Source organism: Equus caballus, chromosome 21 (genome assembly GCF_041296265.1).
Source record: "Equus caballus isolate H_3958 breed thoroughbred chromosome 21, TB-T2T, whole genome shotgun sequence".
Taxonomy (NCBI): domain Eukaryota; kingdom Metazoa; phylum Chordata; class Mammalia; order Perissodactyla; family Equidae; genus Equus; species Equus caballus.
In genome coordinates, this window is record NC_091704.1 from 9,614,403 (window position 1) to 9,686,491 (window position 72,089).

At 36.8% G+C, this 72,089-nt stretch overlaps 1 protein-coding gene and 3 pseudogenes across 1 annotated transcript; all 4 read left to right on the top strand.

Annotated features, from left to right (window-relative positions):
• The first annotated feature begins 34,261 nt into the window (after window positions 1-34,261).
• LOC138919868 (olfactory receptor 5D18-like) lies at window positions 34,262-35,203 on the top strand. Its single transcript, XM_070246457.1, has one exon. The coding sequence runs from the start codon at window positions 34,262-34,264 to the stop codon at window positions 35,201-35,203; it is 942 nt and encodes a 313-aa protein (XP_070102558.1).
• On the top strand, window positions 42,394-42,908 carry OR5DG1P (olfactory receptor family 5 subfamily DG member 1, pseudogene; annotated as a pseudogene).
• OR5DB1P (olfactory receptor family 5 subfamily DB member 1, pseudogene) lies at window positions 46,364-46,764 on the top strand (annotated as a pseudogene).
• LOC138919849 (olfactory receptor 5T1-like) lies at window positions 61,136-62,129 on the top strand (annotated as a pseudogene).
• The last annotated feature ends 9,960 nt before the right edge of the window (window positions 62,130-72,089 follow it).

Here is a 72,089-nt window from a genome sequence, read left to right on the forward strand (position 1 = left end):
ATAAGAGGCCATCAAAAAATGGACTATGTTATACATGAGAATCTGAATACAAACCTCATGGTACCCACTAAACAAAAAAAGCAGAAAGAGACAAAATAATATATAAGGAGAAAACAAAGAAACATCATTAAAAACTACATAATTCAGTGGTAAAGCAAAATACACAGGACAAGAAACAAAGGAAATAGAGTAGAACTAGAAAATGAGTGAAAAAATTAAAGATTAATCCCATGTGCATTGATAATAACCCTAAACATAAAATGGACTGAATTCCCCAATAAAAAGACACAGAGTGGCAAGATGGATTAAAGAACAAGATCCAAAAATATGCTGCCTCCATAAAACATGTCTCAGCTCCAGTGACAAACACAGGCTCAGAGTGAAGGAGTGAAAGATGATGCTCCAAGCTAATGGCAAACAAAAGAAAGCAGGTATCACAGTACTACCAGACAAAGTAGAATGCAAGATAAGACTGTCAAAGAGAGATAAAGAGGGGCAATATATAATGATCAAAGGGACACTGCATCAAGGACAAATAGCACTTATAAATATCCATAAACCCAACACAGGAGCACCAAAGTTCATAAAGCAACAATTAAAAAACCTAAGAGAAGATATTAATAATAACACAATAAAAGTAGCAGAACTCAACACTCCACTCGCATCAATGGATAGATCATCCAGACAGAAAATCAACAAGGGAACAGTGGAATTAAATGAAAAGCTAAACTATTTGGACTTAATAGTCATATATATGATACTCTATCCAATAACAGAAGAATACATATTCTTCACAAGTGTCATGGATCATTCTCAAAGATAGACCATATGTTCAGAAGCTAGGCAAGCCTCAACAACTTTAAGAAAATTGACATAATAACAAGCATCTTTTCAGATAATAATGCTGTAAAGCTAGAAATTAATTACAGGAAAAAAGCTGAGGAAGGGAAAAAGAGGTGGAGACTAAACAACATGCTATTGAACAAGCAATGAATTATTGAAGGAATTAAAGTAGACATCAAAAAATATCTGGAGAGAAGTGAAAATAACATACCATACCAACTCATATGGGATACAGCAACAGCTGTATTAAGACAGAAATTCATTGCAATACAGGCACCCCTTAACAAAGAAGAAATATCCAAAATAAGTAATTTGAAATTATACCTAACTGAATTAGAAAAAGAAGAACAAACAAAGCCCAAAGTCTGCAGAAGGAGAGAAGTAATTAAAATCAGAGCAGAATTCAGTGCCATTGAAACGAAAAAGGCAGTAGAAAGGATCAATGAAACAAAGAGCTTTGTTTAAGATTCTTAATTATCTTTAAGAAGATAAATGAAATTGGCAAACCCCTAGCCATACTTCCAAAGAAAAGAAGACAGAAAGCTCAGATAAACAAAATTAGAAATGAAAGAGGAGAAATAACAATGGACACCACAGAAAAACAATGGAATACAAGAGAATATTAAGAAAAACTATATGCTAACAAAATGGATAATAGAAGAAATGGATAAACTCTTACAACCTCCCAAAGATGAATCAAGAAGAAACAGATAATCTGAATAGACCAATAACAAGGAAAGAGATGAAAACAGTAATCAAAAGCATCCCAAAGAATAAAAACCCAGGACCAGATGACTTCCCTGGGAAATTCTAGCAAACTTTTAGAGAATATTTAATACCTATTCTACCTCAGCTATTCCAAAAGCTTAGGGAAGATGGAACACTTCCTAACACATTCTACAAGGCCAACATCACTCTGATACCAAAGCCTGACAAGGACAACACAAAAAAATAAAACTACAGGCTAATATTGCTGATGAACATAAATGCAAAAATCCTCAACAAAACTTTGGCAACCTGAATTCATCAATACACCAAAAGAATAATGCATCTTGATCAAGTGGGATGTATACGAGGGGCACAGACATGGTTCAAAATCTGTAAATCAATCATTGTGGTACACCACATCAAAAATCGAGGAATAAAATCCACACGATCATCTCAATAGATGTAGAGAAAGCATTTGACAAGATCCAACAACCATTTTTGATAAAACTCCTAACAAAATGGGGATAGAAGGAAATTACCTCAACACAATAAATGTCATATGTGACAAACGCACAGCCAACATCATACTCAATGGGCAAAACCTGAACACTATCCCTCTGAGAACAGGGACAAGACAAAAAGGCCCACTCTCACCACTCTTATTCAGTATCGCACTGGAGGTTTTGCCCAGAGCAATTAAGCAACAGAAAGGAATAAAAGGAATGCAAATAGTGGGTGAAGACTTGAAACTCTCGCTGTTTGCAGAAGGCATGATCTTATATATAGAAAACCCTAAAGAATCCATTGGAAAACTATTAGAAATAACAACTACAGTAAAATTTCAGGGTAGAAAATCAACTGACAAAAATCAGATGCTCCTCTATACTATAATAACAAACTTATAGAAGAAAGAGAACTCAATAATACAATTCCATTTACAATTGCAACAAAAGAGTAAAGTGTATAGGAATAAATTTAACCAAGGTGGTGAAGGACTTATACAATGAAAACTATAAGACATTACTGAAAGAAATTGATAATGGCATAAAGAGATGGAAAGAGATTCCTTCCTTGCACATGGGTTGGACGAATAAACATAGTTAAAATGCCCATACTACCAAAAGCAGTCTACAGATTCAATGTAATCCCAATCAGAATCCCAATGACACTCTTCATGGAAATAGAACAAAGAATGCTAAAATTCATATGGGGAAAACAAAGACTCCAGCTTGATAAGGCAATCCTGAGAAAAAAGAGCAAAGCTGGAGGCATCACAATCCCTGACTTCAAAGGGTACTACAAAGCCATAGTGATCCAAACGGCATGGTACAGGTACAAAAACAGGCACACAGATCAAGGGAATCAAACTGAAAGCCCAGAAATAAAACCGCACATCTATAGACAGCTAATCTTCAACAAAGGTGCCAGGAACATACAATGGAGAAAAGACAGTCTCTTCAATAAATGGTGTTGGGAAAACTGGAAAGCCAGAATGAAAAGAATGTAGGTAGACCATTATCTCATTCCATATACAGAAATAAACTCAAAATTAATCGAAGACTTGAATATAAGTCCTGAAACCATAAAACTCCTGGAAGATAATATAGGTAATACACTCTATGACATCAAACTTAAAAGGATCTTTTTGAATATCATGACTTCTCAGCCATGGGAAACAAAAGAAAGTAAACAAGTGGGAGTTCATCAGACTAAAGAGCTCCTGCAAGTCAAAAGAAACTAGGATCAAAACAAAAAACAACACACCACTTCGGAGAAAATATTTGCAAGTCATATACCTGCCATGGGGTTAATCTCCATAATATACAAGGAACTCACACAACTGAACAACAAAAAACAGCCAGATCAAAAAGTGGGCAGAGGATATGAATAGACATTTTTCTCCAGAATATACACAAATGGCCCATAAACACATGAAAAGATGTTCAACATCACTAATCATCAGGGAAATGCAAATCAAACTACACTAAGATACCACTTTATGCCTGTTAAAATCGCTATAACCACTAAGACTAAAAATAACAAATGGTGGAGAGGTTTGGAGAAAATGGAACCCTCATACACTGGGACTGCAGACTGGTGCAGCCACTGTGGAAAACAGTATGGAGATTCCTCCAAAAACTAAAAATAGAACTACCATACAACCCAGCTATCCCACTACTGGGCATCTATCCAAACGACTTGAAATCAACAACCCAAAGTAACATATGCACCCCTATATTTGTTGCAGCACTATTCACAATTTGCCATGACATGGAAACAACCCAAGTGCCCATGGACTGATGATTGGATAAAGAAGATGTGGTGTATATATATATATATATATATATACATATACAATGGGATACTACTCAGCTATAAAACAAGACAAAGTCTTCCCATTTGCAACAACATGGCAGGACGTGGAGGGAATTATACTAAGGGAAACAAGCCAGACTGAGAAAGACAAATACCAGATGATTTCACTCATATGTGGAATATAAACAAACACGTGGACAAAGAAAAGAGTTCAGTGGTTACTAGGGGAAGGGAGGTGGTGAGTGAGCACAAGGAGTGAAAGGAAACACTAATGTGCTGATCGTCAAGAAATAATGTACAACTGAAATTTCACATTGATGTCAACTATTATGAAATCAATAAAAAAATAAAACCACAAAATTTTATTATAAAATGCTGGAAAATATTCAGAAATTTGAGGCAGATATTTTGTTAGATAAAACACAGAAGGGATAGATCATCAAAAAAAATGATAGAAAGAACTTCGACTACTTAAAAAATTTTCTGGTAAAAATTCTCAAATGACGAAAGAAACCAAGAAGAAAATGAAAATGTTAAGCCACAGACTATGACTAAATATTTGCAATACATATATTTGACAAAGATTTTCTATATAGAACATTTAAAGAACTCTTTGTACTCAAAAGAAGAAGACAAACCATCTAAAGAATTGGTGAAATATTTGAGCAGCTACTTGACAAAGCAAAGCATACACTTCATCTAAAAACACATGAAAATATACTAAACATCATTAGTCATCAGTGAAATTTTTATTAAAACCACTATCAGATACTACTGCACTCCAATTAGATTGCCTGAAATTAATACGACTGAAATACCAAGTATTTGTGAAAATTTGAGGCCAGGGGAATGCTCAGACATTTCAGATGGGAGTAATAGGTTTATGAAGTTACACAAACACTTCTCATATGACAACAATACCTTTCCTAGGTCTTCACCCATGAGAAAGGAAAATCTATATTTTAAATTAGGAGAAAATTATTATCTCTGTTATATGCCATGATACAGGGAGGGGAAAGGTAGGGAGAGTGATGTGTGCTGCTGCTTTTGTCTTTTTATGAACTTTTTTGACTTTGATCTTTTAAAAAGTGACTTTCCTAGAAGAGGTGGATTTTCCATGAAGTGCTGTTTCTACAGAGTTATCCAGGGTAAACAGGAGATGGCAGAAAATATTCGGAAAGATCTTGTCACTTTAAAGTAAAGAAATGTGTGTATGTGTATGTGTGTGTGTGTGTGTGTATAATAGTACAATATACATATACTTGTTAAGGTGTGTAAATCTTCTGCACTGGCCTTTGATGACCTTCTCATAATATCTATGTTATCAAGCCTTTGATAATTGTACAGATGAGGTATAATTGTCCTCTCATGTGAATTGTCCTTTTGACATTCAAGATGGGAATGTAGTTTGTTCATAAAAGAATGGCTTTCAAATTTCTATTAATTCTGAGAAAAGATAGGCCCTGCATATATGTCAATGTCTGCTCAGGACAAGAAAACAATTACTTTTGGTTTTTCCAGAGAGGGAAATTAGATTAGTGATGTGGCATAAATGTACTGGAAGGATTGTTGGTATAAAAGGGAGAAGAGAGGTCTTCCAGAGACGAATAAAGAAGCTATTAAAATCAGCAGGCTAGAGGGAAAAGTTTCCTTGACTCGGGCACTCTGTGGGCATCCCTGTCCCTGAGTGTGGCTGGGATCTTGACTGAGACCTGGCAGGGCTGATCTCCCTCAGATTTGAAAAGCTGATAATGGTTGAGCTCTACCCTCTGAAGTTTGTGCTTACTTCTTTCTCCTGCTGCCCAATGCAGCTTAACAGCAGACAGTGAGGTGGAGATGGTCAAGTTTTTGTGGAAGGCCTTAATTTTGTAGTCAAAGTTTTTCTCCTGAACACTATGACATTTCTGTAGGGTATTTCAATCTGCTTTTCTGGTTCAGATCCCCAACCCACTACACACCCTGGAACAATAGCAAATGCCCTGTGGGGAAAATTGGTCTTGAGTTTTGGGTTTCTTTAGTTTTCAATTTATCAATAAATTCTTGGGTGTCCACAAAGCACTCCTGGATGCTTTCTGTTCTCTGCAAGTGCCAAAGCTAAACATTAGTCTGTTTCCAGAATCAGAAAATGTGTTCAGTGAGGAAACAGCTGATGACTGCCAGCTCACCAAAGAATGGCTCTTCTCTCCATGATACTTTAATTATCTAGTCCTAATTACTTCCATTTTTCTTTTTAAAAACAGGTTTGGAATTCACCTTTTTAAAAACGTTATTTCAGGTGGATTGTTATCTTCAGTGATCCTCTCTATCCTATCTGAATTGGAAGACCATGACTGAGCCTTTGATGAATGATGGAAGATAGAAGACAATGAGGGACATTGGTAAATTGGAAAAGAAAATAACTGTAGAGCTCTGATCTTACTCGTAATAAATCTTTAAAGATATAGGTGGAGGAAAGCCTTCTCATGCCAAAAAAGCTAACGGACTTTCTTCAGTGAATTTACCATATGAGGAACCATAAAGAGACCTTCAGGCAGAAGAAAACCGGATAGTTCTTGGAGAATGACTATAGACTGAAAAAATCAAATAGCCCTTGAGCAGATGAATACGGCTTAAGGCATATAGCATGCAATCATTGATTTGGCAGATGTATTATTTTCCCTTTTAATTTGAAAAAGAAATCAGGGACAACTCACATTCTCATGGGATGGATAAAATTATTTATGTAATGATTTGGTTAAGACCGTTTTAACCCTGTAGCCCTCTGTTATTACATGCTTTGAAGAAATATCTATCACCTGAACATCCCACAGACCAGTACACCAGCCCGTTACACTGATAGCACCATACTAGCCACACAGTATAAAAAAGAGGTGGCTCTTATACTAAAAGCATTAGTGAGACACAAAGGGAAGAAGAGATTCATGGCCCTGCCAGGTCAGTGATATGTTCAGTGGTAAAAAAAAAAAAACCCAGAAGCATCCCAGAGTATCCTCTCCAAAATAAAAGACAAATTGTTGTAGCTTGTGGCCCCTACCAGAAAAGAGAAAGCACATCTTTTACAAGACCTCTTTCAAGATTTTAGAGACAACACGTTCCACACCCAGAAACAGTGCTCTGGGTCTTATACAAGGTGTGATGCACAGCCCTTAAGGTAATTTATTATCACTTCCTGATGTATATACCTTTGAGTTATCTTCTTTCATTGTGTGTAGGGGTGACATGTGACTTGCTTCTAACAAGTAGGATGAGGCAAAGGTAATGGGATGCCAGTTTCTTTATTAGGTTATATTATATAGCAAGGTGAACAATTATGCATGTGTAATTATGGTCTAATATTTCTTAATATTGAGTTAATTGAATGAGAGTTTATCCTGCGTGACATTTTTTTAATCATTGGAAGCTCTTAAATGAAAGACTGGGACCTCCCTGAAGTTAGAAAGACTCTTTTCATTGTTGGCTTTGAAGAAGTAAGATGCCACATTGTGAGAGAGGCTACAGAGAGGCCCCTGTAACAAGGAAGTGCCGGTGGCTTCTAGGATCTGAAAGTAGCTGCTGATCAATGGCCAGAAAGAAAATGGGTACGTTAATCTTATATCTGCAAGCAGATGAATTCTGCCAACAACTCGAAGAGCTTGGAAGGGGATTTTTCCCCACCTGAGCCTCGTATGAAACCACAGCTCTGACTGGCACATAAATTGCAGCCTCATGACAACTTTGAGAGTCTAGAAAACCCAGCTAAGTATTGCCTGGACTGCTGCCCTGTAGAAACTGTTATTAAAATTTGTATTAGCTTAATCCACTGGGTAGGTCATAATTTGCTGTGCAGCATAGAAAACTCATACACCAGGTGACACAGAAAGTTACTAGTTTTGAGTGACTCTGTAGCAGAAATTATCTCCAGAGCTGGTCCAGAGTGCAGAGGTGTCAGTGGTGTGTTGCAGATGCCATGTGGAAATCATGCCACTCCCAGTTCGAGAATATCAATGCAGACCCCTAGGATTCTGGCTCAAGGTCATGTCATCTACAACAAATAATTCTATGCCATGTGATAAATAGCTTCTGTTGTGTTAGGGGCTCCTGGTAGCATGTGGCAAGGGTTAGCCAGGTTGTTAGGGGCCCAGCAAAACATAAGTGGTTCTAATTGGTTTGGGTGTGGTGGAACCAATGCATTGATTGATATCCAATGATTTTAGAGTTAAACTTGCTTCCAAAATACATTTGTCATTCTTAAGAAGGTATGAGAGTATATTATTCAATTGTATCGATACAAACTTGGAAGAGCAGATTGTCCATATTTGGAAGAAAATGTGCAGTAGTTTTACTGAAATGAATCAATGATTGCAATGACAATAATGACTTTTTTATTGTAGTCATAATATCTTATAACACAGTGAGATTTCCATTGGATATTATTGTTTGTCACACATCATATAAGTAGGCCCCTTCACCCCTTGTGCCCACCCTCCATCCCCCTTCCCCTGGTAAGCACTAATTTATTCTCCTTTTCCATAAGTTTGTTTATATTTGACATGTATGTGAAATCATATTGTCTTTGTGTTTCTCTCTCTGGTTTATTTTGCTTAACATGATGCCCACAAGGTTCATCCATGTGGTTGCAAATGGGACGATTTTGTCTTTTTCGTGGCTGAGTAGTATTCCATTGTGTGCATGTGTGTGTGTGTGTGTGTGTGTTTGTGTATATATATATATATATATATATATATATATATATATATATATATACCACATCTTCTTTATCCAGTCTTCAGTCAATGGGTACTTGGGTTTCTTCCATGTCTTGGCTATTCTGAATAATGCTCCAATGAACATAGGGGTGCATAAGTCTCTTTGAATTGTTGACTTCTAGTTCTTTGGGTAAATACCCAGTAGGGAGATAGCTGGGTCATACGGTTTTTCTATTTTTAAGTTTTTGAGAAATAGCCATTCTGTTTTCCACAGTAGCTACATCAGTTTTCATTCCCACCAGCAGTGGATGAGGGTTCCCTTTTCACCACAACCTCTCCAACATTTGTTATTTTTTTGTCTTGGTCGTTATAGCCATTCTAATGGGTGTAAGATGGTATATAAGTGTAGTTTTGACTTGCGTTTCCCTGATGATTACTGATGTTGAGCATCTTGTCATGTGCCTATTTGTCACCTGTATGTCTTCTTTGTAAAAATGTCTGCTCATGTCTTCTGCCCACTTTTTGATTGTTTTTTTGTAGTTCATTTATGTGAGCTCTTCATATGTTATGGAGATTAACCCCTTATCGGATATATGACTTGCAAATATTTTCTCCCAGTTCGTGGGTTGTTTTTTCCATTTTGTTCTTGATTTCCTTTGCCTCCCAGAAGCTCTTTAGTAGGATGAAGTCCCACTCGTTTACTTTTTCTTTTGTTTCCCTTGTCTGAATAGACATGGTATTCAAAAAGATCCTTTTAAGTCTGATATCAAAGAGTGTACTGTCTATATTCTTTACTGGAAGTTTTATGGTTTCAGGTCTTACCATCAAGTCTTTGGTCCATTTTGAGTCTATTTTTGTGCATGGGGAAAAATAATGGTCTACTTTCATTCTTTTGTGTGTGGCTGTCCAGTTTTCCCAGCACCATTTATTAAAGAGGCTTTACTTACTCCAGTGTATGCTCTTAGCTCCTTTGTGTAAGACTAGCTGTCCATAGATGTGCTGTTATATTTCTTGGCTTTAAATTCTGTTCCATTGATCTGTGTGTCTGTTCTTGTACCAGTACCATGCTGTTTTGATTACTATAGCTTTGCAATATATTTTGAAGTCATGGATTGTGATGCCTCCAGCTTTGTTCTTGGTTTTCAGTCTTGCTTTGGCTATTTGAGGTCATTTGTTGCCAAAGATGCATTTTCATATTCTTTTTTCTATTTATGTGAAGAATGTCATTGGGATTCCAATTGGAATTGCATTGAATCTGCAGATTGCTTTAGGTAGTATGGACATTTTAACTACATTGATTCTTCCAATCCATGTACATGGAATATCTTTCTATTTGTCTAAGTCATTATCGATTTCTTTCAGTAATAGTTTATAGTTTTATTTTATCAGTCTTTCACCTCCTTGGTTAAATATATTCCTAGATATTTTATTCTTTTTGTTGTGATTGTACATGGAATTGTAGTCTTGAGTTCTTGTTCTGTTAGTTTGTAATTTGAGTATACAAATGCTACTGACTTTTGTAAGTTGACTTTGTACCTTGCATCTTTGTTGTAGTTGTTGATTATTTAAAATAGTTTTCTGATGGATTCCTTAGGGATTTCTATATACAAAATCATGTCATCTGCAAACAGCGAGAGTTTCACTTCTTCACTGCCTATTTGGACTCCTTTTTTTTTTCTTGCCTAATTGCTTTGGTCAAAACCTCCAGTACTATGTTTAACAAGAGTCGTTAGAGTGGGCACCCTTGACTTGTCCCTGTTCTCAAAGATATGGCTTTCAGTTATTCCCCATTGAGTATGATATTCACTGTGGGTTTGCCACATATGGCCTTTATAATGTTGAGGTTTCCTTCTATGCCCATTTTGCTGAAAGTTTTTGTCAAGAATGGATGTTGGATCTTCTCAAATGCCTTCCCTGCATCTATGGAGATTATCATGTGGTTTTGGTTCCTCATTTTGTTAATGTGGTGAATCACACTGATGGACTTGCTGAGGTTGAACCATCCTTATGTCCCTGGTATGAATCCCACTTGATCAGGAAGTATGATCTTTCAAATGTACTGCTGTATTCTGTTTAACAATAATTTTTCAGGATTTGTATATCTATGTTCATCAGCAATATTGGCCTGTAATTTTCCTTCTTTGCATTGTCCATATCTGGCTTTGGTATCAGAGTGATGCTGGCCTCATATAATGTGTTAGGAATATTTCCATCTTCCTAAAATTTTTTGGAATAATTTGAGAAGAATAAGTAATAAATCTTACTTGAATGTTAGAATTCTCCTGCGAAGCCCTCTGGTCCTGGACTTTTATTTTGGGGTAGGTTTTGGATAACTGTTTCAATCTCTCTACTTGAGATTGTTCTATTCATATTCTCTATTTCTTCTTCATTCAGTCTTGGTAGATTGTAAGAGTCTAAGAATTTGTCCATTTCTTCTAGATTGTCCTGTTTGTTGGCATAATGTTTTTCATAATATCCTCATATTCTTTCACTTTCTGTGTTACCCATTGTAATTTCTGCTCTTTCATTTCTAATTTATTTATTTGAGCCTTCTCTCTTTTTTTTCTTAGTGAGTCTGGCTAATGGTTTGTCAATTTTGTTTATCTTCTCAAAGAACCAGTTCCTTATTTCATTGATTCTTTTTACAGTCTTTTTTGTTTCAATTTCATTTATTTCTGCTCTAATTTTTATTATTTCCCTCCTTCTACTGAGTGTGGGCTTCTTTTGTTCTTCTTTTTCTAATTCTGTTCACTATAGCTTGAGATTGTTTCTTTGAGCTTTTTCCTGTTTGTTAACATGGGCCTGTATTGCTATAAATTGCCATCTTAGGACCACATTTGCTGCATCCCATATGAGTTGGTATGGTGCATTTTCGTTCTCACTTGTCTCTGAATATTTTTTGACTTCTCCTTGTATTTCTTCAATAACCCATTTATTGTTCAGTAGCATGTTGTTTAGTTCCTTTCCCTGCTTTTTTCTTGTAGTTGATTTCTAGTTTCACAGCATTATGGTCAGAAAAGACAGTAGATATGATTTCAATCTTCTTAAATTTATTAAGGTTTGCCATATTTCCCAGTATATGGTCTACCCTTGAGAATGGTCCATGAACACTTGAGAAGAATGTATGCTCTGCTGTTTTTGGATGGAGTACTCTCTATATATCTATTAAGTTCATCTGGCCTAGTTTTTCATTTAATTGCACTATATCCTTGTTGACTTTTTGTCTAGATGATCTATCCATTGAAGTAAGTGAGGTATTGAGGCCCCCTACTATTATTGTGTGTGTGTTGTTGGTAATATCTCCTTTTAGGTTTGTTAATAGTTGCTTTATGTATTTTGGTGCTCCTCTGTTGGGAGAATATATATTTAAAAATGTTATGTCTTCTTACTGGAGTGTCCCTTTTATCATTATATATTGCCCCTCTTTCTCTTTTTACCTCTTTTATCTTGAAGTCTACTTTGTCTGATATAAGTATGGCAACACCTGCTTTCTTTTGTTGGCCATTAGCTTGGACTATTGTCTTCCATCCCTTCTCTCTGAGCCTATATTTGTCTTTAGAGCTAAGATGTGTTTCCTTGAGGCAGCATATTGCTGAATCTTATTCTTTATTCCATCCTGCCACTCTGTGTCTTTTGATTGGAGAATTCAGTCCATTTACATTTACTGTGATTATTGATCGATGAAGGCTTAACACTACCATCTTATTGCACGTTTTCTGGTTCTCCTGCATATTCTTTTTTTTTTTTTTGGTCCCATGTATATTGGGCTACCAATTTGATTAGGTAGTATTCTGTGATTTTATTCATTTTCTCCTTTTTTATCATATATGTCTCTGTTGTAATTATTTGTTTAGTGGTTACCATTAGGTTTGTATAAAAAGTCTAGAAGATGAGATAGTCCATTTTCTGATAGCCTCTTATTTCCTTAGACTATTCTGATTCCATTCCTTTCCTCTTCCCCTTCTAATTTATTTTTTCATATCTTATTCCATCTTGTGTTGTGAGTTTGTGGTTAAGGTGATGATATAATTTTTATTTTGATGTTTTCCTTTTCTTTATCCTTGATGTAAGAGTTAAGTGTTTACCAACCTAATCTGATAAAGAGCTTCCAATTTCTGATTGTTACCTCCCTATTCATCTCCTTGCTCTTTGTAGCTCTTTTCCTGTTTCTTGTTTTTCCTTTTTGGTATGAGGGCCTTATTGAGAATTTCCTGTAGTGGGGGTCTTGTAGTGATGAATTCCCTTAGCTATTGTTTATCTGGGAAAGTTTTTATTTCTCCATTATATCTGAAGGAGATTTTTGCTGGATAGAGAATTCTCAGCTAGAAGTTTTTCTCTTTCAGGATTTTGAATATATCATTCCACTCTCTCGTAGCCAGTAAGGTTTCTGCTGAGAAATCTGCTGAAAGCCTGATTGAGGTTCCTTTGTAAGTTATTTTCTTCTTCCTTGCTGCTCAATATTTTTTCTTTCTCATTGACTTTTTCCAGCTTTACTACTATATTCCTTGTAGTAGGTCTTGTTATTTTAACATAGTTGGGAGTTCTGGTAGCCTTTTAAATAAATTTTTATCTCCTTTCCCATGTTTGGGAAATTTTCCACTATTATTTCTTTGGACAAGCTTTCTGCTCCATTCTCCTTCTCTTCCCCTTCTTGAATATTTATAATCCTTATGTTGCATTTCCTAATTGAGTGAGATATTTCTCAGAGAGCTTCTTCATTTCTTTTTACTCTTAGTTCTCTCTTCTCCACCTTCTGAAGCACTTCTATAGTATTGTCTTCTAAATTGCTAATTTAGTCTTCCATATTGTCAGTTTTGTTGTTTAGGGAGTCCAAATTTTTTTAATCTCATGCATTGTGCTTTTCTTCTCCAACAATTCTGATTGGTTCTCTTTAAAGTTTCAATCTCTTTTGTGAATAAGCTCCTGAATTCATTAATTTGTCTTTCTGTGTTTTCTTGTAACTTGTTTAGTTGTATCATGATAGCTATTTTGAATTCTATGTCATTTAGGTTATGGATTTGTGTATCGTCTAAGTTGGCTTCCGGGTACTTGTCATATTCCTTCTTGTCTGTAGATTTAATATACTGTCTCATATTGATTGATGGTGTGGATTTTTGCCTCTTCATGGTTCTATTATCTAGTTGCTGCTGTAACGTGCCTCAGCTTAATGAGGATCAGTCTCTGTGTATTCTGGGTCAAACACAATGTGGGGGATCCCAAGTTCTGGCAACTTGCTTCTTTTCTCACTGTGAAATGCTCTGGCCAATGGCTGATCTGGAGTGCTGGGCAGGGGAAGCAATGCTGTCCTTCCCCTGTGCTTCTCTCAGCCTCTGCTTCTCACTCTGTGTGGAGCACTTGGTGATAGGAGGACTGGAGTGCCAGGCAGTGTAATGAGCAGTTTCATATATCTGCATGCCTACCTCAAGCAGTGCCTCTCTCTGTGTGTTGTTCTCTGGGCACTCAGAGGGTTCCACCTGCCACTGCTTCTCTTTCTGTGTGGTGCTTCTAGTGATCACGAGGCTGCAGCACAGGTTGGAGCACCAGGCAGGAGCAGACCACCTATCCCAAGCTGATCCGCTTCACTAGCCAGCCCCTCTCTCAATGTGTTGCTCTCCTGATGAACATGGGCCTGGAGTGCAGTGCTGGAGTGCCAGGCAGGAACAGATCACCCCTCCCCAGCTGACCTTCTCCTCTAACCAGCCGTTCCCTCACCATGCTGCTTTCCCAGTGAATGTGGGGCTGGAGCATGGGGCTGGAGTGCCAGGCAGGGACAGAGCACCTGTCCCCAATTGTGCCCTTCTTCCAGCTGTGAGTCTTCACTCTCCCCTGAACTCCTGCTGAGCATCTTCACATTCCTCCAGAGGATCCTGCCTCACCACCACCTTCAGGCATATGGCTGCATGGGTCTCCCACATATTTCCTTTGTTGTGAGTGTGTCCTCTGTTGGTGTTTGAATCTCCCTCTCATTGTACTTTAGAAAGGAGGGCCTGATGGAAGAGCTCACTCCACCATGATGCTGACATCAGTCTCTCAATAACGGTTATTTTATGTTCAGTGAAAAATGTAGAGTCAAAGTTATGTCACTTATATATCTCAAGACACATGCATTGTGCATAGAAAATATAGAAAAATCATGCAGAAAATGCTAACAACAGTTATCTCTGAATGGTTGCATTTAGATGATTTATCTTTCCCTTGGTTATTTTCTAAGTAGTCACCATGTTTTCTAAGTCAATTTGTATATTTTCTAAAATTAAATATTTAAAAGAATGTCATAAGGTAGGCTTGAGCAATCATTGTGCCCACCGATTTAGAAGAAATTACATTTTTGTAAAATGCCACATAGGAGAGCATTCAATCTAATTCCTGAGCTTGTGATATAAAAACAAGTGGTTCATTAAAGATTCTCTAGGGTCTAAAAAGAAGTTATGAAGGCAAAAGAAATCCTGCATTTTGTTCCTATGAGTCATATTCAGCTTCCAAATCTCTCTCTCCCAATAGCTCAGGTTGCTGAGTTTTGATCTCTTCCTCCATCCCTGGGTTATCATCCTGATTTTTTCTTTGAGGACATCTACATTGTGCCTACATAGTACAATCACACCAAAAATTTTTAAGAGAATATTACAAAATCTGAGAATGTCCTCATATTTCAAAATTTTGTAGAAAGGACATAAGAATAATAAGTATAAAGTAATAGTGAACACATTATATCATGACATTGTGATTTCCTTATAGAAATGTCTGTAGGCATACCTGAAATGTGGAAAATGTTGTGGGAGTGAAAATCAAAACTTTCTTTGTGATAGTGATTTGGATTTAAAGGTTTATATATAGCAAGTGATGCATCAGTATGCCAGAAAAAGAGGATGTTCCAGTTGAAAGAAAAAGGAAATCACATAAGCCAAGGAATAAATGAGCAAATGTTCATTTAATGTGAGAATAGTGGCATGATTCACTAAGGTTGAAAACTAGGGGATAGCTAGCATAAGGCTTTAGGCAGAACTGAACAGAGAAATGATTTGCAATGCCAAAATATGAGTCAAGAGATTTGGATTTTGTGGTCTGATGTTTATTATTAAATAAACTTCCTAGGGTTGCTGCAGTAAATTATCAGAAAGTCAGTGGATTAAAACAGTGGAAATGTCTTCTTTCACAGTTCATGAAATCAGATGCCTGAGGTCCAGGTGCTGGCAAGGTCATGCTCCCTCTGAAGATTCTAGGTGAGAATGTTTCCTTGCATCCTCCAGATTCCCATGGCTCCTGGAGCTCCCTGGTTGGTAGCAGCAAATGCCAGTCTCTGCCTCCATCTTCACAAAGCCTTCTTCCATGTATTTCTCTGTGTGTCCTTTTCTGTCTCTTATTAGGACACACTCATTGGATTTAGGGATCACCCTAATCCAGTATGATCTTATCTTGATCCTTACCTTTATGACCTCTGAAAAGACCCTATTTACAAAAAACATTGTCAGCTTCTTGGCGGGCATTGATATTTTGGAAAATGCTATTCGACCCACAGCATTTATGCTACTTCACATATGCTTCACAGCTATTGTAATAAACATTGAAGTGAGTAGAAATAAAATAATCAAATAACTGTTTTATTACAATAGATTTAAAAATCTGGTGAATTCAGTAAAGAATTTGAATTATCATTTCTAATAGAAGCATTGAATTATCCTCGATATAATAATCAAATTACTTTAGAAATACAAATGTTCTACAAAATTATATTGAGCGATTCATCAATTTCCTGACATGCTCCTTCACATCTTTGTTTCCTGAGGCTATATAGCAGAGGATTAAGAATGGGAACCGACACTGTATAAAATAAAGTTTGACTGTGAGCCATCAGTTTTTGGAGTTGGGTACACAATAATTGAATGAGAAGGTCCCATGGAAAATGATGATGGTGGCAAGGAGGGAGGCACACGTATTTATGAGAGTCATACAAGTACTCTTTTATTATCCTGAATATTTAAAACATGTGCTTGTTATTTGCTAACTTATTTATAAATTTATTTTCAAATGATTAAAGCTACTTCTGTGGTTATGAACTTGTAAATACAAGACACTTTTGCTTTCTCAAAATAACATACAAATATAACAAAGATTACATGACTCAAAACAAGATAATAACATATGTAGCTTTAATCAAAACCAATATTTCCATCACCAGAAGTTTTGAGGGTGATTGTGTAGCCATTGGTGTTATTTATTCCAATATTCTGCAGATTTCTCTAGAGAATATGGAAGCCTTGAGCAAAATACTTTCCAGTTACTCTCCAATTCAGACAGTCTATGATTATTTAACATTATAATATGCTACAAAAGTTATGAGATTAAAAAATAACAATAGAAATTTAAATGATAATGATCAAGGAATTTAGAGGAGTATGTTGACAGCATTATTATCATTAAGTGAGAAAACAATCCAGTAGGAAAGAAAACACAAGAGGGAGACAGCAACATGCCATAAATACAACTTCATCATTTTACCAGTTTGTTACAATATTTTTAGAGCAATAAGATGATTATTGCAGTATGATAATGGAATCAATGGAAAGCTTGAAGATATACAGGGCTCTAGTCCCTTTACTGACCACATGTTTTTTTCAAAATTAAAAAATTCTTGTGGTGACTCATAAATGTGAGCTGGTGTGTTATGCAGACTTTCTTATGTGGTGATCTCAGATCAGTGTTTGAGAGACTGGAAGTAGAAGTGTCACTGACTGACAGCCTCGAGTAACTAAGAGGAGGAAGCACTTAACTGTTTCTCACAACCGTTTCTTCAGTTATAAAAGATGCAATCACCAACTGCCCTGAACCAGTCCAAACCACACTGCAGGAGGGATGCCCATGCAGATTTCGCGTGAAGTGCCGAGAGATTACCTGTGCTTCATTTTAATGTTAAGATGACGCCAGGGGGAGCTTAGGCCTTGTTAACATAACATGCAATGTGTGTGAAAGCATGTTTTCAAACTGCGTCTGTGTGAATATCCAGCTCTACATGTAAGGATGAAAATTCCCTTGTGAATACTCATTCCCCATCCAAAATAAAAGGCGCCGGCTTTCCCTTGCTTGGGCAGACATGCCTTTGGCAATAATTCCACTTATTGTGGGCTCCTTATTTGTTGCAAATAAATTGTACTTTGTGTGACAACTATTTCTGGTTAAGTCTTTGACTTCAACCAACCAAGAAGCAAACCCACTTTGGTTTGGTAAAAAAATTGGTGACCACAAAGGAACTTCTGTCTCTCTGAGATTCATGTCCTCCAGCCACCCAGTTTTCAATAGGGGGAGCAGTGGGCTATGGCAACACACTCAGGCTAGCCCATCCACACTACCAGGTACTGAAGATTGGACCTCATGAGGAGGGCATCCTTATTAGTGCGTGTGCTGCTGGCTTGACATCACTGCCCCATCGGGAGACCCAGTGGTTGAATTGAGAGCTTTGCTTGGAGGATCTCTTGATGGAGGCATGTGGTGCTGACTCCATGACATGTCTATAAGAGTTATTTTTTTAAGTTATCTTACAAAGTCTGGCTAAGCCAGGCTTAAGGACTTAAGGAATTGCACAACCCAGACATTGGAGAAGCCCAGTGCTTTGGCTCTGGTGAAACAGGAGCAATCTGAACCTTGACTAGCTTCCTGTGAAGGTTCAAGCCCTGGAGTGATGTGGTGTGAGTTCAAGTCAAGTCTCCTCTGGAGTCACTGAGTCTGCATGTTCAAGTCCCCTGTTGAGTTTCTGAGTCTGTCTTGTGTGTGTTTGATGCCTCCCTGGAGTCAGTGAGTCTGTCTTTTGTGGGTTCAAGGCCCCTTTGGAGTTCCACAGTTTGTGTCTTTCTGTCAGGGACACCTGACATTGATCTTGTTACCTACAGTCCCTCTGCAATTATAGTTTTCTGGACTGCTAGATCTTCCTCTTCTCCTTGCCCTCTTTATTGGAGGGCCCTGGAATCCCAGCGTCTACCAGTTTTGTTTTCCCTTTCACTCTCTGCTAAAGGACTTCCACTGATCTCTGGGATATTGTACTTCAGTCAAGTCGTTCCAAGCTGTCTGCCCAGTCTATTTCCTTATTTATCTTGGGTCTGGTTTCAGGCTACTGTGGTGTTGAACCTCCTCTGAGCAAAATCTTGTGGCATCTGCATCATCAGTAATCATTATAAGTTGCCCCTGGACTGTTGGAAACAGACCATAAGAAAAAATCCCAGAATATGGGAGTGCAAGTTCCATCCCAGAGGAGAGCTTTTTGGGCTGTATGTTCCAGAATAGGAAGGCATTTGGTTATCCTCAATTAACCCAAGAGCAGATAATCTTTCTATGTAATATGTACCCTTTTCCACCTCTGATCTGTATAATTGAAAGGCACACACTAAAGGATTGAGCGCTGACCCAGAAGAGTTCATAAACCCGACAAAGCAAATCTTCTCCACTCATGATCCAACATGGGAAGGAATTCAAAGCCTATTGACTACATTCCTTACTCCTGAGGAAAAGTCACCTGTTCTGTTCAAAGCTAGAGAACAAGCAGGTAAGGAAGATGACTCAGGGTCAGACATCCACAGGCCTAGTGAACAGGCTGTGTCAAGGATTTACCCTGGGTGGAATCACAATGATCTTGATAATCAAGAAAACTTTTACTTTTGGGGGGTCTGATTTTGAAAGGCATGTAAATGTTAAGGAAGTCAACCATTAACTGGTCTAAATTGAGAGGTCCAACAGGGTCGTGAGGAAAATCCATCCACCTTTTTACAGAAGTTGTGAGACTGCCTTGGGTGATATATAAATTTTGATCCTGAAGCCTAGAGCAGTAGAGTGGTTCTTAATACCTATTTCATATCTCAAAGTGCTCCAGACATCCATAGGAAACTCCAAAATTTGTCCATAGGTCCTGATACTAATTCTGCACAGCTAGCAGAGGCTGCCTGTGGGGTGTTCAACAATCAGGATGTAACTGAGGATGAAAAAGAAGACAAGACAATGAAAAGGCAATCTTCCTCTGTTATCTGTGGCCTTCCAGACAGCTCAAGGTAACCTGATGGAAAGGAAGAAGCAGCCACGGGTGGGTGACCCCAGCCCCCACCAAGGAACCAGAAGACCTTCAGCAAATTTGGGGACTAATCAGCAAAAGTACTGTAAACAGGAAGGGCATTGACAGTGGGACTGTTTGAACCATCCCTAGAGAGGGAAGGGATGAAACAAGACTGAGCTGTGGCAACTTCCCTTGACTACAGATGAGTCATGATGGGGCCATGGGCCTCCCCATTTGGCTCCAGGCAACCAAATCTTCCCAGAGGAGCCCTGGGTGACTTTGGCAGTGGAAAGAGAGCACGTTGAATTCCTGCTCAATATTGGAGCCACATTTTTGGTGTTGAACAATCAAAGGGGATATCTGTCCAAAAATAAAGTGTGACATAAAAGGAGTATCAGAAAAAGGAGAGACCAAAAGGTTTCTGGAGCCTGGACCTGTGAAATTGAATCAAAAGTGTTGAAACATTTTTTTCCTGTATCTACCAGAATTCCCTGTTACCCTTTCTAGTGAGGGACATACTATCTAAGTCAGGGGGCTCGATAAGCTGGGAACAAGATAAAATAGATAACCAAGTCCTTAAATGATGGCGAGTTGAGTTCATGGCCCTATTACAAGGTACACCAGCACTTAAGAAGGAAGAGAGTTCCCTAAATGTTTTAAGCCAAGTTAACTTTGAAGTATGGGCACAAGGACAGGTGGTACAAGTAGCCGATTCCATGCCATTAAGGTAAAATTGAAGCAGATAGATCACTGGCCCCGTGTAAAACCATACCCATTGAAGCCAGAAGCCAGAAGCCAGAGGCCAGAAGTCAGAAGAGAAATCCTGACTGTAATAAATAGGCTTTTAGGACAGGGAATGATCAGGCCATGTAGATCTCTATAAACACTCCAATATTACCCATTAAAAAGCCAGTAACAGGGGAATATAGAATTGTCCAATACCTTAAGGCTATCAATGAAGCAGTCTGAGACATACAGTCTGTAGTACCTAATCCTTATACTGTGCTAGTTGATCTCCCTAGGGACAGCAGGTTGTATACAGTGCTGGGTTTAAAAGATGTTTTTTCCTGCATCCCACTGGATCTCAAGTCCCAGGAAATATTTGCCTTTGAATGGGAGAATCCAGACTCCTACCAAAAGCATCAGTATTTCTGGACTGTCTTACTGCAAGGGTTCAAAAACTCCCCTATTATCTTCAGGGAAATCATGGACTGAGATTTAAGGGAACTAAAATTAGGAATTAGGACACAGTACTGGGTTACACTATGTGGATGACATCTTAATAGCCAGGCCTATTAAGGAAATCTCTGATAAAAACACTTTAACTATATTAAACTTCTTAACCAGTAAGGGATATAAAGTGTGTAAAGGGAAGGCACAAATATCTAATTCAATTGTAAAGATTTTGGGGTTTATCATTTCAAGGGGACAACATAGACTTTCTCAAGAGAGAAAAATGGTACTATGTCAACTTCACCAATAACTCATAGGGAGCTATGAGGATTCTTGGGGTTGGCTGGCTTCTGCCACATTTGGATCCCTAATTTTGGATTGATTGCTAAGTCTCTCTATGTAAACTATAGGGACAGAATAGACCCCTTTGAGTGGAATAAGCTATGTGACCAAGCTTTCTATAAGCTTAAACACTTGCTAATGGAAGCACATGCAGGGGCCTTACCAGACCCGAGCAAAACATTTGACCTATATGTTCTTGAAAGAGAATAGCTATAGGACTGGTAACTCAAATGTTGGAACCCTTAAAAAGAGTGATAACCTATTTTTGAAGCAGCTAGACACTGTGGTGAAAGGATAGCCCCCATGCTTGAGAGTTTTAATTGCCACCTGCCTCTTAATCAAAGAAGAAGAAAAACTATGTGCCAACCCATGATGGTATAGACCCCGCATCAAGTCTCTAGCTTATTAGAGACTAAAGGACATCTATGGCTATCCCAGAATATAATGCTATTATATCAAGCTATGCTGCTAGATTCCCTTCAGATTTCTTTAAAACCCTATTATACCATAAATCCTGCTACCCTTCTCCTTGATTCCAATAAGCCTATTACCCATGCTTGCCAGAAGTGACTGATCAGGTTTACTCTAGCCACAGAGGTCTCCAGAGAGAACCATCACCTAATGCAGAGGAAGTATGGTTTGTAGATAGGAGCAGCTTCATGAGTAATGGACAAGGAGGCGCAGGTTATGCAGTAGCGTCTCTGCATGCGACCATAGAAGCCAAGGGGCTAACGCCTGTCACCTCAGGTCAAAAGGCAGAAATAATTGCATCAATCAGAGCATTGGGATTTGGAAAAGAAAAAACAATAACAATATACACAGACTCTAAGTATGTTTTCTCTGTAATTCATGCTCATGGAGTCATTTCGAAAGAAAGAGGACTTCATAACAGCAGCAGTAAAAGAAATTAAACATGGGCCAGAGATCCTTAAACTTCTAGAAGTGGGACAAGGCCCCAAGGAAGTAGTTGTGGGCCATTTTAAGGCCATCAAAGTGAGGAATTAGAGGCCATAAAAGGGAATAATTTGGCAGACGTGGCTGCAAAAAGGGCTGCTATATCAGCAGAGTTTCTCCAGTTACCTTTAATTCCTTCTCTATCCTTCTATGAATTTACGCCAGTGTATTCACCGGATGAAGTAAGGGAAGCCACTATACAGTGTTACCAGTGGTCCCCAATAGCCAAGGGCTGGATGATAAACCAATGAGGGAAGATTCAAGCCCCCAAACAACTACTTAAGTGTGCTCATGATTCTACACATAATGGGCAAGAGACCTTGTATACCTCTCTCTGATGAAGGTCATAAGCACCCCAGGTATAAAATAACTTATTGAAAAAAATAACTGGACAATGTGTTTATTGCCAGAGGAATGATTAATGTACAAATCAGACCTCCTGTACCTCCCCTGGTGAAAGCAACTCAAATTCAGGCAACTTAACCAAGGGAAGACTGTCAAGTTGATTTTATTGATATGCCCATGGACCCTGGAGGGTTAAAATACCTCTTGGTGTTTGTGGATACATTTACTGGATGGATTGAAGCCTTCCCTTGCGGGTCAGAAATGGTAAAGGGGGTAACAAAGGTGTTGTTAAAAGAGGTGATTCACCATTTGGAGTTGTCTAGATCAATCCAGAGTGATAATGGGTCAGGCTTTATGTCAGAGATCACCTCTGAAATAGTCAGAGTTTTAAAAATCAAATGGAGGCTACATAGTGCCTGGAGACCACAATCGTCTGGAAAAACTGAGTGGGCCAAACTTTAAAAAAACACCTTGAATAACCTGTGCCAAGAGATGCAGGAAGATTGGCTAAAATTATTGCCAATAGCCTTCATTCAGATAAAGGCAGCCCCAAAAGGCAAACTGAAGTTTAGGCTCTTGGAAATGCCCTATGCCAGGCCTTCTAAAGACTCACATTCACTCACAAACCCAGACCCAGGCTATCAAACACGTAAATAATCTGAAGCAGGTGGCAGAAGCACTCAATAAATATGGAAATTTCCGTCTTTCCTTACCTACAGAGTTCAAGCTCCACTCATATGAGCCTGGATATTGGGTCTATCTTAAAACTTGGAAAAGTAGTTTGCCCCCTGATCAGCTAAATCCTAGTTGGGTAGTGTCTCACTTGGTGTTACTAACCACTCACTCTTACATAAAATTAGGAGTCACTGCTTGTATCCATCACACATGGGTAAAAAATGCTCCCACAGCTGAACATCAAAAGACATCATTGCATAAGATTGATGACCTTGAGTTTTCCTGTGAACTACTCTCTGATTTGAAGCTCTTGTTTTGTTGACACCACAAAGTTAAGTAAATCCCAAGGACCTATGAATCTCTGAATGTCTGTCTATCCATCCCAGTCTCTGCCCTGGATCCTAACCCTCCCCATATCATTTCGGCATGGTAGGCTTACAAGGAGGCTGTATGTTCCTGGGCAGCAAGGCTAGGTCCAGCAGAGAAGTATGGGAAACCCTGTAACTAGATTATAAAAGGGATGGTGGAATCTGGACAGTGGGGTAAGTACATTCAGATCCTAAATATATACAGGTTCATAACTGTACCACCTTAGCACCTCCACAAATCAAAAGAGGAAAGAACAAGAGGGAAGCAGGGCTCCTTAGTGCTGGGGTAATCTCCCTGATTGAGTCACTAGTGGCTTCAGCAGGAGGCATCATTTGTAATGCAGCCACTATCAAAGAAGTCACTGCCATGTTGGCCATGGTAGCCAATGAATCAAGCCTGGATTTGAAGGTGATAGAACTGCCTTCGATTATCTTTTGGCAGAAGAGAAATGAGTCTGGGCCTTTGCTAATGTGTCTTTCTCTCTCTGTGTTAATAGTATTGGTGCTATAGAAGAGAGTAAAACTGGGTTATTGGAGAAATCCACATGGCTAACAGAAAGAAGCCAGCCAGACTTCCTTCTCTTATGCCCCTTAATAGCTATTCTTCTTTTCTTTCCCTTTGGACTCTGCATATTTAATTCTCATACAGTTTGTGGCTAAAAACATTGAAGCTATACAATTACAGAGGGTTGTTACGCAAGAATGCAAACAACTTGAGGCTATACCTGGTGAGGAATACTTCTGTTCTCTATCAGTCCGTGTGACAATGCCCATGCTCAGCAGGAAGCAGTCACAGAAGATGGACGTTTGCCTCATGCCTCTTAAGATGGAGGAACAGGATAAAACCAGAGGAGGGATGTTGTCACTGACTAACTGCTCCAAGTAACTCAAAGGAGGAAGTGCTTAATTGTTTCCAAAAATTATTTCTTCAGTTATGTTAAGAGATACAATCACCTGCTCTGAATGGATCCAAACGTCTCTGCAAGAGTGACACCTGCACAGAGGGGCTGAGAAGTGCCCAAGTGTTACCCTGTTTAATTTTAATGTTAAGATCTCTACCTTAGGAGGCGCTTAAGCCTTATTACCATAACATGTGATGCATGTGGAATGATGTTTTCAAACTGCATCTGTGCAAGTGAATAACCACCTCTACATGTAATGATGAAACTTCCCTTTTGGATGTTCATCCTCCATCTGAAATAAAAGGCCCCTGCTTTCCCTTGCTCAGGGAGAGATGGCTTAGGAAATAATTTCCTGTGGGCTCCTTATTTGCTGCAAATAAATTTTACTTTGTGTGACTACTTCTGGAGAAAGCTTTGATTTCAACTCACCAAGAAGCAGACCCGCTTTTGCTTGGTAGCAGAAGTAGTAAGGCATCTTGCTGCCTCTATTCTGGAATCTATTTAACTCCCACCACGTTTTGTTTGTCAAACAAGTCACAATTCCACTTTAATGTATCTATCACTGTGTTCCTTATGGAAGCATAAGCCTTCTAAACCACTACAGCTCATAGTTTCACCTTCATAAAGCAGAGTTTTAGCTAGTAGATCACTAAGGATAATTGTAGAATAGCCACTCTTATTTCCACTTTGGACCCATAAATTACAGGAGAAACAGCAATGTATACTGGTTTCAGACCTACAGCATCTAACACATTGTGGAGGCAATCATTCCATCACTCTAAAATAATACCAACAGAGACTGTCCTATAACTGAGTTTTAAATAGGCTATTCCAATATTCCAGGCACACTTTTTGAACTTCTGAATACTAGATCTTTCACCACTGTTTTTCAGGAATCCCCCAAGGCAGTACTGTAGTGTTGCAAATGTCCCCGTTGTGTGGTGCCAGCATATCACACAGAATCATCTGAGAATAAGGCCCTGGTGCTTTCTTCCACATTCAGGTTGTTCATAGGGAATACCTCACGACAAGTTCACACTTTCACAGAGAAAGCCATGCAATCAAAGTATGGACCATGGACAACTGGATCACTTGCTCATGCAATTTACCTGTGTCTTCAGGAACAGGAGTACTGTTGACTGCAGTGCATGCCTCCCATTCTGGATTGGTGAGCTACACAATATGAAGTGTGTGATGGGAAGTGTAGGTTGCATAGTAACTTGGTAGCTTATTGTCACTCAGTCTCTGTTAGGGTCCATTAAAAAGTTAGAATCTGTTTCTCAAAAGGTGAATAGTTATCTGCAGAAGAAGTTATTGCTTTGCTTTAAAATTCAAAGGTCTGATCTGTAATTCACCACAGGGGCTTATCCAAAGTTCTGAAGAATCCTTATCTGCAAATACACTTCAAGGATGATCATATATGCTGTGTCATATGGCCCAAATAACACAGCAGCTGGCGTGACAGACTGGAATTCTTGGAATTTTCTCTTGTTTTGGGATCCACTAAAAATGGACAACTTTTGGGGTAACTTTGTAAATAGGTTGGAGTAACCTGCCTAAATGTGGTATACACTGCCCACAAAATCAAAAAAGCCCCACTGAATTTTATGGTTGATGAGGCAGGATTGGAGAAACACTGCCTTGCCTCAGTTTTATTTTAATTCCAAATGGATTTTAATTAGGAGCAAATAAGTCCTGGCAGTCAATTTCAAGATGCAATTTTTTTTGTGTAATTTCAAGGAAATTTGAGTCATTAAAAATGGTGTAGGAGACTTTGCATTGGCCTTAATTACTTGTTTTGATGCTTGTGAGGAGTAAGTTGGTGGTGACTTCGGGAGTTTGAGTCTCTAGGAGTACTGAGTTAGATGTAGAAGCCTTGGGGCTCCAGTTGCACTCATTCTACAGAGAAGCAGGAGAGTGGTGGCCTGTATCTCTGGAGCAGGTGAGTTTAATCAAGTTTACTACAAAGCAGGTAAAATATTCTTTTCCTGATATGGTAACTCTCATGATCTTTTGTGTGTGTGTGTGTTGAGTCACTGTAAATGCTATCCAATTCTGAGTCCAATAATATTAAAGAAAGGAGTTAGTCTTGGAAATATTTGGCTTCAAATCCATTGACAAAAATTTCACAAGGAAAAGAATAAACTTCCACTTGAAAATGGATATTGTATTATCTTTATATGCACCTTAAATTAGTGTATAAACATTCACAAGAATTGTTACAGGCTCTTAACATCAGCCCTGATATCAGTTCCCCCACATTGAAGCCAGCATATATGGGGTTAAAACTAAAACCCACCACCTCCTTTCCTGCTTCTCTAGCTCCACTCACATGTAAATACCTGTTTCTTTAAACTTGGACTCCTTGAGCTTTACAACTAAATGGGAGTTACAAATTGTTAAAAGCCCAGGTGGCCTGGTGTTGGAGGCACACTAAAGTTCAGCTTATCCTGTGTCCTTGAAGTTTGCCAGGAAAGCCCCTGTCTCAAGAATATCAAGGGGTGGAGGCTTCCCAGACCTCAACTCCTGGACTCCAGACTCCCAGCACTTGAACCTGCTTCAAACAGGAAGAGGAGACCAGAGACAACAGCAAAGGATGCCCACCTGCCATCCTCCTATCTCACCGCACCCCCCCCCCAACTGCCTTGCTGCAAGCAGTCTCTCAAGGCCAAAGACAGGCTGGTGGAAAAGCACCCAGCTGCACAGGCTACATGTTCCCCCTCCCCTACTCAAAACCCCAAATAAAAATACCTACCCATTCCTCATAGGGGAGCTAGCAATTTTTGAGGCATGAGTCCTTTCTTTGCTCCCTGTGCCTGGCATAGTAAAAACCTTTCCTCTCCACTCAAGACTCTGTTCTCGTTATTTGGGTTGGCATCGGGTTCAGAGACCAAACTTTTTGTTACAGGATGAGAATTAATTATTTCTGACAGAATTCTTACCTTGTAAATCTTGATCCCTTTAAGAGATGTCCGTATGATGTCTGGGCTGTAATAGAAGTTAACCCACAGACCATAAACTCTAATAAAGTGCACACTACACTCTGGGGTACAGAGGAGCCGCTGGATTCCTCAGTCCTTCAGCAGCCAAGCTATTCAATGAAAGAAGTAAACTTTAGTGAACAAAAGGTGCTAAAATGGGATTGATATATTTTTTCTTGATTTTTCTAATATATTCTACTTTATCCTTAGAGTTTAAATATATCCTCTTGAAAATTTTAGTTGATTTGTGTATATGGGCAAAAAATAGTAACAATATATATTGTTCTCTTGGGCAAGTGTTTCACATTTTTTCACTGACTTTTACACTAGTTTAAGCATTTATGTGCAAGCATTCTCTATAAGTTATGTGAATGTTACACTACTAGCTAATGTGTGGATGTGCACACTATAATATGGTAAGTGTTTTTTATGAAAACACAAATTGCAATGGAAATGGAAAGACATTTCAGAGACTCAGCTTGGTTTGGTATATCCATAGCAGTTATCTGCATGGGGTATATTCTAGATGGAGGAAACTAAGACAAATAACTCAACTCATGTTATTTCGTCTACCACAGAAAGTCATAATGTCTTTGTCACTCCCATCCATGAATCTTCTCTTTAACAGAACAGCTCTCTTCCCCCACCCCCTCCCTTCAAAGGCATTGTGGTGATGTTTGCAAGAACTCTGAGTGTGGAGACAAACTTTCTCCTCTTGGGTTTCACAATTGTCCAGAACTTCAGATTCCTCTCTTCCTCATGTTTCTGATCATGTACATTATCACTGCAGTAGGAAATTTTGGGATGATAGTACTCATCCAGATAAACCCAAACTTTCACACTCCCATGTATTTTTTCCTTAGTAACCTCTCTCTGGTAGATTTTTGTTACTCTTCCATCATTACTACCAAGCTGCTTGAGAACTTGGTCATGTCCAATAAAAGCATCTTCTACTCCAGCTGCGTGTTGTAGTTTTTCCTGTCCTATGCTGTGGTGGTGACTGAGTCCGTCTTTCTGGCAGTGGTGGCCTGTGGCCACTTTGTGACCATCTATAATCCTCTGCTTTATACAGTGGCCATGTCACAGAGGTTCTGTGTCCTCCTGGTGGCTGGGTCGTATTGCTGGGGTATGTTTTGCACCTTGGTACTCCTTTGCTATGCTCTCCAATTAAATTTTTCTGAATGTAACATAAGCAACCACTTTTTCTGTGAGTATACTGCTCTCATCGCAGTCTTGAGCTCCAATATACACATTCCTCAACTATTGCTCTTTGGCTTTTCCACCTTCAATGAAGTGAGTACACCACTGATCATCCTTGCTTCCTATGATTTTATTTTTATAAACTAAACATCCATTCTTCCAAGGGGTATCACAAAGCCTTCTCCCCCATGCCTCCCACCAGACCACCATCACCATCTTCCATGGGACCATCCTTTCCCTATATTTTGTCCAACTCCGAAAACTCTTGTCAAATTGTTAATGAGGCCTCTGTGTTATACACACTTCTCAATCCCATGCTGAATCTCCTGATCTACAGCCTGAGGAATAAAGATGTGAAAGATGCCTTCTGGAAATTAATAGACAGAAACATCCCCTTTCACTGAACCAAACTCAAAAGATGTTCCCAATCCCAAGAAAAACAGGAACAGAGCCTTCTAAAGCCTATTCCATAGGTTGCATGAGGCCTTTATAGGAGGCTGTGATGTGAAGGTGTCATGAAGAGGTAAACTCAAATCCCTTGCAGCTGGTTGTGTCCTGTCCCTGAAGCCTCGTGTCTTTGTTGGGAGATGCAGATACATATGCCGTATGATTAAAGGGATGGTTCTTTTCTTCATTCCTTGGTTCCTGTGAATTATATGATAGCACAGTCTTGGGCTTTCACTCAGCTTATATTGAAAAACACACTGGGTGAGGACAGTTACACCTATTGTGTAGATGATGACACAGAGCTTCAAGGAACTAGCCTAGAAATGACTGAAATGATGATTTAAGACAGGAACTCAACTCTGGTGACTCTAAATCTAGAGCCCTTTCACTATAGCTTCTCTGAGGCTGTTAGTCCGAGAGGTCACAGGAATTAGCTGTAACCTTTGGAAAGGACAATCTCTGGAGCAATTTCAATATTCATAGATTATGCTTGAATATTATTACTCAGAAGGTTGCATCCCAATATTACCAGGTCTGGAAATCTCTACCAGAGTATTCTAGTCTGGTTCATATGTATCAGGACCAGGGTGAATGTAATATACATTTTATCTGGGAATATTGAGCAATCATATTTCAAAATTTCTCTTCCAATGTTTATATGGATGACTAAACAAGCACAGACGACCAATAAAAAACACCCTAAAAATTAAAACAAGTTATAGTGGGAAGGGCAACCTTATAAAATTTAAAATAAATTTAAATTTCTTATTATTAAAACAGCGGCTTTTGGGACAAGTAGATAGTCATATGAGAAAGAAGACAAAATTAGTTCTCTTCCCTGTGTCACACACCAAAAGAGAGTTCTAAAAGCAAGTTTAAAAGTTAGATTATATGAATATATAAAGCTTCCTGGAAAAAAAAACATGAAAAATTAAAAGACAAATGAAAAGCTGAGAAAAAGTCAATGCTAATGTCACATATAGTAGCAGAGAAAATGAAAATCCTATAGAAAAATACACATAAAATGCAATTAAATAGTCTATATAAAGGAATACAATTAGCCCTTAAAGTTATGCAGAGTTGTTCATCTTGACTCAAAATAACAAAGATACAAATGAAAACTGCCCTGAGGTATTATTTCTCATCTGTGAAAATGACAGAAATACAAAAGTCTAATGATATATCCAGAAAGTGAATCTGCAGGGATACAGATATTTTTATACAATGGAGGTAGGAAAGCAACATGTTGCATGTGATTTGAACTACTAGCAAAATTACATGTGCATTTATCTCTTTCAAACAATTACAGTTCTAAGAATCTATCCCAAAGATATAGTAGCAAAAAATATATAAATCACTTATTCCCAAGCATTATTTGCAATAACAGTAGACTGGATTAAATCCAACGTGAAGGTTATTGATTAAATTACGAGTCACAATAGAGAAGTACACAGCTGTGAAAATGGAAAGAGAAAGGTTTGTATATTTTTCTACAGCGTGCTCTCCAGAGAATTTTCTTAAGTGAATAAAGACAAGATGCAGAAAGGATTTCATAGTATGATAAGTTGTGTAATAGAAGAGGGAAAGGTAAAGCAAAACTAATAAAGATGGAAGAGATGAAAGAAAACTTTTAGCATTGTGTATTATAGTTCTGATTTTGGAAAATGTAGTACTTTACATAGTTTAAAAAATATATTCGTATGTCAAAAAGTAAAACAAAATCTCTAAAATTTGAAAACAAAAACAAATGAATGGTCTGTGCTGAAACAGCACCTCACTATGGTCTTGTCCAACCTCCCTATTTAAAATGGAACCTTCAATTGTATATTTTTTGCATTTATATTTACTGGAAAATAATTACATACTTATTTTTTTTTGTATCCTCCATTAAATATAAATGTGCTGACAAAGAGACATTCTTAATCTTTCTCCCCAATACGCAAGGTTGTAACTAGCTCAGGGTAAACCTGTAATAAATATTGAATGAATGAATGAATAAGCGAGTAATTATGTATCCTCACTATACACTTGACCTTCTTTCCCTGGTTTCTGACTCAAGAGAGGACATTCAGCAGAGTAGGCATTTGTTTTGGTTTGTTTTATTATATTTTGATTGCCGAGTTTGAATAATCACTTCTAAAACATCCTTATCATTCTTTTTGATCTCTTTCCTCTCTGCATTCAAATTCCTCATGGTTGTGGTAAGTTTGACTCTATTCCCAGTTCCTTGGAAGTTCATATTTTTCACTCAGTAAAGATTCATGGCACACCTACTTTATGCTGTTTACTGATCTAGGATCTTGGAATATATCAGTGAACAGAGCAATGAAAACCCTCTGCTTTCCTGGAACTTTTATTCTTGCAAGGGAAACAAATAATGTATAATAAATGCAATAAATACAGATTAAAAATATATTTGAACCATGTTAAGTGCTTTAAACAGTAACTTGAGTAGTTGTGTAGCCCCTGTAGAGTATTAATATATTCATGGAAGTTTTCAGCAAAAAGGTACATTTGAACAAAAATTCAAGGGGAATAATTCCAGGGTAGAGAAAATACTAGTAGAAAAGACCATAAGGAAGGAGTGTGTGAGAATTTTTGAGAAACAAAGCAAAGAACAAAGTAAGGAGGTCAGACTAGCTGGACAAAGTAGAGGGAGAAAGAGTAAAAGATAGGACAGAGATTTAAAAGGGGACTAGATTGTTTTCCCAGGTTAATATTTAACTTTGTGAATCTTTCTGCTTTAAGTCTCAATGAATTGTGATGACCCAAAAGATGGATCTTCACACTTCTCCAATATGGTGAAAGTAGATAGTATGGAGGCAGACGGTTATTCCTGGCATATAGTAGTCACTCAATTAATATTTGATAGTGATGACTCTTATAAATGCATGATTTTGATAATTGTGAGAAAGTATGCAAGTGATCAGGGGGCTGAGGAAAGTGGTCTTAAAATATGAACTTTCATAAGAAATGTCCCTCATACTGCTCCAGGTTTTCTAGTACACAAGAATTACATCAGAGAAAGGTGATTAATTTTAATTGTTTATTCCATGACCTCAAGAGAATGAGGCGATAAGTGGTCTATAGGGTTCACGTCCCAAAGGTAGTGACTGTAGCTATAAGAACACGTGCATCACTCCCAATCCAGAGAGGCCCTCCCTTTGCCATCAGCAGGTTTGTTTTAAGATTCTAGACACAGATTGGTTTCAGTTTGAAAGTGGGGTATGTAGAAAACAACATGAAGGGGGAAGTGACCCTTTAGATCTAGACGGGTCTTGAAAAATATCTAATCCTTTCAAAAGTTACATATCTGAACATGCAAGGAAGAAGACAGGCACTTATTCTACAAAGCTCTGTGTTCCAGGACCTGGCTCAGCCGAGCTCCTCAGCAGCCCTGTGAACAACAGGTGCTGGGGAAGAGGAAGAGAAGAGCTCTAAGAATTTGGAGGAATGTGTGTTGTTCTGCTTCTATAAATTTTTGGAAGAGGAGTCAATGTAGAATGGACAAATAGATAAATCAAAAAACAAGCAGAGATTGAATAGACTCTCTAGTGAAAATAATTAAAAGGTACCAGCTTTAATTAAGATTATAAAACAGGAAACACGTGTCCTCTGAGAGCAAAAGTTACAACAAAATGAGGGAAAACTTGTAGGGAAGATTTCAGCTGCTGTCTTTCCATGGCTCAAAGATATTGAAATTTTTTACCAGCAATTGAATAATAGCATTTGGTACATAAGGGCCTAGACATTAAATATAATATTAATTTAAACTTAATTCTTAAATGCCTTAGATAAATTAGAAATTGTATTGAAAAAACTGTGATAATTAGAATGTCTGGCTTTGCACTGGATTATCTTTTGAGCTTGCCTTTAACACTCAAATTTAGTAGTATAGGAACAGATAAGGTCCTCATGTGTCTCACTTTTGTGTATGGTCTGACACTCTTATTGATGAACCATCTGAAACACTTTTCTTGGGCTGTAGGACCAGAGATGGCCCCATCAGAAATCACAGAGAAAGAGTCTTCCAGTATGGTAGGATCTTAGTGTGGACAAACAATTAGAAAAATATAATTTTTTGTATGACTATTTTCTTGCAAAATGTCTTCAGAGTGTGGTACTACCTCCAAATTACAGTCCTGCTCCCTCACAGGTAATATAGGAAAGAATGAATATCCTATGTATCTTGACGGGAGAGAGGAGAGAAAAAAGAGAGACAGAGACCTAGGAAATGCAAGTTTCTAGGTCAGAGTCTTCACTGTAATTACTTATTCCTGGGAGAGATAATTTCCCTAAATCTCATTCTTGTTTCATCTTGATGCTGCTTTCTAGTATAACTATATGGTGTGTGTGCTGTCATTGGGCTATTTCCCATAGATTTAGAGTCTCTAGTTTGTCAGCTAAAAGCATGATGATTAATAAAGTAAATAAGTTAGTATCTACACTACAGATGTAGTGTAGAAAAATGGATCCAGGACTTGGAGTCTGGGGATCTAAGCTCTAGTCATAGACATGTAGATTGGTCATTATTTGCATGTCACTGAGAAAGCCAATGTTCTCCAGCTTCTGCTTTGTCACCTCTAGAGTAAAGAAGTAGACTAGATTACCTTTGTCATCTGTTCCAATTTTATTACTCCTCAAGAAGTGAAGAAAGATTGACAACTAGAAGTCCATGAGCTGAGGAGTGTACTTTCTAAAAGAAATAAGATTAATTTTGATAACAGATTTATTGGGTCAGAGAGAAAAGCAAAGATTAAAGTGCTATATGGAATTAACAATAAAGGCACAAATGCATGGTGTTAGGAGTGTTCATTCTTGATGTCACAATGTGAACATATGATGCAAAAATTAATCTATTTAGAAATTTCTCATTTTATTAATGTTTGCAGGGCTGGCATAATCAGTTATCACATTATGTTAGGCTTACTTTTTTATGAACTTATAATGTTCAAGGAGAACTGAAAGTGTTATGGGGAGGATTTTATTTAAAATAACCATGAATCTCTTGATTTCATGTTTATTTGTAAATATTAAAATTACAATTGAGAACTTAAAAATGAATTCAATATTCATATTATATTTACTTAAAATTTAAAAATGGTTATCACATTTTAGAAGTTTAGACATTTAGCATATCTTGCGTAAAAAATACGTAGAGAAATTCTGAAAGAGATACTTTGCTTCATCTTCCAGTTTTGGTGATGGATAGTGAACCAAGTTTCTTATATCTTCACTCTCCTTTATATTTTGTTTTCAGGGCTGATTCAGATTTTGACAAACAGAAACCATGATACTATTGGAGAGAAACAAAAGTGGGGCCACATTCACTCTCTTGGGCTTCTCAGATTACCCAGAACTGCAAATCCCCCTCTTCTTGATTTTTCTGGCCATCTACAGTGTCACTGTTGTAGGGAATATTGGGATGATTGCAATAATCAAAATTAACCCCAAACTGCACACCCCGATGTACTTTTTCCTCAGCCACCTCTCATTTGTGGATTTCTTCTATTCCTCCATCATTGCTCCCAAGACCCTGGTGAACCTAGTTGTAGAAGACAGAACCATTTCATTCATAGGATGTTTAGCACAATTCTTTTTCTTTTGTATCTTTGTCATAACTGAATCCTTTTTATTAGCTGTGATGGTGTATGATCGCTTTGTGGCCATTTGCAACCCTCTGCTCTACACAGTTGCCATGTCCCAGAAACTCTGCGTCATGCTAGTTGTTGGATCATATGCATGGGGAGTAACATGTTCCCTGATACTCACATGTTTTGCTATAAAATTATCATTTCAGGGTTTCAACACAATCAATCACTTCTTCTGTGAGTTCTCCTCATTGCTGTCCCTCTCTTGCTCTGACACTTATCTCAACCAGTTGCTGCTTTTCATTTTTGCCACATTTAATGAGGTCAGCACATTACTCATCATTCTCATGTCTTATGTACTTATCATTGTCATCATACTCAAGATGCACTCAGCCAGTGGGAGCTGCAAAGCCTTTTCCAACTGTGCCTCCCACCTGACTGCCATCACCATCTTCCACAGCACCATCCTCTTCCTCTATTGTGTGCCTCACTCCCAAAACTCCAGGCACACAGTCAAAGTGGCCTCCGTGTTTTACACAGTGGTGATCCCCATGTTGAATCCTCTGATCTACAGTCTGAGAAATAAGGATGTCAAGGATACAGTAGGCAAAATAATGGACACTAAAATCTTTTCTTATTGAGCATATTATTTTAGTGGAGTTTGTCCCTGGCACATAAATGAACTCTGTCCATAAAGGTTGATTTTAAAGATACAATTAAAATTAATGAAGAGTTAAGGTTGTGCAATGGAAAAGACATGGATTTTGGTTCAAAGAGATTAAATTTCACTCTTTCTCTCACTGGGAAAAAAAGTCATCTCTCATCTTTAATTTTTCATCTACAAAATTGAGATAACATAAACTAGCTCCTAATCATATTGTTCAAATTAAAAGACTATATAACTAACATATGTAATAACTTATATAACCTCAACAATCATTAATTTTATCCTCTTTCTTATGACATATTTGGAGTAGACTAGGCTTTCAGAAACACAAGAATTTCTCCTAAATATGTGCAAATAGCAGTTCAAATAAGACATAGTCTTCATCCTTCAAGGAATACAAAATCTAGTGTTGAAAGTAGGTTTGTGAACAAATTGACCATTGAATAAGGTAGAAATACTAATTATTATAGAGTGTTTAAGAGAAAAAATGTCCAAATCCATTTGCGCACTTCAGGGAAGTCCTTCATAAAATAGGTATTGTTTGAACTTGTCCTTGGATAACAGGATGGACAGAATGTTAGGGGCACATTTCAACAAAGAGTTGTATGCAGGAGACAAAAGCATGACAAATTCATGGAGGTCAGAATGTAATACCGAGTCAATGATCCAACAACATTCTTATTGAGCCAATACCCTATAATGTGCATGTGTGTGTTGTATAAACAGGCTACTTGACATGAATGGAAAGTTGATAAGACACGGTTTATCTTCTGAATGCATTTCAAAGCAACTCCAGAGTGGCAGTATGAAAAGCAGACTCCAACAAAAGCTGAGAAATGGTAGACTGGATATCAGAAAATCTTATATGCAAAGAGTAAGCATGATGTGTGCCTACCCAACCTGTACTTCATGCTATCATTCTGCCTGTGAAGACATCAAAAGTATGATAAATTCTTTATGATTTTTTTTTTCTGAATGGGAGCATAATCTCTGAGTGCTTCTCAACACAACTCTCACCTAAAAAAATTGTCTGGAGTTGTATTAAGCATTGAAAACTAATTACCTATACAAGTTTATTAAAAATAAAATAAAATCTAGACAGTCATTAGCATTAAGACCTATTTAATCTGGCAAATTAAATATAGTAGATCTTTCCAACAGTAACTCATTTTTCCTTGAATAACTGGTACACCCTTCTCCTTCTGTTTACTCAATATGGCTATATAAATTCTAAACACATCATCAACATAATGGAAGAAATACATTTATAGGTGTTTGGTAGTGGCAAAAAACGGGTAACAATTTTATGTGGGCTCAATAAAGTTATTTGAAATGTTCATATTATTTTGAACTCATAATCATTATTAAAATGTTTCATTTATGTGCATTATTTGATAAGGAACCAAATAACCATTGCATAAATATAGATAAAATATATAAGAAACAGTGTTTTAGATACAGGATATCTGATGAGGGAAAGCATTTCTCTTTTACTGAGATCTGTTTCTCTGGGTATTTACAAATTGATCTTTTAGTACACATCTGGCAGTTATACAATTTATAATTTTCTTTGAAATTAGGAAATTATTTTTATTAATCTTAAACTGAATCAGTGATGGGTAATGCCTCTTTATAGAGAATTTTATTTTATTTCTGTCCTTCTTTGTCCAAAGATGATCACATTTTGTGGCAGAAGTGACATAACTCACTTAGCTTTTACTTTGAGGAAACCAAGGCCCAGAAGGCTTACGTGACCTGGCCAACATTGTAAAGCAGTTGTTGACAGAATTAAAGCAATCGTTCTAGACTCCAGACACATCAGAAGCACATTTTCCACTAAACGCTGGCACACAACCATATCTTTTTCATTTTTAAGTTGTGACATTTCAGATTCTTTATGGTAGTTTCTGCTGCTTCTATGTAGAACATGACTTATATGAGTAGTCTTCACATTTTTTTGTAATGTGCCTCTCAATTAGTTTTGAAAAGGTATATACCCCTAAAATTTAATTTTACATATAAATATACCATCATAAGCTTAAATAGCAGCAAAAAGTGTAATTTCTGTTTCATAGCATATTCATTTAAAATACATAAATAGCAACATCTCAAACAGTCAGATTTGTGTCTTCCCTTCTCCTGAACTCATATTCAATTCTACTCTCCCCTTTAACAGTATAATTTAATTACAGATTCCTACTTTTTATTTCTTGTGATCATAATGATTTTCACAATTTCAAAAGTTTTTATTTATGGATTAAGTTAAACTTTTAATGATACAATAATAATTACACCACTAGTTACAAATATATTTGCCTTGCAAATTTGGATAAAATATAATTATTGAAAATCTAAAAATGATTTTGGGAATACTTCATTTTATGAAAAATATTATTAATATGTGTTTGAACTTTTATTCCAATTAATTAATGTATCTGTGGAAAGACATCACTTAGTGTTAGAAAGCAATAGGTTTAAGCATCATTCTTATTTCTGCTTTTTAATAGGTGAAAATACTGAGACTACTTGGTCATATTAAAGGTAAATGGGAATAGAAACTCTGTCAGGGATTGTACTGTAATAATATTGTCACTCAACTCTTTCAACTCCATCCAAGTTATATGTCAATTTCTCACAATTATCTTTTGTCAAAATTTTTTAAAATAATGAATTAAATGAAATTAGATTGCTTTCCAATTTTGTTGAAGGCCAAAATTTTGAAATTATATCTTTCAAAAGGATCTGTTGCCCAGTGTGGCAGATTGCAAACATGGTCCAAATTCTCCAGTCCTCGCCATATCTATGCCCTTTGGAACTTTTCTGATCAAATGATGAAATCAGTTTCTCCACTTCTAGAGTGTAGGTTGCTTCTGTGACCAACTTTGGCTAACAGAAGGTAATTGAAGTGATATTGTGTCAATTTCAAACCTCTGAAAATACCTGTGGCCTTTTCACAATCTTTTGGAATTTTCGCAGTCTCTTAGAAAAGCTGTTACGTGAACAAGCACAGACTACCATATTGGATAATGAGAAATATAATCCACACCCCATTGCATGAGAGGGCATCTAGCTAATGACCAGACTTGTGTGTGAAGCCTCTTAGGTCATCTAACCTGCCAAGCTGATAAGGCATAGCTAGCCAAGTCAAGCTAAGCCATGTCAGGATCAGAGAATCAGAAGTAACTTACTGACTCATGCCATAGAGATCAGTGCAATAAGGAGTTGTTGTTTCTGACGAATATGTTTTGGGGTGGTTTGTTATGCAATGATTAGAACCATTCACTTCCTAATTTCTGACAAGGTAACCAAAAAGACCTTCCAAGTCTTATCATATAACAATTAAGCATACCTGTTATTCTTCCATTTAGAGGCACCTTGATTAAAACAATGCAAGTAAAAAGTTTAGGAAATTTAATGTATTATTGATTTCATTGAATCTCGCCAATGCAATATTTTACTAAAATGGTACTATTGTATGTGTTTTAAATACCTTTCATCAAAAACTTAAAGCTTCATGTATAGATCAATTTATGTATAATGACCATGAAATCAATTTCAATAACATGTTTATATTTAAATCAATTTTTCAAAACACCTGCCATGTCTTTAAGTCGAAGACACATAGAAAGGCACAGCAGCTTTCCTGTAAGTGGTAGGCTCAGATGATATAAAACATCACTACCAAGGATGCTCTTTATAGATGCTCTTTTAGTTTTTCTGTCATGAGACTCTCTCCTTCAGGAGGATGCATTTTGTGACAGTAGTTTCAGGGAGTGATAAGAACAGATGTTAAAAAGGTAAGATATTAAAGAGTAGATGTTAAAAAATAGATGTTAAAAAGTGTTATCATTAATCTACTGTGTGTATGATTTCAAAACATCATTGAATTGGCTAAAACACACTTCTAATGCCATTATTTTCCAGTAAAATAAATATGTATTATACGCCAGACAGAAACAAGAAGTCCTAACATGGGTTTGAAGTGTCTTGATTAAAGAAAACTTCAGGTTTCATGGAAAACAATATTTCAAATTGTTCTTATGTTTTAGGTATTGGAAGTTTGCTTTTGTTTTCTTAATCTGAGTAATTCACATAGTAATATGTAAATGGAAAGAGGAATCTTTGCTTTTGAAAAATTAGAGAAAAGGAACTGTGAGAGTGCTAGGGGGAAAGGAGACCCATTAACACTCCTCAAACTCAGGAAATTATCAGATGGATCAATTTTAGTAAAACACATTCAGGTTCTTGACAATTTGGAAACTGATGAAACTGATTACCTGTAACTAATTACATCTGTGGAATTCTTGCAACGTTTGGTATACCCAAGGACACAAACCAAAGAGAGTGGTTTGAACACTATTGGTTTAGGGAGACATCCTATAGTCATAAAATGAGCAGACCTGGGAGAGATCCTTGAGGCCATTTCGCTTAATGGCCTCTGGCTTTAAGTAGAGATTATGACAACTCACGATCCTTCAGGAGCTCTGCTCTTTCTCACACAGTTGTATGGGTGCAACAAACCAAAAGCAGCATATGGTCTCATTCTATCAGTGATTCTGTGTATGACTTTGGGCAAGTTACATCTGTGTTTGCCTCTGGCACCTCGTTTGTGAAGGTGCATAACTGTACTGATCTCATTTGTTTTTATAAAGATGAAATGCACTAATAGTTGTATTCTGAACAGTACTTAGCACATAGGAAGTGGTCAGTAAATGTGAGCAATTATTATTACTCTCAGTAAAGGATCTTCACTATTTCCACTTGTTTCTGGTATTGGTGGAGCTCTGGTGTGACTTCAGACTCTTTGCCTTCCAGGAAGGAGCTTCTGAGTACAAGACAAGCAAAATTTAAAAGACTTATTCGTATATTTCACTATGCTAACGCCAACCCTGGCTCATGGCACAGTGATTGGATACAGCATTCAATGCTCTGCAATTGTTCATGAATCCTGGAAGGGATCATGTTGACTTTTAATAATATGTCCCCAGGTGAGATAGTTTTTCTCCCTGTTTGTATCTCACAGAAGCTATTAATTGTTTGAGTCCCATGGTGGTATTGTTTTCTGATATCTTGTTGATCTCCCACAGAGATCAATGATTATTTTGGGAAGATTAAGTAACATGGGCCCCAGGGATACCCACACACAAGAACATAAAGCCTACATCTTTTCCCATCATGGCATCTTCAGAAACAGGGAGAGCAATGTCTAACACAAAGGTTGGTTGGTTGGACTACACTCTGTTTTCTTGGTAACACATAAATGATATTTTCTGGGATCCGGAGCCTTGTTCTTTTTTTGCTGATGGTAGTAATTTATTACAGCCTTGTGTAAGAGAACAATGAACTGTAAAAGAGGACAGCAGTGTTAGACATATTAACAATCTGTATTTAAAAGCCTTCTCTTAATTAGAAAGTGTTTTAAGGAATGCCATGTTTTGAGCACTCCTTTATGAAAATACTTTCCCTTTGTGTACTCAGAAACAATTTCAATGGGAAAGGGGGACAAGTTTATCTGCAGAACCAAATATTTTGTAACAACTGTTAGTGTAGGAGGGAATAGAGTGTAAACAAATTGGGAAGAATAATTGATTTCTCTCTTCTTCCCTCTTCTTCCTCTCTTACACTAACTCCATCCATGGAACCTGGTAAATACTGCATGGAGATTCTCCTGACAGTGCCTCTATAGTCATATGCATATCTAGCAAGGGTCAGGAGGGAAAGAATAAACAAGAGTGTACTCATCCTCTGTTGGCATTTTCTATAGGTCAAAGAATTTGAATATATAAGTATTTTATTTTTAAAAAACTCACACAGTCCTTTCTTACTCTACAGCATTACACGTTTGTGAAAATACAAGCAAGTTTCTAAATTGCTTTTTCTAAAAAAAAAATGATTGAAATAAAATATTTATGTTTCATTGATGTTGTGAGGGTTAAATATACAACACAAATTATGTAAACATATACAATATTCTGTCTGTGCAATCTGGATTGCTATTTTTTCTAACATGCCATTTTGCCATAGTAATTCTGCATGTCATTAAAATTTCTTCAAAAATATCATTAATTACATGATTTTACTCATACTTGGAACATAAACAAGCAAACACATAGATATCGAGACCAGATTGGTGGTTACCAGAGTGGGTGTGGGAGAGGTGAAAGGGGTAAAAAATCATGTATGTACAGTGATGGATGGTATCTAGACTTCTGGTGCTCTACACAGAAGTCAAAATATAATGTATACCTAAAATGTATATAATGTTGAAAAACAATGTGAAAAAACCTATAATTTTAATGGCTGTATAGTTTTCCATAATATATATGTACCATAACTTTGACCATTTTCCTCTTGTGTAACACTTTATTTCTAAGTTTTACTATCATAAACAATAGTTCAATGCAGCAGGAAGCATTTGCATTAATAATTCATATTCACGTCTTCGATTAGTTTTTTACGTAGATGTAAAGTATTGACTTCATTTGTCAAATAGGTGATTGTAAGGCTTCAGAGTCATAGTTACAGGAAGTTTGAACCCAAGTACCAATTCCATGAAGAATAGCTGTCACTGAATTGCATAATTAACAAAATCACAGCTAATTTTATAGACAAAAATGCTAATACAGATTACAAAAGCCACTTTCTCCATCTATACCATACTGATAAATAATGAACACTGTGGGTTAACAGTATGAATAAGCATACTTTTCATTGTTTCAGTGGAAAACAGAGAAGAGTGCTATATATTTTGACAAATTATTTCCTGGCATCTAAATATTTCCAGTATTAAAGAAATGGCCAGAAAAAAGGAATTTGAATTTCATAAAACAATATGGCTAATTAAATAATATTTGATGTCTTTCTAAATGATTCAGTTCCACACTCTAAATTATATATGACTAGTTTAAGGGATCATATAGGCTATGTGGTTCTGAATGCTTTTACATGATCTGCAAATTAAATTGTGAACTCTATGCAGTTGTATGCTACAGTTTCTGAAATTTCCCTAAAGTTTATGAAAACAATGACCTAATTTTTGCTGAAAAAAATTAACCATTTTAATTATTCCCATGTCTTCTTTAGAAGACAGACAAAACTTAATTTGAGATCATAAAATGGAGAATAACAATTAATGTTTTTCTGCAACCCCAGTAAAGTAAGGACATGGGCAAGGAGAAGTGTACTGATGTGACAGAAGCCATTCTCTTTGGATTAGCAGATGCCCCAGATTTGAGGGTTTTCCTCTGCTTGTTGTTTCTTGCCTACTATGGAATCATGATTTTGGGCAATCTGGGCATGATTGCACTGATTTGAGTCAGCTCTAAAGTTCACAGCACCGTGTACTTTTTCCTCAGCCGCTTGTCCTTTTGGATCTTTGTTACTCTGTGATCTTCATGCCAAAGATGCTAGGTAATATATTAAATGAAGACACAGCCATATTCATCCTGGGATGTTCTGTGCAAGTCTACTTGTTTTGCAGGTGTGGCAACTGAAGTTTTCCTGCTGGCTGTGATGACCTATGACTATTTTGTGGCTCACTGGTGTACATGGTCACCAGGCCCTGGAATCTCTGTGTGGAGCTGGTGTCTTGTTGATACCTCTGTGGGACTGTTTTTTCTCCAGCAGACTTATGTTTAGCTCTCGAAATCTCATCCTATATGCCAAATGTGATTAACTGAAGTGATGCCAGCATTGTGACAGAGAGAATCAATCCTTTTGTCTCTCCCTTCTAAGCTACACCTAAACAGACATCCATTAACCAACAGAGGATTCCATGTACAACACAGCAGGATGCCTGAGAGACCCATGCAGTTATACATCTGGAAGTGGATATACTGGACCCCTGCAAAGCAGTAGAACTAAGGGAGTGGACCACCTCCCTCACTGGTGGCAGTCATCCAGGACATGGATCCTCACACAGTGGTGGGCATGACTGTGAGAAGATGTGGAGACAGCCTGGCCCATGTGAAAATACTTTCAGAGTGTTAACCTGGGTTCTGGAAGTGTCCATCATGCCAGAGTGGCCCTACCCTTGCAAATACTCCCCATCAAGCAGCAGCAGGTCAGCCCCTGCAATGGTTCACCACCTAGCCCACTCAAAGAACCTCACCTCTGTGAGTATGATGTACTGGATGCAGAGGTCCACCCACATGTGTGAAACCCACCCACGTGCCAAGCACAATGGCCCCATACACATAAGAGTGACCCACCAAGTGGATAAGGCCTGCCTGCACAAGTACAGAGCATCCAACTGGCACAAGTACGAGCAAATGGGTTGTAAAGAGAAAACATAGACGTTGTCTCTCCCCAAGCATTGGCAGATGGAATCTGAAACCATATACTACCACACATGTGCTGGCAGAGGATCAATTCATGAAAAAACATGAAGAATTACAGCAGCATTGCAGAACTGAAGGAAAACAACGTGTCTGAAAACCAATCCTGAAGTCACAGAAGATTGGAATCTAAATTACAGAGAATTCAAAATAGTCGTTATGAAACTCAGTGAGTTACAAGCAAACAGAGAAAGATAGTTCAATGAGCTCAGGAATAAAATTAATAAACGGAAGGAATACCTCACCAAAGAGATTGAAGCCCTTAAAGACATTACGCAGAAATTCTGGATATGAAGAACACAATTAATGAGATTAAAAAAATAATGTAGAAACCATAAAGGAAGACAAGACCTTATGGAACAGATAATAAGTGACCTAGAACATAGAAATCTAGAAAGGCTTCAGATGGAGGAGGAAAGAAACCTAAGACTTAAAAAGAAGAGGAAATTCGTTGAGAAATGTCTGACTCAATTCAGAACACTAACATAGAATTATAGGTATCCCAGATGAAGAAGAGAGGGAGAAAGCAGCCAAGAGCTTGTTCAAAGAAATAATAGCTGAGAACTTCCCAAACCTGGGGAAGAAAGTGGATGTACAAGTACATGAAGCCAGTAGAAGTCCTAACTACCTCAATGCAAAAAGACCTTCCCCAAGTCATATACTAAAATTGTCAAAAGTCAGTGACAAAGAAAAAATACTAAGGGCAGCAAGGCAGAAGAAAATAACCTACAAGGAAACCCCTCTCAGGATTTCACCTATTTCATAGTGGAAACCTTAGAGGCTAGGAAAGAATAGAATGATATATTCAAAATAATGAAAAGAAAAAAATTACAACCAAGAATACTCTATCCAGTAAAATCACCCTTACAATAAAATGGGGAAATAAAAGCATGCACAGATGAACAATGGCTGAATGAGTTCATCATCATGAGACTTGCTTATAAGAAATGACAAAGGGAGACCTCCTACCTGAAAGAAAAAGACAAAGATGTACAAAGCTTTGAGTAAGGAGATAAATAGACAGAATCAGAAAATTGCAGCTCACTATCAGAATAGGTTAGCAAACAATTATAACACACAAGATAAAAGGAAAGAGAGCACCAAAAATAACCATAAAAACTTAATTTATGAAAATAGTTACAACACAGAAAAGCAATAATTCCTGACAAAAATAACACAGAAAAGAAAGGGGGAAAGGGAAGGAAAGTGCTTAAACTAATGGAGAAAAGAGGTTACCAGAAAATGGACTATTTCACCTATGAGATATTTCATATAAAACACATGGAAATCATGAAACAAGAAAAAACAGAGCGGAAGAACAAATCGTAAATAAAGAGAAAACCACAAAAGAAAACCGCTAAAATGAAATGACAGCTAGAAATACAAGGGAAAAGAAACAATGGAAATATTGAATACTTGAAAACAAGAGATAAAATGGCAGTATTAAGTTCTCATTTATCAAAAATCAGTCTAAAGGTAAATGGATCAAATTCACGAATCAAAAGACATAATGTCATTGGATGGATTAAAAAAAAAACTTGTGATTAGCCCAGTGCACAGCAGTTAAGTTCGTGCATTCCACTTCTTGGCGGCCCAGGGCTTGCCGGTTCAGATCCCAGGTGCAGACATGGCACCACTTTTCAAAAGCCATGCTGTGGTAGGCATTCAACGTATAAAGTAGAGGAAGATGGGCATCAATGTTAGCTCAGGGCCAGTCTTCCTCAGCAAGAGAAGTATTGTCAGTAGTTAGCTCAGGGTTAATCTTCCTCAAATAAAATTAAATAAAAAACAAAAATATGAGCCTGTGTTTGTCAGCTTTAAAGATAAACACAGGCTCAGAATTAAGGGGACAGATGGATGCAAAACAAAGCATGTGTAGCTAAACTTGTATCAGACAAAGCAGACTTCAAGATAATAGAAAGATAATAGGTGACAAAGAGGGGCAGTGCAAAGTGATAAGAGGAACATTCCACCAAGGGGACATAACACATTAATATATATGCACCTAATACAGGAGCACCAAAGTATATAAAGCAACTGTTAACAGAACTAAAGGGGGAAATTGACGGCAACACAATAATAGTAGGGAAACTCAGCAACTCAATTAGGTCAATGGATAGATCATCCAGATAAAAGTCGACAAGGAAACACTGGACTTAAATGAAACACTAGACCAGATAGACTTAATAAATACATATAGAACATTCCCTCCAAAGGCAGCAGAATATATGTTCTTCTTAAGTGCAAATGGAAATTCTCAAAGACAGATGATATATTGGGAAACAAGGCAAGCCTCAACATATTTAAGATTGAAACTACATCAAGTATTTGTCCAAACTCAACGGTATGAACCTAGAAATGCACTACATGAAAAAAGCTGGGAAAGTCACAAATATGTGGAGAATAAATAACATACTACTGAACAACCATTGGATCAATAAAGAAATCAAAGGAGAGATAAGCAAATACCTGGAGACAAATGAAGGCGAAAACATAGCCTACCAACTGTTAGGGAATGCAACAAAAGCAATACTAAGAAAGAAATTTACAGCATACAGGTCTACCTCAACACACAAGAAAAATCTCAAATAAGTAACATTAAACTAAACCTAAAACCTAAAAGAACTAGAAAAAGAAGAACAAACAAAGCCCAAAGTCAGGAGAAGGGAAATAAAAATTAGAGCAGAAATAAATGTGTAATCTGTGCAGAAACTAATATATAATACTGCACACATGAAATTACACAATGTTATAAGCCAATATGACCTCAACAAAAAAATAAAATTAACAAATTAAAAATGCATTTATGTTTCAATGTGTTCCCTGTCTTATCTTTTGCTTGCTCTGATGTCACTATGAATAAACTGCTGCTATACATTGTGGCCACTTTCAATGAGAGTATCACCATCTTGATCATCCTCACCTACTTGTTTATTCTCATCGGCATCCTGAAGATGCACTCTATAGAGTCAAAGTGCAAAACCTTTTCAACCCGTGCCTCCTACCTTATAACCATCATTGTCTTCCACAGAACAATCCCTTTTATTTATTGCTGGCCCATTTCTGGCAACAGGATGGATACTGACAAAGTGGCCATGATATTCCACAGTGTGATGATTCCCCTGCTGAATCCTATGATTATAGCCCAAGGAACAGGGAATGAAGGCAGCTCTCAGAAAAGCAGGGGGCTCCAAAATAATTTCATAGAGAAGATTTTTTTAGTAGGACTCAGCATCCCAAAGCGGGGGCTGGTGGAGGGATAAGTCAATGGGCTTCAGTGTTGGAGAGGAGATAACAGTCAAGAGGCAGATAGTTATAAGTCAGTCTTTTGATTCACTCATCTTTATGCCTCTTTCATTTACAAGGGTAAGATTGAGCATATTTCAAAATTTTCAGCCTACTTCTTTGGGTTCATTCAACCTACAATGATTCAAATGACTATGGGTAATGACAATTAAGACACTCACATTTAGTTTACTGTAAACTCTTCAAAAGCTTAATAAAGAACTGACGAAAATCACATTTTATTTTAGTATCCATCACAGAAACTGATTCAAGACAAAATTGAATTCCTGTTATTTTACAATGAAGAGCACAGCTTTGTCAGTTTATGCACAGAATTAGATTCCTGTATGTGTATATGTCCTGTTGGTTGCTTACTTCTTGCTTCCTTTATTATTTTCATTGTTGTCATTGCAAGGTCCAGTGTTTTTGGGACTTCAGATCGTGTCTGAACAGTGGAGACATTAATAATAATTATTTCACAGAAATCTTAGGAAAATTAAATCACATGTCATGTGGAAAGAGTTTAGAATAATCCCTGGCATATAATTATTTCTCTGTTTCTGCCTCTATCTCTAAGTCTCTGTGTCTCTCTCTGTGTCTCTCTGTTTCTCTCTCATATATTTGATTGTAGGTGTTATATGTATATACATTGCAGTCACTTAATAACCATTCTTATGAGTGGCAGCTAATCTGACCTCGGTGTATTTTTTCACTTTATCTTTCACTTCTTATCTCCATGCTTCTTTTACAATAGTGTGGATCAAATGTTCAATGTGATGATAAGTGGACTTCTAAATTCTGTTTATGTTCTTTGCTCTTGATCAATGACCTTTTTCACCCTTCCTCTATGTTTCTAAACCACAATTCTTCATTCAAACCTGATTCACATGCACCATTTAGAAATTGGGAAGAGAGTGAGACAGAGGCATAAATCCCTGAATTCCTTTGCATGAATTATTGAATCTTAGAGATTTAGATATAGCATTAAACTTTATTCCTATATTTTGTGTGTGTTCCAATAAAATTATATATTCAAAGTACGTAAAACAGCAAGAAAAAGAGTGTAAAAAGGATTACCCCATAATAATATATGTTTGGATTTAATAAAACTTCGGAAAATGTATTAATGCTGATTCTATCCAAGAGATAAAACTATATCTATGTCAACCTAAAAATTAAGGATAGAGGAGAAAAAGAAAAAAAAAGAGAAATTCAATAAATGGAAGAATTTAATGTTCAATAATTTTAAACTCTTCTCTGTGAGGTTTCTATTCATACATTTTGCTCATATTTCCACTGGATGTGAATGATTTTCATAATAATTTACAAGATGATTTACATTTAAAAAAGTAACCTCTAAAGATATTTACAAATATAATTTCATGATACTACTTAATTTTATGTATTAGGCATGCTTTTTTATATGTAGTCTACATTTTTTATGTACTTACATTAAATTTTGGACAACTTGAATAAAATGAGGTGAAAATGAATCTTGCTCCATTCGACATGTTATCTAAATTTTGTATGAATTTTTAACTTAAATTAGTATTAAATTTATTGTTTTTTAATTTATTTGGTATATTTTTGCTGAATGAATGAATGCTTACATTCACTACAATTACAAGTAATTGTCCAACTCACTTTCCCAAACAATATACTAATGTTTACAACACCACTTATTGAGATTATTTTCCTTCCCTATTGGTGTGTAATATATCCATTACCATATTTAAATTATTTAGTAAAAATTATGTTCTCAGAGTTGATCTTTCTGCCAGATCCTGGATAATATCCCACAATCTCAACTTTATCTTCTGTAGTAAATAATAAGGGGTATATTATTTTATAATGTTATTTAAAATACAAAATTTTTGCTGCAAGATACGCTTGTATTTTGAAAGACTGTAAAATATTCTACCATTCTCCTATTAGCCATTAGCATGGACATGGACAGGACGGTGTCAAGATGGTGTTGTAGGTGGAATTTGAACTCATCTCTTCCCACAAATACAACAAATTTATGACTACTCTTGTAACAATTCCCCCCGAGAGAGAGCTGAAAATTGGATGAGAAGAAGCCCTACAGAAAGCGACAATGCTGACTGAGGTTGAAGAGGCAGAAATATCTTTCTGGAAAGAAAAAAGCCAGCTTTTAGCCATGGGAAATTCATGGCTGGCTGGAGCAATCTTAAGGTACAGAGCCCTCCTTCAAGGAGGGGGGATGTCAGCGGGGGAGCATTACCACAATAAGGACCTTTTGGGCTGCTTAGTATATAGCGGGACATCCCCTATTTTTCCATTTTAATTTGATAAGGGTTTGCTATTATGGATGGTACTAAGATGAGCATTTTTAGGTGTCCCCTGGCACACATGTACATGCAGTTCTGCTGGATACATATGTAAAGTAGGATCCTCAAGGTGAAGGTAGGCTCTTTTCTGCTTGGGATACCAATTCACATGTCAGCATGGAATGAGAGCTCCCATGCCTTTACATCTTCCATGTACTTTCTATGGTTAGTCTATTTAAATGGTCATTACTCTGATGGGTGTATCATGATCTCATTTGTTTTAAAGCCATGGATCGCATTTGCATTTTTCTAGTTACTATTGGGTTATTTTCTTTTATTTTCTGGCCATTGGGATTATCCATTTTTGTAAAGTACTTCAAGTTTCTTCCCAATTTTTCTCCTGAGTTTTCTGGTTTTTATTTGGAGCATTTCTTTATAAAGGATACAGTTAAATGCTTTGTGCTGAAAAATTTCACTTATGTGAATGACATTTAAATGAAGATCATTTCTTAATGCTGTTCAATTTATTAATCTGTACACTATGGCTCACAATTAAAGAATTCATCCATCAATGTCATGAAGATCCTTTAAAATCTTTATTGTGTTGGGTCAGCCTCATGACTGAGTGGTTAAGTTCATGTGCTCTGCTTTGGTGGTCTTGAGTTTTCTGGTTTGGATCCTGGATGAGGACCAACAAACCACTCATCAAGCAATCCTTTGGCAGCATCCCACAGAGAAGAACCAGAATGACATACAACTAGGTTATACAACTATGTATTGGGGCTTTGGGGAGAACAAAAAGAGGAAGATTGGCACCAGATGTTAGCTCAGCACCAATCTTCCTCACCAAAAAACATACTTAAAAAAAAGAACCGAGATATACTTCAACCAATCAACCAATCAATATGTAAACAGATGAAATTAAAGAAAAAAACTTTATGGTATTTCCTTTCATATTTAGATTTACAAACTAACAGGGCTTTTTTTTTTTTTTTTTGTAAATGATATGAAGATCTGAGCAGAGATTTCTCCAAAGAAGATATATAGCTGGCCAACAGGCACATGAAAAGATATTCAACATCATTAGCTAATTAGCTATCAGGGAAATGCAAATCAAAACTACAATGAGATATCACCACAGGTCAGAATGGCTATAATTAATAAGACAGGAAACAACAAATGTTGGAGAGGATGTGGAGAGAAGGGAACCCTCATACACTGCTGGTGGGAGTGAAAACTGGTGCAGCCACTATGGAAAGCAGTACACGGTATCCTCAGAAATATAGAATAGATCTACCATATGGTCCAGCTATCCCACTGCTGGGTATTTATCCAAAGAACTTGAAAATGCAAAGGCATAAAGATACTTGCACCCCTATGTTCATTGCAGCATTATACACAATGGCCAAGACTTGGAACCAACCTATGTGCCCATCAAGGGATGAATGGATAAAGAAGATGTGTTATATATGCATAATGGAATACTACACAGCCATTAGAAATGATGAAATCTGGCCATTTTGACAACATAGATAGTCCTTGAGGGTATTATGCTAAGTGAAATAAGTCAGAGGGAGAAAGTCAAATACCGTATGATCTCACAAATAAGTAGAAGATAAAAAGAACAACAAACAAACACATAACAACAGAGTTTGGGTTGGTGGTTACCATAGGGGAAGAGGCGAGTGGGGAGGACAAAAGGAGGATTAGGCACACATGTGTGGTGATGGACTATAATTCCTTTTTGGGTGGTGCCCATGATGTAATCTACACATAATTTGAAACATATTGAAATGCACATCTGAAAGCGGTATAATTTTATAACCCAATGTTACTGCAATAAAAAGAAATGTGGTATTTTCTTTCATATTTAGGTTTACAAACTAAACGGACTTTTCTTTTCTTCGTAAATGGTATGAAGGTCAAATTCTCCTTTTTTGTGTATTTACATGTAATTTACTTAGAACTATTTCTTAGAAGACCATTCTTTTCTCTACAGTTCTTTTCTCTAGAGTTCTGAAGTGCCACCTTCTTCATAGATCAAGTGTGCCCCTTTATACTGGGTGAGTGTTGGGTAAGTATTTTTAGTATCAACTTGCGTTTTCTTCTTTTATACAGAAATAAGTTGATTTTTGTTTATTGATCGTATTTAGAAAACGTTAAATTCATTTATAAACTCTATTAATTTCATTGTAAATTCTGGAATATATTCTTTATCTACATATAAATATCATCTGACAATAATAATCTCCTTTTTTCTCCACTTCTTGGTCTGTGCTTAATTATTTTCTTTTTCTCTCTTATTTCTTTTTCTACTTAATCATATGTAAAATTATGTTCTCTAGATGAGAGTCTTATTGGTGAGATAAATTAGGTGCACTTACTTTTAGTTGTGGTGAGAAGATATCTTTTAATCTCTGATTCCTCAAAATAAATTAAATACCACTCAATTATTGCAAATTCAGCTCCATTCACATGATTGTATTTGATTTATTTCATTATTTTATTTTAAATCATCTTCATAATGTAATTTTTTATTTTTAACTATTTATCCACAGTAGAATAAAAATTACACAAAACTGGACTGCTGTCTCTCTAATGCATCATTGTAACCAAATCATATAGAAATGCAAAGCCATTTTATACATTCTGGATTAGACTGGTCACCATCTGAATACTCCTGAGTGACCAGAGTCAATGCCACATGAAACAGAATAATCACCCAGATACACCCTGCTGGAATTCCTGACCCAAGAAATACAAGAAAGTGCTGTTACTCTAAGCCAAAAAGTTCTTGAGTAATTTTTTATGAGCAGTAGAAAACTGGAACAGAAGAATTCCATAATTGTTAAAAAACCAACTTTCTTCATAGCTTTTCTTCCATTATTCCTGTAGATCAGCACCATATAGAGCCATTTAACCATCAGTAACTCTCATTGAATATTCTTTCCTTTGAAATTATTGCCTTAATTCATTTGAATTTAGCCCTTTTTTCAGACGGTGTTACTGATGCCATGATATGTACTTAGAAAACCAAAGAACTAGCTGGATAAATTAAGGCTATGCAAAAAATAGTAGTTTGAACAAGTATTGTGTTAAAGGAGAGAGAGATTGAAAAAAAACCCTCCACTCATCATTTGCCAATCCAGTTTCATTGAAATAGATCCAAATGAGTTGCCATTATTTTAATGGGAAACGTGAAGAAAAAAATCTTGGTTCTCTTAATGGTAACTTACTGATATTTGTTTGTTTAGGGACTATAATAATTCTGTCTTTTCAAGTGTCATCATTATCAACCAGTAAGATAACAAAAGAATGCACTGAATACCTTTAGCATCTTGATTGTAATTTCTATTGATATTCTCCAGCAAAATAATTAATAATTCAGTCAAGAAATCTTGGGGAATAGGTTATTCCACATAGGGGCAAAATAGTTAAATCCACATCAAATTACTTCTCTGAAAAATCAAAGATGCATTGATATTTTTTCCATTAGTAAAGAATAATGTATAAAACCCTGGGGATGTCACCCTTAATATGGAATATCTTTCTATTTCTTTATGCCTTCCTCAATTTCTTTCAGTACTGACTTATAGTTTTCAGTGTACAGGTCTTTCACCTCTTTGGTTAAGTTTACTCCTACGTATTTTATTCTTTTCTTTTTCTTGCAATTGTAAATGAAATTTCATTCTTTGTTTCTTTTTCTGCTAGTTCCTTGTTAGTATCTAGAAATGCAACTGATTTTTTAAACTGATTTTGTACCCTGAAACTCTGCTGTAGTTGTTGATTATTTCTAGTAGTTTTCTGGTGGATCCTTTAGGGTTTTCTATGTATAGAATCATATCATCTGCAAATAGTGAAAGTTTCACTTCTTCCTTTCCAATTTGGATTCCTTTTGTTTGTTTTACTTGCCTAATTGCTCTGGCCAATACCTCCAGTACTATGTTGAATAGGAGTGGCAAGAGTGGGCATCCTTGTCTTGTTCCTGTCCTCAGAGGGATGGCCTTCAGTTTTTTGCCATTAAGTATGATGTTCGCTGTGGGTTTATCATTTATGGCCTTTACTATGTTGAGGTACTTTCCTTCTATACCCATTTTATTGAGAGTTTTTATCATGAATCGATGGATCTTGTCACATGATTTCTCTGCATCTATAGAGATGATCATGTGAGTTTTATTTCTCATTTTGTTAATGTGGTGTATCACATTGATTGATTTGCAGATGTTGAACCATCCCTGTGTTCCTGGAATGAATCCCACTTGATCATGGTGTATGATTCTTTTAATGTATTGCTGTATGCGGTTTGCCAATATTTTGTTGAGAATTTTTGCATCTAAATTTCATCAGTGATATTGACCTATCGTTTTCCTTCTTTGTGTTTTACTTGTCTGGTTTTGGCATCAGGGTAATGTTGGCCTCATAGAATATGTTAGGAAGTGTTCCAGCTTCTTCAATCTTCCAGAACAGTTTGAGAAGAATAGGTATTAAATTTTCTTTTAATGTTTGGTAAAATTATCCAGAGAACCATCTGGTCCTGGACTTTTGTTTTTTTGGGAGGTTTTTTATTACTGTTTCAATCTCTGTTCTTGTGCTTTGTCTCCTCAGATTCTCTGTTTCTTGTTGGTTCAGGTTTGGGAGGTTGTATAAGTCTAGGAATTCATTCATTTCTTCTACATTATCAAATTTGTGGGCATATAGCTTTTCATAGTATTCTCTTATAAGCCTTTGTATTTCTGCAGTATCTGTTGTAATTTGTCCGTTTTCATTTCTAATTTTATTTATTTGAGCCTTCTTTCATTTTTATCTTGGTGAGTTTGGCTAAAGGTCTGTCATTTTTTTCTTATCTTCTCAAAGAACTATCTCTTAGTTTCACTGATCCCTTCACTGTTCTTTTAGTCTCTGTTTCATTTATTTCTGCTCTGATTTTTATTATTTCCCTCCACCTGCTGACTTTGGGCTCTGTATGCTGTTCTTTTTCTAGCTCTGTTAGATGCATTTTAAGACTAGTTATTTGAGATTTTTAGTGCTTGTTGAGGTGGGCCTGTATTGCTATGAATTTCCCTCTTATGACTGCTTTTGCTACATCCCATAAGAGTTGGTATGTTGTATTTTCATTTGCATGTTTTCTCCAGGTATTGTTTAATTTCCCCTTTGTTTTCTTCGAGGATCCAATGATTTCTCAATAGCATGTTCTTTAGTCTCCACATATTTCTGACTTTTCCAGTTTTGCTCTTGGGGCTGAGTTTTAGCTTCATAGTACTGTGGTGAGAAAAGATGATTGGGATGATTTCAATCTTCTTGGGTTTATTGAGGCTTGCCTTGTTGCTCAACATATGGTCTATCTTTGAGAATGTTCCATGTGCACTTGAGAAGAAGTATATTCTGCTGTTTTTGGATGGAATGCTCTATGTATGTCTAGTAAGTCCCTCTGGTCAAGTGTGTCATTTAAATCTACTATTTCCTTGTGGACTTTTTGTCTGTATGATCTGGCCATTGAAGTAAGAGGGCTGTTGAGGTCCCCTAGGATTATTGTGTTGCTTTTAATTTCTCCCTTCAGGTCTGTTAGTAATTGCTTTATGTACTTTGGTGCCCCTGTGTTAGGTGCACATATCTTAATAACTGTTATATCCTCTTGGTGAAATGTCCCTTTTATCATTAGATAATGCCTCTGTTTGTCTCTCATTGTCTTTTTCAACTTGAAGTCTGGTTTTTTTAAAATAAAAGTATGGCAACACCAGCTTTCTTTTCTTTGCCCTTAGCTTGGAGTATTGCCTCCCATCCCCTCACTCTAAGCTTATGTTTGTCTTTGTAGCTGAGGTGTGTTTCCTGGAGTCAGCATATTGTTGGATTTTGTTTTTTAATCCATCCAGCTAATCTGTATCTTTTGATTGGAGAGTTCAGTCCATGCACATTTGGAGAGATTGTTGTTATATGAGGGCTTAACGCTGCCATTCTATCTCTTGTTTTCTAATTGTTCTATGTTTCCACTGGTTATCTTCCTTTGTATTTCTGACTGCATTTTATTTTGTTGGTTTTCTTAGGGGGATTTCTCAGTTGTCTTTCTTTTTGTGAATTGTTGCTCTGTTCTGATTTTTGTTTAGTGGTTACCATGAAGATTGTATGAGAGATATTGGAGATGAGATTGCCATTCTTCTTATAGCCGCTTGTCTCCATTAACCAAAGCATGTTCTTTCCCTTTCCTCTCCCCTTCTGAGCAATTGCTGTTACAAATTGTTCTGTTTTTAATTTTGTGAGTTTGTTGCTAATTTGAAGTGTTTATCATTACTTTTGATGCTTTCTCTCCCTTTCTCTTTTAAGTTGTAATTGAGCCTTTGCCTCCATGTTATACCAGAGAGCTGCATGTTTCTGATCATGTATACTTTTCTCCTTGCTTGGAGTTTTTTAGACCTTTGCCTTTTTGTTGCCATTGTATTAGCATCTTTAATTATTTCTTGTAGGGGTTGTCTAGTGCTGATGAACTTCGTCAGCTTTTGTTTATCTGGGAAAGCTTTTATTTCTCCATTGTATCTCAATGAAAGTTTCACTGGACAGCACATTATTGGATGAAAGGTTTTGTCTTTCAGTGTTTTGAATATATCATTCTATTCTCTCCCAGCCTGTAGGGTCTCTGCTGAGACATACACTGACAGCCTGATAGGGTTTCCTTTCTAGGTTATTTCCTTCTGCTTTACTTTTCCTAATATTCTTTCTTTATCCAGAACGTTTGCCAGTTTTACTATTATATGCCTTGGAGAGGGTCTTTTCTCATTGATAAAGTTGGGTGTTCGATTAACTTTGATTACCTGTAAATCTGAAACGATCCTCATGTTTGTGAAGTTCTCAGCAATTATTTCTTTGAACAAGCTCTCTGCTCATTTCTCCCTCATGTCTCCCTCTGGGATATCTATAATCCTTATGTTGCTTTCTCTGATTGAGTCAGACATTTCTCAAAGAGTTCCTACATTTTTTTAAAACATCTTATTCTGTCTCCTTCTCCACCTGTAGAATTTCTCCATTTTTATCCTCAAGAAGACTAACTCTTTCCTCCCTAAGATAAATTCTATTTATTAGCAATTCTAGATTATTATTTATTTCATTAATTGTATTTTTCATATCTAGAATTTATGCTTGTTTCTTTTATAGTTTGAATCTCTTTGGTGAAGAGATTCATTTTATTACTGAACTCCCTGAATTGTCTTTATGTTTTTTTTGTAAGTCATTGAGTTTACTTATGATGGCTATTTTGAATTATCTTTCATTTAGGTTGTATATTTCTGTGTCTTCAGTGTTGGTTTCTGGAGAATTGTCATTTTCCTTCTGGTCTTAATTGTTGCTGAAGTTTCTCATAGTGTTTGATGAACTATTCTTTTGTCAGGGCATTTGTGGTATTCTTAGGATGCAGATTCCCTGTGTTACTGCTATGGGGGAGAAGGAGCAGTGTTTCTGGCCAACCCCCATCTGCTGGAAGCTGTGAAGCCTTTATGGGTGCTTTCCCAAGCCTGGGATTCATTCAGGCATCTGTGTAGACTGTTCTTGTTGGGAAGGCCTTCCTCACTAGGCAAGGGCCACTCTTTGGGGCCTCAGGGGTGCTCTGAGCTCCTCCTCCCTGCCAGCAAATGATCACCAGAGGGCTAAAAGCTACTGGGCTTATTCCAGCAGCTTCCTGGGACATGTTCCCTCTTTGGGAGTGCATCTGCAGAATGAGCACTTGCACAAGCCTGGGAAGCATTTGCCCAAGTGTGAAAATCAGCTGAGGTCCCTGTTTGCCATCTGCAATCCATGGGGACCACTGAGCTGGCAGGGCTTCCCTGCTGGGATGAGGCAGATCCTGCTCCTTTATGGCACAGGGGTGTGGTGGGCTCCTTCTTTCTGCCAGGAAAGGGACCATGAGTGTGGGCTAAAGGTTAGCACCTTCTCCTCTTATGATTTCCCTGCTGCATGTTCCCACTTTTCAGGTGCTTGCACCAGATTGGAAAGCATTTGTATGCATGCACAAGGCTACCAAGGAGAGAGCAGTGTGTGCTCACTTATCTCTGCCTCTTCCTGGGGGTTCAGTCCATCCACCCTCAGATGTATAGCTGCGTGTGTCTCTGAGGTGTCCTGTTGTGCTGCTGGGTTTCCTCTGTTGGTCAGTGAGTGTCCATTAGTTGTAGTTCAAAAGGTGGAGAGACAAAGAGAACACCTCACTCTGCCATGTTGCTGATGTCACTCCAGTTTTTATGTTAAGGTTTAAGATTCATTTTGAGACAAGTCTTACATATGGTACACAGAATGAGTGAATGTCTGTTGTGGCATTAGGCTATTCTATATATTGTGCATCATTAAAAAGAAACAAAGACGGTCTTTCCTCTATGGATTTCCCTTAGAAACTTTGTGAAAAATCAATTGAGTATGTTGTATGAATGTATTTCTGAAGACTGTATTCTGTTCTGTAAATTTAGATGGCTACCTTTTCATCAATGCCACACTCTCCAGATTATTATTGCTTTGTGATCAATCTTGAAATAAAATTATATGAGTCTTTCAACACTATTCTAATTTTTCATAACTGTTTTGATTGCCTTAGTTCCTTTGCATTTTCATAGAAGTCATAGAATAACCTTATCCATATTTCCATAAATGCTTCTTCAATTATGGTTAGAGTTACTTTGACCATATACATCATTTGAGATTGTGTTTCATTAATAGATACTTGTTCCCAATTGACTTATCTACAGATATCATTTTTCTTTCTTTCTTTTTTTCCTTAATCCCTCCCTCCCTATTTTGCTACTTTCTTTTCTTCCTTCCTTTCATTCATTCTTTCTTTCTTTTCTGTAACATTCAGATTTCAAGACCTACATCCTCTAACTAATAATTTAGAGCCTCTGGATTTAGTACTCAGACATCTCTGCATTTTTAACAATTTTCTGAAAACTTTCTTTAAGTATATTGCCAGGTACTAATCTACAGATTTCTATATGGGGTCCCCAAGAAGAAACAAGACTTTACAACTCAAAACCCTGTGCTTTGCCCCATTCAGTGCTCTAATAACTAAGGTTCTATTAAATAGAATGTTACAGACATCTGCATACTGTCCCATCTCCCTCATACTTCCTAGTTATGTGTTCACATCTCATCTCCTCTATTAAACTTTCAATGAGTCTAATTGTATCTCTTAATAAAATGAGAAGCATAGCACTTTAAAATGTATAGTAATCTCTATTAAATAAAAATTCTATGATAGGTTATACCTTCATATTATTTCATTATGTACATATTTATAGGGTTTTGAGACAAGTAAACAGGTTATTTCCCTGGGAAAGACCAGTGGGTTTCAGAAAATTTAAGTCATCACCCCAATTGTACATAGATATTTGGTCACAGAGCTAGAAGTCTGTCCTGTATCATTAGATTTATTTTGCAGTCCTATTAATTTTTTCCACTGTGAAATCATTATATTTCAGAGGCCAAACTTCATGCATGTAATAATTTCTTATTATGTAGTTTATTGTTTTGGAAACATTCATTTACTATGGAATAAACCAAAATCATATTGTTATACTTCCATCCCAGAAGATAATTAGTGTATTTTCTCCTTGGAGAATTTCTGTGGACTCCAAGAAGAACTTGAGAAGCTTGTATTAGAGTCCAAGTGCTCAAATTCACAGCAAACTTTAATTGAGTGAGGAGTTCATTCCCACAGGTGAGACGAAAGCTTTTCATCACTTACAAAATATTTTAGAAGGTATAACCTTGAATGTAAAGCTTTATTGTATGTTTTAGTATTTGAATCTGAGATAGGTATTTCTGGTTAGCTCAGAATTAAATTAAAAAATGAACTAGGGAACTCCAGGTAACAAAGGAGGTCAAATAGGAGAGATTTCCAAAACATTTTGATCAACAGAGCTCTAAATCAGAAATTTGCTTTACTTCCCTTGTTGGAAGATAACATCTAAAATAAAGGTAGTAGGAATAAATATCTATATTAAAATTTAAGAAAATTATTAAAGGGAGAGAAAATTAACTATCAGCCAGTCATAGTTATATGCAATTGGGGGACCACAGATTTTTTCCAATGGAAGAATATATATAAATTTTAAATTTACTTAATTAGTTAACTAATTCATCTAGAAAACACTTCCAGGTTTTGTTTTAATATCGTGGTAATTAAGCTTGATGGCTTTATAAAAGAATGCAAATACATGCAGATATTACCTTGCATTATTTCTAGGGGATACCCATTTCAGAATTATGGCAGGTCACAATAAGTCTGCAGTATCGTCAAGTGGAAATAGCTTAGCATGTGGCAACCGAGAAACCTGCACTGACTGCTGGCTCTACTAAGAACTTATTAAGTGAGGTTGGTCAACATATAGGTATGACTGGTCCTCAGTTTCTCATCTATAAATGAATTCTGAATGATTTAGTTGCAGGTTGCTGTGAGGATTACATAGGATAATGTACACAATATTTCTACCCTCTAGTAGCCACTTAACAACATGTGGTAGCTCCTGCCTTAGTTTTCCTTCTCCTCAAGCTTGGTGCCTGAAGTCATGTTCTCATGGACATCTGGTGCATTATGTTTTCTGAATGTATGAGGATTGAGGAACTGATATGATTTTAGTTTTCCAGAATGATCATGATTTGTTAAAAATTCAAGATCTATATTCTGTCTTTATAGTCTCTATCTCTTAAAGTGAAATCAGCTAAATGTAAAAACAATCAGTTCTACTTTCCTTAAATATTAGTTGAAAGAAATGCATGTTTGAAGAACATCTTGGAGAAAATAAATAAACCCCATACTTTTTGTCTATCCTTCCTCAATTCCCTACAGTGAACTGGACAATTGCTCTAATGGGACACAGTTGAGAATAAAATATGTCTTCATTCATAGACCACTTTCTTGCCCTAGAGATAAGATCAGAGGTATCAGGGGTTATAAGAAAACTACCATTGACAACATTATCAGAAGAATTCAACAAAACACACTATTATTTTACTGACATGCCCAAAGTCAGAATGTAATGACACAGACGCAATATTAAGGTGCCTGATACCAATTTAAATTGGGATTCACTGGGGCTAATCTCGTGAGAGTGGTATATTCATTTATCTTTGTGAATTTTAAGATGATGTAATATGAAGACAGTATGTACTAAATTTAATAGAAAATAAACTAAGAATTAAACCAAGTAAATTGGCTTTTTTTTTTTTTAAAGATTGGCACCTGAGTTAACATCGGTTGCAAATCTTCTTCTTTCTTTTTCCTCTTATTCTCCCCGAACCCCCAGTACAATGTTGTATATTCTAGTTGTAGGTCTTTCTGGCTCTGCATTGTGGGACACTGCCACAGCATGGCTCCACAGTGGTGCCATGTGTGCACCCAGGATCTGAACCGGCAAAAACCTGGGCCACCAAAGCGGTGAGTGTGAACTTAATCACTTGGCCACGGGTCTGGCCCCTAAACTGGGTTTTTTAAACATAACAAATTTAGCCAACAACTGAATGAAATAATTTATTTAATTTATTTATACAGGGTAATGCATCCACTTGGACCCAACTTCTACATCACTGCCTGTTTCTTCACTGCCAGGCATTTCAATATGCCATTCTCAGAAAAAGAAGAGACTATATTGAGTGGGTTTTGTTTTAAAAAATATTGCATTTCTGGGGCCGGCCCCATGGTCGAGTGGTTAAGTTCTTGTGCTCCACTGCAGCGGCCCAGGGCTTTGCTGGTTCGGATCCTGGGCATGGACGTGGCACCACCCCTCAGGCCGTGTTGAGGTGGCATCCCACATGCCACAACTAGAAGTACCTGCAACTAAGATATACAACTATGTACCAGGGGGGATATGGGGCGATAAAGCAGAAAAAAAAAGATTGGCCACAGTTGTTAGCTCACTTGCCAGTCTTTCAGAAGAAAAAAAATAAGATTGGCCAAAGTTGTTTGCTCAGGCACCAATCTTAAAGAAAAGATAATATTGCATTTAGAACCTATAAATAAAAACTGAAATGCCAGGGTTCCCATCAGACATAGATTTATGCATGATCCAGGTGAAGAATATGAGAATATGAGAATATGCTTATATTGATGGGCTTCACAGGTGATTTTGATGTGCAAGTCTTCCTGTTTTTGCTATTTCTAGCAATCTATCTTTTCACTCTCACAGGAAATCTGGGATTGATTATATTGGTCATTAGGGATTCCCAGCTGCACAACCCTGTGTACTATTTTCTGAGTGTGTTATCATTCTTGGATGCCTGTTATTCTTCAGTTGTCACCCCAAAAATATTGATCAATTTCCTGTCAGAGAATAACATTATTTCATTCCTTGGATGTGCAGCACAGATGTTTTTTGATGTTACTTTTGGGACCACTGAATGTTTTCTCTTGGCTGCAATGGCATATGATTGCTATGTAGCAATCTACAACCCTCTGTTGTATTCAGTTAGCATGCCACCCAGGGTCTATGTGCCATGCATCACTGCTTCCTATCTTTATGGCATTTTGAATGCTTCAGTGCACACAGGAGCATCATTTAGCCTAACCTTCTGTGCATCCAACGAAATTAGATATTTCTTTTGTGACATCCCTCCAGTCCTCGCTATTTCTTGTTCTGACCCTCACACAAACCAGCTTCTAGTCTCCTACTTTACGAGCATTATTGAGATAGTCACTATCATGATTGTCCTGGTTTCCTATGGTTTCATTCTCTTGGCCATTCTGAGGATGCATTCTGCTGAAGGGAGACGAAAAATCTTTTCTACATGTGGCTCTCACTTAATTGGGGTGTCTATTTACTATGGAACAGTCTTCTGCATATATGCGAGAACAAGTTCCAGTTACTCTTTGGACCAGGACATGATAGTGTCTGTGTTTTACACCATTGCCATTCCCATGCTGAATCCCATCATCTACGGTTTAAGGAACAAAGATGTAAAAGAGGCAACGGAAAGGGCTTTTGGGAAAAATTGGTTTCTCAATAAAGTATACTCTTCACATTAACCGTTACATTGAAACCAATGAAGATTACTGTCCATTGTCTCCATATCAAAAATTTACAGTACAAGAATTTCTTTTACTACTTTTCTGTTCTTCTCAGAAATTTTTAAATAAAGATCATAGTCAAGCCAGTACCCATTCTTTTTTAATGTGAAGAACACTATCATCCATCTGCTTCACATACACACGCATGTATATACACACATACATACATAAATATGCTGGTACTGGTTCTATTATTTTTCTGGGGCTGCCATAACAGAGTACCAAAGACTAGATTGCTGAAACAGCATAAATTTGTTTTCTCATTCTTTTGGATTCTAGGCTTTTAGAGCAAGTTGCTGATGGGATTGATTTCTCCTGTAGCCTCTCTCTCCCTGGCTTGCAGATGGTCATCTTCTTCTGTCTTCGCATGATCTTTTCTCTCTGTTTATATTTTCATCTCCTCCTTTTATAAGATAAACAATCTTATTGGATTAATGTCTATCCTAAATTCTTAATTTTAAGATAATTACTCTCTCAAAGACTCTATCTCCAAACACAGTAATTTTCCAAAGTTCTAAGGGTTAAGATTCCAATATACAAATATTGGTTTATTTACACACACAAACCCAGGAATATATGTATCTAAACTTTATATTAAATTGTAAGTATTATCTTTCATCTCCATATCACTCAAATTAGATAGGCTCCCATAGTTGCAATCGTAAATAGCTTTATAATTATGTCCGACTAGCTTGAGGAAATACCACCTAATCAATAACAAAGCCACAGCTTACCTATTCTGATACTAGTTTCCAAAGAGTCACTGGCATCTGACTCCAGTTCGAAGCACTCTGCTCCATCCTCAGATCCATGCATTGGCGGCAATCTAATCCCAGCCTGTGGTTTAAGGATCACAGAGAATGTGTTCAAATGCCTGATCCCATTATCCTGCTGTTAGTGAGGGTGCATTTCTCCCCCTTTTATTGTTTCATTATTTCATCCAGAGCATGGACATTAACCCCAGTCTGTATTTCCTCATAGAATACAGAGACTAGGCCTTAGCATTTATCAAGATTATACTTACACTCAAGAATGACAAAACACAAGCACAATTCAGAGAATAGGTACTGGCTGTACCAAGAGATTGGGCTCTTCTCACAGCTCAGTTCCAGGCATCTTTATGAGTTTCCTGACAGGGCTGAACCTGACCCAGCTGAAGCTCTTTTCTTTTTTTTTTTACCCCTACCAGTTTGTGGTGCCCTTGATGATGCCACCTTTCCTCATTGTCCAGGCCGGAGAACAAAGTTACAGAAGAGAGTCTTTATGATGCACATTTTTAGCCTTGTTTCCAAGGGTCCTTATTTGCAGTGCAAGACATATATTCTTCAAAGTGGTAGTGTTTTTCTCTTCCTTTCTTTCACCACTGTCATTGTTATTATTACCATATTTAGTAAAAGCCCATGTAATAACAACAGAGCAGTTCTAGCACATACAGTGCAACCTTAGGATATTTCCCTAAAGTGGGGTTATTAGGTTCAAATAACACCTCAGCATTACACATACAGAGCACATCTTACCACAATAAAGTCCCCTCACAATTGTTCTGCATTTCCTTTCACCTGTTTGAGAGAATCTCCACACAGCTATGTACATGATTCTTTCCTTTAAATGTCTCTTGTTAGTGAGGATCTCATTGACTACCTTGTATAATAGCAATTTATCTCCATTTAATCTCCTCATATTCCATCTTCCTTAAATTTTCCCATTATGTTTATCATTATTTTACATAATATGCATTTTAATTTATATCTAATTTATTCTCTAATGTATTTTCCAGAGTCTGGAACTGTGCCTGACATGTAGTATTGCTCAATAAATATTCCCACAGTGAGTGATATTTTAGATAGCATATTGTCAAAAACAGTTTATTTAATTCACTTTAGAGATATCTGTGAAACAGAGACAGCATGTGTCATTTAAACATTTGATTTCTTTTAGAATTTCTGGTTTATTTTTCCCTTTTAAGTTCTTCCTCATCTTTCCATCGGTCTAATTTGGTATTCTTTCAGATTGGTATTTGGATTTTCCAGTGTCACCATCTCAGTGGCAACCTACACGATTTACTCTCTCACACTTTCATTATCAATATTTCTGAGGTTTTTTCTTATTTTTCTTTGAATTAGGAGTAGTTGAGTAATTTATTTTTTAATGGCCAAATGGAACACTTGAGAAGTTTTTTTTTAATTGCCATTTATTTCAAAACAGAATGCAGTCTGTTTTATTTTCTGTATTCAGACCTTATGTTTTGCTAATATGGGCATTTTTCACGAGTCATTGTCACCTGAAAGCTAAACCTGAAAGTCAGAGGGGCTCAGTGGCAATCGCTTGTCTGCAGCAGGAGTGCAGAGAAAGCTGAGGCCAAGGCCAAGGGCCTATTGTCAGAGCCAGTGGTGGAGACTCCAAAGAGGCTGAATCACCACCCAAGGAGGACTGCATCCTGAGACCTGGCTGAGACAGGATAGGACATTGACCCCTGGGATGGAGACCTCTGGATTGATGTCCCTGACTTCCTGGATTCCTACATTTCTTGGAACCCTCCAAAGGTGATAAAGTTGCCCATCTCCCCTGTAATACCTGGTGATTCTCCCTCACTCAGGGGCTATGCAGAAGCTTCTATCCTGCAAGTCAATATGTGCTTCTTCATGATAAACACCCATTTTCCCCCCTGATCATTATGCCAATTAATGGAATTAAGTCACAATACAACCTAGGCAGAGAGATGCTGGGTCTGATAAAAGAGAAGAAGAAGTATGCCCCAAAGCACTATAACATCTCACCTGCATTCCTACTTCCAGTAGGAGCTGGCAGAGCACACTGGGATGGGATCTGGAGGGTGTTTAGCCAAAGAGGCCCAAGAACAGCTGGTAAGGGACAGTTTACTGACTTGGAAGCACTCCCATGGACACATAACTAACACTCCAGCAATCATCCAGGAGATGGCTCAAACTCGCTACTTGGGTCACTCCTAGAACCATTGTCATCGTGTTCTACATAAAGAACCAAAATCTCCTAAAATGGGCAAAATAAAGGTTAATTTACAAAGTCAACATGTTTTATCTTTTTTAGTCATTCAAATATGTCACTGATTGCCTAAGGCAGAAATAAGAATGTATTACAAAGTTTATGATATAAGTGTAGTAGTCACAGTTCTCCAGAAAATCAGAGCCAACAGAATACATATATTAATACCTAGGAAGAGATTTATTATGCCAAATTGGCTCATGTCATTATGTCAGTCCCAAGATCTGCTGTCTGCTAGCTGGAGGCCCAGAAAACAGGTGGAATTGTTCTTGTCCAAACCCAAAGGCACAAGAATCAGGGAAGCAAATAGTGTCAAGTTCTAGTCTGAACCTGAAGGTTCAAGAACTAGAAGCAACAATGTCCAAAGATAAGAGAAAACAGATATCCAGTGCATATGAATAACAAACTTGCCCTTACTCTGCCTTTTTTGCTACTCCTACGCTCAATAGATTACATATCATTCACCTACATTGGTGAGAATGAACTTCTTTACTCAGTCTAGAGATTCAAATGCCAGTCTCTACTAGAAACACCTTCACAGACACACTCAGATATAATGTTTTACCAGCTATCTGAGCGTTCCTAGTTCAGTTAACTTTACACATAAATGTAACCACCATCTTAAGTAAAATCAAACTGCATGACAATGATAACGTTGTTGGAATATTCTTATACTACATGAAAGTAATAAAATGTGATTCCATGGTAGATTCTGATAAGCTGCAGATATATAAGGCAAACTCTATGGCAAAAACTAAACATATAAAAAGATAAACTGGTAATGGGAATAAATTGAATGACAAAACTTTCTCAAATAATATAAAAACAGAAAAAGAGGAGAAAAGGCAGAAAAAGAGGAGAAAAGGAACTATAAATAAAGGAATAGAAAAAATCTACTAAAACAGTAAATTTACATCTAACTATATTAATAATTAAATATAAATAATTTAGACATCCCAATGAAATAAAAATCAAAACTGGTATGGATGAATTTACATTTAAAAATTCTCAACAAAATACTAGCAAACTGTGTTCAGCACCACATTATAAGGATCACTCACGATAATCAAGTGGGGTTTATGCCTGGGATGCAAGGATGGCTTAATATATGCAAATTAATCGGTGTGAGACCTTATCTTAATAAAATGAAAGGGAAAACAATCATATGAACATATCAATAGATGCAGAAAAAGCATTGGAGGAAATTAAACATCCGTTCATGATAAAAACATTTGACAAAGTACATATAGAAAGAACATATCTCAACATAATAAAGGCCATATATGACAACCCACAGGTGACATCATACTCAGTGGAGAAAGGTTAAAGGTTTTCCTCTATTGTCTGGAAAAAAGACAAGGGTGCCCACTCTTTCCACTCCTATTCAACACAGTACTGGAAGTCCCAGCCAGAGCCTATCAGACAATAAAAGAAAAAAATAAAAAGAGTTGGATTTGAAAGAAAAAAAGTGAAATTGTCTCTATTTGAAGATGACACAATTTTATATGTGGAAAATCCTAAAGATTCCACCAAAAAACCGTTAGCCCTAATCAGTAAATGCAGTAAACTTGCAGAATACAATTTAATATACAAAACCCAGTGGCATTTCTATTGCTAACAATGAATTACCTGAAAAGAAATGATCACATTTACAATAGTATCAAAAAAATGCTGGGGAATAAATTTAACCAGGGAGGTGAAAAATCTGTACTCTGAAAACTTAGACATAGATGAAAGATATGAAAAAGACACAAATGAATAGAACGGTATCCTGTATTCATGGATTGGAAGAGTTAATATTTATAAAATACCAAAACTACCAAAATCCAGTTATGAATCCAATATAATCCCTATTTAATTCCAATTGTAATTTTTACAGAAATGGAAAAAACAATTCAAATATATGTAAGGAACCAGAAAAGACCCCAAACAGTCAAAAAAATCCTGAGAAAGAAGAACAAAGCAGGAGATATCATACTTCCTGATTTCAAACTATACTATAAAGCTATAACAATCAAAGCAGTATGGTACTGGCATAAAAATGGACAGATCAATAGGACATAATTGAGAGCCAAGAAATATACCTAAATATATATAGTCAACTAATATTTGAGAAGACAACCAAAAATAGTCAATTGAGAGAAGATGACCTCTTTAATAAATGGTTCTGGGAAAAGTGAATATTCACATGTAGAAGAATAAAACTAGACCCTTATCTTGCACCACTCACAAGAAATAACTCAAAATGGATTAAATACTCAAACGTAAGAAATGAAATCATGAAACACCTAGAAGAAAATATAGGAAAAAAGCTCCTTCATATAGGTCTTGGCAATGATCTTTTTGGATCTGACACCTAAAGCACAAGCAACAACAACAAAAAATCTGATCTCTTTTTATATGATTTTTTTTAGGATGTTCTCATCTTTTACAGATGGATAATATTCCATTGTATACACACCACCATTTGTTTATCCATTCATCCATCAATGGAACAGTAAATTCTTTCATAGCTATCGTAAATAATGCTACATACATGAGGGTGTAGACATCTTGTTGAGTTAGTGTTTTCATTTCCTTTGGATATATTCCCAGAAGTGGAATTGCTGGATCATATAGCAGCTCTATTTTTAATTTCTTTGAGGATTCTCTATACTGTTTTCTGTAGTGGCTGAACCAATGTATACATTCTCTAACAGTGCACAAAAGTCCCTTTTATCCACATCTGCACCAGCATTTGTTATCGCCTGTCCTTTTGATGATGGCCATTTTAACAGGCATGAGATATCTCAGTGTGGTTTTAATTTGCTCCTTCAGGGAAAGCATGCAGACCACACACGCCTCAGAATTCCCCCTGCCAGTGAGAGAGAGCACAGACCCTGATGCCCAGTGGTTGGCTGAGGATTTCTTCGTTGGAGGCAGTCATTCCCTTGCTCTTACAGTCTGTACGTATGGACAGAGTGGCCTTCCATGGATGTTTGAGGGATGTGGCTGGGGCTGAGAAACTGTGCAAATTCTTACATAACAAAAACACTCAATTGGCACAACAGCCAAGTGCACCATGTGGAACTTTTTGTGCCCTGACCCAAATAAACTAATTATAAAAAAATAAAATTATTAAAATAAAATAATATGATTATAGATGTGATATTAGATGATTTTATGGAAATTCTGTTATTTTTCTTATTGTAATAAGGTACCATGGTTATACAAAAGAAATAAATTATCGATTATAAGGATGTATAATAAAGGAGTGACAGGGTGTCTAAGATTCACCTTAAATATCTATAAAATTTAAGTGCATTTGGGGGCATCGAGTGGGCAAAACGGAACAAGGTTTGGTGGATTCATGGTAGTTCTTTGTATTTTTATCTGTACTTGTGTTCTATATGAAAATTTCTGCTAAATAAATTTTAAAATGGCAAAATTTAAGCAAAAGTAAAGAAAGAGAAAGAGAGACTGAAAGAAAGAATGAGAGAAAGAAAAAAGAAACAACGGAAGGGAAGATGAAGGAAAGAGAGAAGAAAGGAAGGAAGGAAAAAGAGAGAAAGTCTGCACGGTGCTCTCTTACACATGCTCCCCTTGAGACTGTTACAATGGAGTCTGAACCATGAATCCTGGGCAGAAACTCTTTCTCTCTATGTCCTTGAAGTACCACTGAAAAGCAGCACCTCTTCACTCTTCCAACACTCCCAGATAAACAACAGGCAAACTTCATTGGGGTCTAAGATATCACAAGCTTCAGGGACTAATTTTTATTTCAACAAACCTAATTCAAATAATATAATTATGGGGCCAGCCCCAGTGGCCCAGTGGTGAAGTTTGGCATGCTCTGCTTCAGTGGCCCAAGTTCAGTTCCTGGGCACAGACCTACCCCTCTCTTCAGTGGCCATGCTGTGGTGGTGGCTCACGTACAAAAAGAGGAAGATTGGCAACAGATGTTAGCCCAGGGCGAATCTTACTCAGAAAAATGAAATATAACTTTTGAATAAAATTAAATGTCTACTGCACTTTAAAAAGATGCTGAAGAAAAAATTACTCATAGTGATGAGGATTTTTAGGCTGGTTAATTTTAAAACTACAGATGAGAAGCAGGCTCCAAGGAGTGGAATTTGCTCGCCCCTTTGTTGGGAAACATTTACATTTCTAAGGGAAACCTCTTTCTGTGAAGATGCCTCCTTCTCTGTGCCAGGAAGAAGGGGGATGGCCTTATCTCTAGAAACTCTTAATCAATGCCAGAGGCTAGAACTTAAGTTGTTTACTGTCTGGCAACCTCATGTAACTGACCTCCCCCAAATCCTCCTTTGTCTTTAGCTGAGGATAATATTCAAGCAGTGACTTCTGCCATTTGCTCAATCCGGTTTGATTCTTATCTAAAAGTTGTGGGACCGCCAAATGGCCGGACTCTATGGGCACTGATACCATTTTAACATTTTTACATATTCTTTGTCTTGTAAAGAGATAACTCACATACCTATGCCTTAAATTTAGCCGTACTCCCCACCCAGCTTTGCAGCAGAAGCAGCAGCAGCAACATGCCAGCAGCAGCTCTGCCTGCCCATGGGTCCTGTCCCCATGGTGGCAGCAGAAGCTCTGACTGCCCATGGGTCCTGTCCCCATGCTATTCTATTCTCTAAATAAAAGAGCACTAATGCCAGATCTTAAGAGTTTAAGAAATCTTTCTTTCGACTCCTCGGCTCACTGACCCCGCATCAATAGGAAGAAACATTAAATTTAATTCTTAGCAAAACATATACAAAAATCAACCTCAATGAATTCAAAGTCTATATTCAGAGTAAAAACTTAAATATTTATTATAACTACTAGGCAAATATTTCTTATGCCATGGGTAGAGAAAGATTTATTAAACAAGTGACAAAAAGCAATAACTACAAGACATTATTTTATATTAAGGAAACATTGGTTTATAACATTATAGAAATTTCATGTGTACATCATTAAACATCAACTTCTGTATGGACTATACTGTGTTCACTACCAAAAGTGTGGTTTCTATCCATCACTTATAAACATCTGCCTTTACCCCTTTCAGCCTTATTGACAAATTAGACCATGTTAAAACAAAGGAAATTTGTATATTGACAGATACTACTTAGAAGAAATGGATAAATAACTAGAAACATACAATCTACTATATCATGAAAAAAATAGAAAATCTGAACAGAATAATAATGAATAAGGAGACCAAATCAGTAAACACACACCTTCCAACAAAGAAAGGCCCAGAACCAGACAACTTCATAGATCAATTCTAGTAAACAGTTTATTAAGAATTAATGCCAATTGTTCTCAAATCCTCCCAAAAAGATAATAGATAATGGTGAGGATGTGGAAAAAAAGGAACTTTTGTAGACTGTTGGTGGGAATGTAAATTGGTACAGCCTATATGGAAAATAGTGTAAAGTTTCCTCAAAACACTAAAAATAAAAAATAATCCAGCAATTCTACTGAAGGAGTTGAACTCACTGTCTTGAAGGGATATCTTCACTCTCATGTTCACTGCAGTGTTATTTACAATAGCCAAAACACAGAAACGACCTATGTGCCCATCAATGGATGAATGGATAAAGAAAATGTGATATCTATATCTATATATAACAAAATGTTATTCAACCACTAGAAAGAAGGAAATCCCGCCAATTGTGACATCATGCATGAACCTTTAGGTTATTAGGCTAAAGGAAATGTCAGACTGAGAAAGACAAAACTGTACAAACTCATTTATATGTGGACCAAAAAACCCTGAATTCACAGAAATAGAGCAAATTTGTGATTACCAGTGGTGGGGGAGAGGGGATGGGAAATGGATAAGGTGGTCAAAGCATGCAAACTTCCAGTAATAACATGAGTAAATTCTGGAGATGTAATTTACAACATGGACCATAATTAACAATACTGTCTTTAATATTTGAAAGTTGCTAACAGAGTTGACCTTAAAAGATTTCACCACACACAGAAAAACTGTGACTATGTGAAGTAATGAATGTGTCAATTAACTTGTGGTATCCTTTTGCAATATATACATACACAAATCATTATATTATACATAATAAACTTATGCAATGTTATATTTTATATTTATACATACATATATACACACAAACATATATATATATATCATGTATATATATATGATATAGCTGGAGGAAAAAGAAAGCTGGGGGAAAAAAGAAAAATTCCCCAAATAAGCAAAAATTCCAGTCACACAATAAGAGGAGTAGAACTTATTCTTTTTCATATGTTTATTAATAGATAAATGGAATGGTATGTAATTTTTAATATTAATATTTTATATCAATACAGTATATCATATATGGTATTTATATATTATTTATATACACAGAGAGAAAACTAAAAGTAAAAGAAAAATAACAAGTCATGATCAACTATTTCATTGAAAAGGAGAAATACACGGCCCATAAACATCCAAAATAGTAGCCAGTAATGAGATTTCACCTCCCTTCAAGTAGAAAAAATAAAAGGCTCAGACAATACCAAATGCTGATGAATATGTTCAGGGGCATACCAATGTAGCACCGTTGATAGGAATGCACACTGATATGATCAGTTTAGTAGAGAGATTGGCACCACATGTATACCAGACATTTATATTCTGTAGAGTCCAGCTATTCTAAGTATACACCCAAAGGGAATTCCTTCAGTACACTAAAGATCATAAAAAGGAATGTTTTTTAAAAAACTATTCTTTATAGCAGAAATATGGAAATTCTAAAGATCCATTCTCAGATGTGTCAATAAATAATCCATATTTTATTCACAAAATGGAATATTTTCCAATATCCAAAATCAATAAACTCCAGCAATCCAAAATACATAGAATGAATCTTGGTGATATCACACTATAAAGTAAGTTCA

Bases quoted from the DNA above. Each gene is read 5' to 3' on its own strand.
- LOC138919868 (XM_070246457.1), top strand. From the start codon at position 34,262: ATGATACTATTGGAGAGAAACAAAAGTGGGGCCACATTCACTCTCTTG.